This window comes from Molossus molossus, unplaced genomic scaffold (assembly GCF_014108415.1).
Source record: "Molossus molossus isolate mMolMol1 unplaced genomic scaffold, mMolMol1.p scaffold_m16_p_20, whole genome shotgun sequence".
NCBI classification, from domain to species: domain Eukaryota; kingdom Metazoa; phylum Chordata; class Mammalia; order Chiroptera; family Molossidae; genus Molossus; species Molossus molossus.
In genome coordinates, this window is record NW_023425356.1 from 282125 (window position 1) to 352870 (window position 70746).

At 45.5% G+C, this 70746-nt stretch overlaps 3 protein-coding genes across 37 annotated transcripts; 1 reads left to right on the plus strand and 2 right to left on the minus strand.

Moving 5' to 3' along the window:
• Positions 1–2792: 2792 nt before the first annotated feature.
• Positions 2793–37291, minus strand: LOC118637266 (zinc finger protein with KRAB and SCAN domains 4-like). Of its 35 annotated transcripts, none has more exons than XM_036272543.1 (14): positions 33468–34137; positions 32655–32768; positions 30912–30982; positions 29610–29670; positions 27272–27363; positions 26342–26438; positions 25791–25992; positions 24988–25322; positions 21315–21458; positions 9939–10554; positions 7573–7720; positions 6649–6731; positions 5650–5773; positions 2793–4452 (listed from the first exon to the last, which is right to left on the minus strand). In XM_036272543.1, the coding sequence occupies exons 10-14, from the start codon at positions 10359–10361 to the stop codon at positions 3590–3592; spliced, it is 1641 nt and encodes a 546-aa protein (XP_036128436.1). In that variant the 5' UTR covers positions 10362–10554; positions 21315–21458; positions 24988–25322; positions 25791–25992; positions 26342–26438; positions 27272–27363; positions 29610–29670; positions 30912–30982; positions 32655–32768; positions 33468–34137; the 3' UTR covers positions 2793–3589. The 35 variants fall into 35 exon arrangements, 33 of the variants coding, with proteins under 33 accessions (XP_036128436.1, XP_036128437.1, XP_036128442.1 ...); XM_036272544.1 differs by having other exon boundaries at positions 29610–29704; XM_036272549.1 differs by lacking the exon at positions 30912–30982.
• Positions 37292–54833: 17542 nt separating this feature from the next.
• On the minus strand, positions 54834–56020 carry NKAPL (NFKB activating protein like). Its single transcript, XM_036273617.1, has one exon. The coding sequence runs from the start codon at positions 56018–56020 to the stop codon at positions 54851–54853; it is 1170 nt and encodes a 389-aa protein (XP_036129510.1). The 3' UTR covers positions 54834–54850.
• A 1191-nt stretch (positions 56021–57211) lies between these two features.
• Positions 57212–64687, plus strand: LOC118637200 (zinc finger protein with KRAB and SCAN domains 4-like). Its single transcript, XM_036272399.1, has 5 exons — positions 57212–57766; positions 59145–59289; positions 60867–60949; positions 61825–61948; positions 63146–64687. The coding sequence occupies exons 1-5, from the start codon at positions 57386–57388 to the stop codon at positions 64006–64008; spliced, it is 1596 nt and encodes a 531-aa protein (XP_036128292.1). The 5' UTR covers positions 57212–57385; the 3' UTR covers positions 64009–64687.
• Positions 64688–70746: the final 6059 nt, after the last annotated feature.

Here is a 70746-nt window from a genome sequence, read left to right on the forward strand (position 1 = left end):
ATTCGGGTCTGCCAGGTTTTAGCTGTGTTCCTTCTCTTTGCCTCAGTTTCCTCATCTGTAAAATGGAGATAATACAGGTAACTCAACACTGACCTTTAGGATGAAGAGTACATATGTACAAAGTTCCCTGAATGCTCCCAGGCACATAATAGCAAACATCAGCCTTGCTTTGTGTGTAATTAGCACCTACTTCCTTAGCCTTCCCAGTGTCCCTGTCATGTGACGTGTGGCCTATGTTCACCAATTTGGTCACCAAGGGTGGGGACACAGAATGAAAGGCAGCAGGCAGTGGGGGACTGACCTTTCCTTTTCTACTGGATGTGCACAAATGTGTCCAGAAAGTGTGACAAGAAAGGTAAAGTGAAAGAGTGAAAATGTCCCAACACAGCTCTGTCTCCACAGCTGAAGGGTGAAGCAGGTGGATCTGAATCTCAGGGGAACGTTGTGGTAGCTGTGTGGTGAAGATGATGATGGAGATGAAGCTGCTGTCACTATGGGGAGTATGGAAAGTGGCCTGGGGTCCCTGAGGAGATGCCTCTTTGGTCTGAGTTATTTGGAGAGGAGCGTGAGGATCTGGGTGAGGTTGGCATGAAGTTTGGGGAGTCAGGGCTGGGGGACGGTTCAGGGGCCGAGCCAGACATGACCCCACTCTCCTGTGGGGCAGACATGGTGCAGACCCCTGCCGCTCCCAGGACACCCCGCCCCCTCTTCTGACTGCAGCAATAGAGGGAGAGTGATGTGTGTGGAGTGGAAATGTGTCTTCCCAAGAAACGCGGACATCAACAAAGCAGACAGACGGACAGACGTTCCCTTTCCAAGTGCTCTGTCCTCTGTGGGCAGAATTCGCTTGCAGGTGGCAGGAGCTGTGAGCACCAAACACAGGCAGCTCAGTTACTGGTGTGCACACTGTTGTCCTAGAGGACGTGAGCCCAGGCAGGCCAGGTTGGGTTTAAATAAGGACAGTTGCGGCCGCGGTGCATCATGGGAGGAAGGGGCGGGGTTTCACACCTCCCTCCCCCGGTTTATTCCAGCTGTCCCCGCTGACTCTGCCCAGCAGGAAATTGCTGTCTTGACTGGACAGTCAGTTTAAAAACTTCAAACACTATAAGGCAAGGACATAAATGCTTGGATTTAGAAAGTTACATTAGGAATAGCAATTTCTTGCTGGGCAGAGTCAGCGGGAATTACTGAATAGGTTTTCTTTAATGGTTGCCAAAAATTCTACTCAGCTAGAAGACTGGCCTACTGATGGGACAGTTAGTATCTGCCAATGAAATCACGTGACTGCTGGTCCCCTGTGGATGCTGGTACCTTCGGTGATTACTAAGGGGTATGTGGTCATGGAGAAGGGTGTTAAGGAATGAACTACATAGAACAGAATCCTTAGAATACAGATCCATGTATCAAAATATGCCAGTCTTGGACAGAGTAGTCCTTGAAGATGGTTAATCATGAAATACAAGAAAAGTAAAAATTGCTACTCACTCAGGCTCTGATCAAGTTAGTAGCAATTCTTTTCAAAACTACCATTAGTGTAACTTGTGGCATCCCCCGCATCTTTTCAGGAAGGCTGTCCACTCCTTTCACAGTGCTCAAGTGCATGAGGGAGAACAGAATGTACACCTGATTCTGCGACTGAACAGGTGAAATCTGTGAATTCTATGGAATTTGCCCAGGAATAAAAGGGCTAACACTGTATGTGAAGAATGTCTGTATAAGCCGCACAAAACAAGTATATGGTTAGGGACTGAGTTACTTGAAGACGTGCTTATTTCCTGTGGCCATGAGTGTGTCCTGCGGCTACAGGGTCAGCTCTCCTGGGTCTCCAGCTCAACATCTATAGATCTTGAGACTTCTTGGCCTCCATACTCATGTCAGCCACTTCCTTATAAATCTTCCTGTTTCTCTGGAGAACCACGACTAATACAAGTATGTTAAGAAAGTTTAGAAACCATGCAATGTGTTTTTATCAGTTTAAGAATTCACTCAAACACATTAAATAATCATATGGTTTATTATTGTAAGACAAATAATTTACATTAGGGTTTGTTGCATGTGTGTCCCCTAGGTCCATGAAAACCCTGAAGTACCAAGCCTTGGAAACTGAGATGGATATACCTGCAAAGGCATTTGGGTACACAGGAAAGAATATACTACAATGGCAAAACAATTAACTGTGAAAGGTGACCAGAAACTTTGCTATAAATGAATTTCAGAGTCTTACAATGATATTGTAAATAAGGAAGTGATTGCTGGTGCCAGAAACCAAGACAGAAATATGAGCAGATGCAACTACAAAAGCACATCTTGATAATAAAGAGAAGTGGCACACTAACAAAAAGATGTGCTGGAGGTAGTTGCCCAGACACGTGTACAAGTGGCTGCATCTAGAACGTACATAATTGCTTCTTGCAAACTGATGACTAAAACATTTCCTCACGGGACTTCACAAAACTGCAATTTTGACTATCATGAAAAAAAAAAAAAAAGATGGTCTACAAAGTCTGTTGAAAGGAAAGTAGACAGCCTGAATTCACTTAATGGTTAAAGTCCTCATCGTGAATAATGAAGGAGATAGCCCTGTGGTTAGAGTGTCAGCCCTAGAACCAAGGAGTCACAGGTTTGATTCTGGTCAAGGGCACATACATTGCTTGTGGTTTGGTCCCCGGCCCTGGTCAGGGTCATGTGGAAGGTAACCAGTTGACATCTCTCTCATGTTGATGTTTCTCTCTCTATCCCTCTTTCTCCCGCCTTCCCACTCTATTTGAAGATTTTTATAAATAGAAAAATATCCTTTGTTGAGAATTTTAAAAAATAATTATGGAGGAGACAGTACCCATACTCTGGTTTGGAAATCAATACATAAGACGACCAAGGTGATCACACACTAACAATGGATTTTGAAGCCATAAGAAATACTTGTTTTAAATACCCAGTGTGAATCCACAAACTTGGAATGTAAGTCTTGATGCGGACTCTACATTGTGGGAAGGGGAGGGGTTTGTGGGCAGGACAAGGTGGCTTTAGACAGCACTTGGCCAACCAGAACGAAGGCGAAAGCCAATTCCTGAGCATTACAGAGTTTTTCTGTATTTTATGCTCACTCGATAACTGACTTTCACACTGCCACACTTGGAATATTATCTCCGCAAAGAGTAGCAAATAATATCTGGAAAACACTAACAAAAGAATGAAATTCCCTGGTTGGCACAAGCACACAATTATTTAAAGATAAAAAAGCTGTCTAAAAATTCACACTAAACTTCCTAGTGTTTTTAAAGAGTTTTGGTTTCCTTCTATCACAGTGTGCAGTCTGCAAACCCATTCTGCCAATCCTATGTGCTTAGCAAAAAATGGAGCACACAGACACAGATTCTAGGACCTCGGAGAACTAGACACAAACATAAATGGCCTGAGAATTCCAGACATGAGATTTTCAGCGAAATGATGATCATTTCATGTGTAGCACCTATACGCAAGGTGCCGTGGAGCATAAGACGGCATCACCCCACGCACTGGTGAAGGATGCAACATAGTGAAGAACAAGGAGGCACAGCAACAGCCTGTCACAGACACCGACCCAGGAATGTCACCGGGACAGAATTTTTTTCACAGCATGGCTTCTCTGATGTTGAACAAGGTAAGACGTCCGGGTGAAGCCTTTTCCACATGCATCGCACTCATGGGGCTTCTCACCAGTGTGGATTTTCTGGTGCTCAACAAGGCTTCTGCTCCTCGTGAAACTTCTCTCACACTCATTACATTTATAAGACACGGGAGCCTCGACATCCCCCTCCTGGCTCTCCACCTTCCCGGGACTCTCCCAACTCTCCCCACACTCAGGAATCCGAACGTTTCTATCGCTATGGACCCTCTGATGTCTCAGGAGATGTGAATTCCGCCTAAAAGCTTTCCCACATATGCTGCACTGGTATGGCTTCTCCCCGGTGTGGATTCTGTGATGTTCAAGGAGGCTGCAGCTCTGGCTAAAGGTCTTCCCACACTCATCACACTCATAGGGCTTCTCCCCAGTGTGTGTTCTGTGGTGCTTGGTAAGGTCTGAACTGTGACCGAAGACCTTGCCACATTCTTCACACACATAGGGTTTCTCACCAGTGTGGACTCTCTCGTGAATGACAAGGGCCGAGCTCGTGATGAAGGACTTGCCGCAGTCTTCACACTCGTACGGTTTCTCTCCAGTGTGGATTCTCCTGTGCTTTGTCAGGCCTGAACTCTGAGCAAAGCTCTTTCCACATTCATGGCAAATGTGCCGCCTCCTTCCACTGCCACTGTTCTGCTTTCTTTGTAACCGGCCCTCCTGTTCACCGACCCCTGCACATGTAGCTGACTGGGCAATGGCTTCACCCACGTGGCCCAGCGTCTTCCCGGGCTCCTGTCCCGGGTGCTCCTCACCTAGCGGCAAGTCTCGGATCTTCATCTGCATTTCACCACCTGAAACAACAGAGAGCCAGCAACTGTCAGGTACACCTGCCACAGAGGAGACCTCTCTGCTGAGTCCAAGGAGGCAAGAACAACACAGGTCTGTCTGCACCCTGGATGAGGGTATAAGTACGAGAACCAGATGGAAGTACAGAGGGAGAACAGGAGTGCTGGGGAGGAAAGAGAAGGGAATGGGAACGGGTCCGTCAGAAGAAAGGGACAAATGAGAATGGAGGGCAGGGGTGAGGACTGTGCTGGGGATTCATGCAGAGGTTCTGAGTTCCAGGGATAATCAGGCAGGGCCATGCACTGAAGACTAAATAAGAAACAGCTCGGCAGCCCTGGCTGCTTTGGCTCAAAGGTTAGAGCGTTGGCCTGCGGTCCAGAGAGACCCGGGTTCAGTTCCTGCTAAGGGCACGTACCTCGGTTGCAGTTTGTCCCCAGCCCTGGCTGGGTCATGCGGGAGGCAACCACTCGATGTGTCCATTTCACATCGATGTTTCCCTCTCTCACTCTCTCTTCCTCACTCTCCCTCCCACTCTATCTGAACAAAAAATAGAAAAAATGCCCTCGGGTGAGGATAAAAAAAAAAAAAAAAAGAAACGGCTCGGCAGAAGGCGACCGAGTGTAAGCAAGGTAAGTGAAAGGGCTTTCTGACATGTTCTGTACAAATCAGAGAAAGAAGGAGCTCAGGAAAGGGCAGGCACCTCTGCTCTCATCCCAGGCAGAGGCCAGGTGCCCACACGGAACTGGCTTCCAAGCTGGAGGATCCGAGTCAGAGTCCCCGCTGCACCCCCGGGGCCATGTGAACTCAGACAAGCCAGGACATCTGTGAGCCTCTGCACCCTCCTCACCTCTGAGGTCAGGCTCCAGGGTCCTCGGTCTCTAAGTCACTCCTAGCTGTCACTCTCTGGTCCCGTGGTCCCTTTCCTGAAGAAACCCCTCAGCTCTCCTCCTGTCTTAGGTCTAGCCATGGGAAAGGAATCAACACTGACTGAGCATCTGCTCTGGCCAGCCCTGCCCTACCTGCTCATGCCACTTACACGAGACAACACAAAGCAGGAAGGGTTAAGGGGCTGGTCAGTAACAGGGTCGAGAAACCATGATTCTGAATCCAAACACAATGGGTTCTAACAGCCCAGCAGGTTCTAATACACAAAGGAAGCCAGGAAACCTAATGAGCAATGGGTGCCCATCAATCAGCCTTACCCAGGGAGGTCAGAGCGCTACAGTTGTCCTGCCTTTCATCTCCACACAGGTCCACCCGAGGTGACTCCACCGCTGTCCCTCCAGGGGAGACACTCAGGGCCACAGCTTCCATTTTCAGCAGCCCCTGCAATAACAGGTCACCTCGCCCAGCTCCTCTGTGCAACATCAGCCCAGAGCTGGGCACATGCAGAGAAGGCACATCCCCAGAGGGGCTGTGGAAAAGGGCACGTGGGCACCGTTACCGAGTTAGTCCTCGTTTGTCAACAAAATGGTCACTAAAGAAGGAATGTTACACACATTCAGAGAAGTACTTTCACTTAATCCTAAACATCCCCAAAGTGAAAAGGTCAGGAAACCAGGGCAGTGCAGTGAAAGCAGTGAAACCGGATCCAAACCTCCCAAACACTTTGGGGTGTGCTCTGGCGAGGTGGGGGTGGGGCACTGATGTTAATACTTTCAAAATACAATGAAATCTAGGTCTGAGGTGAGGTGGGTCAGGAAAGACTGGGCAAGAAGTTAAAACCCAGTGTAAGTAAACACTGTTCCCAGTGTAATACTAAACCTTCTCCAAGAGGACACAGCTTATGTGTGCCTTCAAGGGGAGGACTAGAGGGCAGAGCCATGTCTGTGGGGGCACTAACACACAGTTGATGACACTTCAGAAAACCGAAGTAAGTCATGATGACGAGACCTGCGGTTTGCACTGGCTGAGCTGCTCCTGCTGACCAGGAACATCCTGCTGAGGAAGCAGCTGACCAAACAGATGAGGTTAGGAAGACTGGGGAAGCACAGACAGCCCCCTCACTGGGAGGAAACCAGGAAAATCCTCTTCCGTGGGCACCGCCATAAAGGCAGACAATGGTAAGCAACCATGGGATAAAGGAGAAAACTCAAACCCCTTAGGGACCTGCGGGGGTGGAGGACATGTGAGGAGAAGGGATTTAACCAGGAGCCCAGCAGGGAGGGATGCTGGTGCTGGGAGGGAGGGCTCCAGCTCACCTGGGACTCTGGGGTGAGCCTGGCAGCCACCACTGTGTCTTCTATGCAGCCCCCTCCCAGGGCAAGCCCAGGAACCTGCAGAGCTGAGGAGGAGAGCTCTGGATGAGATATGCCCTCACATGCAGCCTCCCCGCCCGTGGAGTCCAAGCTCAAACATTCCTGCCCAAGAGCTTATACAGTATGCTCCTTTCCAAAATCCCGACCCCTCCCAGCTCCTGTCCTAGAGCCCACTGAGATCTGCTGTCTCTGTAGATACACAAAATCGAGGATCCTTGGTAGGAATGATGTAATGAAAACAAAATAATATGTTTTTCATCTGTTGATCCTCTGTACTTTGCCGGGGGGACCGGGGGTGGATAATGTTTTAGTTATAATGTTTTAGTAGCTATTAGGTGGCTTTCTGCTTTCGTTTTGGAAAACTAAGAACAGAAAGACAGAATGAGCATCAAGTTGTATAAAATTTGCTCATATCTAGAGAAAAATAAAAAGACTCAGGTTTCTCTGGAGGAGGCAAACTTTAAAAGGGCACAAGACAGTTAGTTTGCACTGGAACCTCCGTTAAGAAGTGAAGACTCTTAAGAAGTGAACACTAGCATGTCCCAGCGCTGTGATCGGAAACCAAAACACATGTCCAGGGCTTATGAGGAAACACCTCGGAAAGCACAGTCATGGTCTATGGAGTGAATGTCATGCTACTTTAATAACAGACTTAGGTTTTAGAAGATTTATATTCTTTAATTTGCAATAGTCCTAAAGTCCTACTGGCTTTACAGATTCTGTTCATTTTCTAAAACTGTATTATTCGTGTTTTACTTGCCGTCTTCCCCACTAGAATGGAAGCACCACTGCAGGAAGGGCTCTGCCTCGGTGATGGCTCTGCCCCCAGCACTAGCAACACTGGCCGCCACACAGGCCAGTCCTCACCTCTGTCTGGTAAGAGCTGAGATCCCACAGATTCATGCTTGAGCAGAGCCTTCATTGGGTGAAACTGGCTACTTTGTGACCTGCGGGATGGTGTCAACACTGACATCTTGCAACAGAGCAGTTCTTGACCCTGGTCACCACCTGGAACCTAGAATTTATCATTTATTTTCACTTATTCATCAAACATTTCTACACATTTTCTATGCATCTGACACTGTTTCCATAAGCATTAAAAATATTAACTCCTGTAAAACAGACAACCACCACCTTAGGTTGCTACTGTCATCCCCATTTCACTGAAGGGGAAACTAAAGCAAAGACAGCTTAAACAGTTTTCCCAGCCCTGGCCAGTTTTGCTCAGCGTTTAGCGTGTCGGTCTACGGTCCAGAAAGACCCGGGTTCGGTTCCCACTAAGGGCACGTACCTCGGTTGCAGTTTGTCCCCGGCCCTGGATGGGTTGTGCGGGTGGTAACCACTCAATATGTCCCTTTCACGTTGATGTTTCTCTCTCACTGGCTCTCTTCCTTTCTCTCCCTCCCACTCTATCGGAACAAAAAATGAAAAAATGTCCTCAGGTGAGGATAAAAAATAAATAAACAGTTTTCCCAGGTCACCCAGCTACTCAGTGTCAGTGCTCCAGTGGGCGCTCAGGGGAGTGACTCCGGAGCCCATGCTCCTGACCATCCTCTGTGCTTCCTCATCACACACTTTGTGCTTTCATGAAAACTCTTTGGTAACTGGGCCTAAGTTCTCAGAGAATATATCTTCTCTTCCTTGAAAAATTAGGATAATAATTTCTAGCTTACAGGGTTTGGGGACCAGTAAATAAGGTCACAGTATGTGAAATCACCTTACACAGGCCCTGCACATGGTATGTCCTGGTGGATTGCAGGCTTCCCTCCAGACATTTATAGCTAAGTCAGTTTCCAAGTGACTTTCTGAGGTGCAGCTCAGAATTCGCCACATCCTCTGTGAGGAGTGAATAGCCTGCCCCGACCAGTGACTCAGTGGTTAGAGCACGGCCCACACACCAAAGGGTCTCAGTTTCCATCCCAGTCAAAGACATGTACCTGGGTTGCAGGTTTGATGCCCCGTCCTGGTTGGGGCATGTGCAGGAGGCTACGGATTGATGTCTCCCTCCCTCCCTCCCTCTCCCTCTCCCTCTCCCTCTCCCTCTCTCTCCCCGCTTCCCTCACTTCCTCCCTTTCTAAAAAAAAATCAATGGAAATACCCTCAGGTGAGGATTAACGAAAAAGGAAAGTGAAGATGAGTGACCTGAAATGATTTTCACCATTACAGCACTAGGGGCACTGTCTCCCAAATAGTCCATGAGTATAAATAGGGAAAACAAACAACAATCACCATGTAAGCTCACTCGCGCACACGAATTTAATCCTCACTTGAGGGTGTTTTTTGTTTTTTATTCCTCACCTGAGGATATTTTTCTACTTATTATCAGATAGAGTGGGAGGGAGGGAGAGAGGGAGGGAAGGAGGGAGGGAGAGAGAAACATCAATGTGATAAAGTCACATTGACTAGTTGCCTCCTGCATGACCTGACCAGGGCCAGGAACAAACCACAACTGAGGTACATGCCCTTGAGAGGAATCGAACCCACAACTGATTGGTCCACGGGCCAACGTTCTAACAGCTGAGCCAAACCGGCCAGGACCTGAGGGTATTTTTTTATTTACTTAATTTGAGAATGAGGAAGGGAGAGAAAGAGAGAGAAACATCAATATGAAAAACATCGATCACTTGCCTTCCGTAGGCACCCTGACGGGTAATTGAACCCACCACCTTTTGGTACTCAGGACAATGCTCCAAACAACAAAGCAACACCGGCCAGGACAGAAAAAAATACGTTTTTACTTTTACTGGCCTCTAAGAGAGATTCAGCATTTTCTTCCATTATATATGGAGGCAGCAAAGCCAAGTGGAATAAGCACACCCAGGAATTTGCAACAGGAATTGCTGGTGTCTTCACATCACACTACAACCAGGCCAGGGCTGTCCAAGTCGCTCATGCTTGTAACCAGTCATCAGGCCTGTCCCTAGATCTTACTATTCAGTGCGTTAATCTTTAAAAGCACATACATAACTTTGTCACAAATGTGTTTAATGCCCTGCTGTTTCAATATAATTGAGTCATTTTTTAATCGTTTATATATTTTAAAATATTATGAAAAAAATAAAAGTAAAAATAAAATATTATTATGAGAAGGGGCCCAGGGACTTCACCTTACTGCGGAGGTTCACGGTGCACAAAGAGACTGTGAACTCGGGATCTTAAAGGAATGCCCCACACTGGGCTCGTGAGATTTCAGGAGGAGACTGACCAGGCGCTCACATGCTGAACCCCTCTACCTGTGACACAGGCTCCTCCAGCTGCCTCTGCAGGTACTCCAACAGCAACACGGCCTCCTCCCCACTCTGCGGGTGCTGCTCCCGCACCTGGGCCTGCAGCTCCGCGGGCAGGATGCTCAGGAACTGCTCCAGCACCAGCAGCTCCAGCATCTGCTCCTTGCTGTGCACCTCGGGCCGCAGCCACAGCCGGCAGAGCTCGCGGAGCCGGCTCAGCGCCCATCGGGGGCCCCCGGCTGCGGGGTAGCGGAAGCCGCGGAAGCGCTGGCGGGACTGCTCCGAACAGTGGACACGGCTGCCCCTCAAACTGACCTCCTCTGCTAAGGCAGAGGTCTCCTCGTCCTCCACCTTTATGACAAGAAGCCCTGTCCGGTCCTCAGCCGACGGGATGTCCACGGCCCAGCTTTCTCCAGACTCTCTAGCCATCCTGGGCCCTGGCCACACTCGGACCTGTCCGCAGCTGGAGCTGTTTCCACTGAAGGTTCCTGAAGTGGGAGGTCGCTGTCAGGCAGTCAAAAAGTCAGTGGCCCATTCTGTGTGCTCAGGAGATGGAGCACATTGCTGGGGAGGAGCTGCGAAGATTCCTGCCCCAAGTTCAGGGGCCTCTGGTTCCACGTCTCTGCAGGACAAACAGCACTTTAGCTCTGAGCCCAGCTAAACATCCTCTCCTCTGAACAGCCTTTTTCATCCCCTAGGCCCAACGAACTGTCTCCTCCAATGACACTTCCTACATTCTTTGCAAAATGAACAAGATACTTAAGGAAAAGGTATGCTCAGAATGCTCAAAAAACTTCAAATCGAAAAATGAAACAGCAGAAGCACTTGTGCATCCTTGTTCTTTACCCTGCTGGACTGAGCCTCTTGAAAACAGCTGTCTCTAGCTTACTCATTTTTTTTTTCTTCCCCAGGTCCAGACACAGGTAAATACAGAATAAGTTTGTTGTTGTGGTCTACATGAAAGGATGAATGAAGATGACAGCATTAGGTTAAGAATTATCTCCGAAAGGCACCTTGTTGGTGGTCCAGGAAACGAAGGAAGGGAGAGGGTAGTGGAGATCACAGGTCACTCACTCTCTCATTAGCCACAACCAGAAGACATGGGACCTAGGCCTGCCCTCGAATTCCAGGGACAGGAGCACTGGGATTCCTCTGAACTAGATGAGACTAAATTTTAAACCCTAAGTGACTGAAAACCTATTTGACTGGGGTCAAGTGTTAGTAAGCTCCTCTTCACTCTGTAGAACGGAGAACTATGAAATATAAGGTTGGTAGACAATTCCACATCTATACCTTCTGAAGTTTTGTCCTTAACCTAACCTTCTGCAGTTCTGAGTATGACAGGGAGGGGGTGGCTCTTAGGAAACTGAGAGACCCAGACAATACCTCCTAATGAGCTGCCACGACAGATCTAGGGCCATGCCACATGAACAAATAATGCCAAAATAAGTGTGCCCCAGTCTCTTTAAGTTTCTAGACCCAAATACCAGTGCACAAGTACTAACCCTGTTTCCAGGAGCAAATATGCAATGGCTCCCATTGCCAAAGCTTGTCTGTGGGTGACCCAAGAATCCCCAGTCTCCAAGGCCATGAGGCACGGACCCAGACACGCAGGAATGGCCCTAGACAAGGGACATCTCTCCTAGGCCCCAGGCTGGGACTCCTGACACCACTCCACTGGCAACTGATGCCCTTCCATTCCCAGGCCTCTGCCAGGGGTCTCCCTCCTCCAAGACTTGGCTGCCGGAGTGGCTGAGGGAGGTGCTTCCATACACCCCTTCCACATACACACCCCTCTACCGAGGACATGCACACACACCCTTACCCCGGGATAAAACAGCGGCGGGACTGCAGGAGGACAGCCACCAAAGGGTACTTAACCCGGCACCAGGACGTCCCCCACTCACAACACAACAGGCTGACCAAGTGTCCGAAACTCACAAACCCTCGCGGGGCGGGCTCAAGGGCCACTTCTGACCTCTCTGCCACCGCCAGACGCTCTGTGGTTCACCAGCTCCCCTGCCCTAGGCCCATTCCAGAGGCTTTTAAAAATAACTTTAACAGTTGTAACCAATGGAGAAATGTTAGGTGCAGGTCTCCATCTGTAGTTCGCCACATTTGCGAATAGAAGGTAGTAGAAAACCCTACAAAAATACATAAGAAAATTAATGAGGCACACCGGTGAGGGGTAAACGTGAGAAACTGAGTGGAAAAGCAAGCCAAGGATGAGCGGAAGAGTATACTGTACTGTTTTCATTGTTTTTTCTTTATTGATTTTAGAAAGAGAGAAAGGGATAAGGAGAAAGAGAGAGAAATACCGATTGGCTGTCTCCTGCACACCCCACAATGGGGATTTGGCCCACAACCTGGGCATGTGCTCTACCAGGAATCCAATGGGAACCTCTTGGTGGATAGGTCGATGCTCAACCTCTGAGCCACACCAGCCCGGCTTCATTATACTTTTTAAATTAGACTTGATTCTACTACCTAGTTAAAACATCATTTACATGGAAAATTGAAGATAATCTAATACTTAGATTATGATGATCATTAAGAGCTCAGCTAAGTTATACAATTAAAAAAAAATTTTTTTTTAAATCCTCTGTTGTAACCCAGGAGAAATCAACCTCACTCGGACACAAAGTAATTTTGAATATTGGGAACTTTATTACCTGCGCAGGGACTGCAGCCAACCTACACAGAGGAGAACTGCAGCCCCCAGCTCAGGGGGAGGGTTGCTTATATAGGACAGCGGTCATTCAAGAGTTTAGCAGAGCAAGCAAGCTGCGTGTACAGAAGCGGAGGCAGTTAGCCATAAGCAAGAGGGAACGGAGGTGGGAGGGAGCTGAGGCAAAAGGGAACTGGGTGAACTGGGTCAGCACACATCTATCCTGCTATTCATTCTATTATCTAAGTTCTAAAAACTAACAAATTCGCTTAGAGGACACATTCATTTAGAGGAGTATCAGGCCAGCTGGTGCTTCCTCAGGTTGCCTCTGAAAGCTTCCTAGTTGGCCTTTGGTTTACTTAATCAGGACAAAGTGATAGGAGCAGGTTATTACACCTCACCCAAGGATATCTTTCCATTTATCTTCAGACAGAGTGGGAGGGAAGGGGGGGGGGAGAGAGAGAGAAAGAGAGAGAGACATCGATGTGAGAGAGACAGTTACCTCCCACATGACACGGACCAGGGCCAGGGACCGAAATGCAACCGAAGTACATGCCCTTGACTGGAATCAAACCCCCAACTCTTTGGTCTGTGGCCTGATGCTCTAACCACTGAGCAAAACTAGCCAGGGCCAATTTTAAAAATGTTATACTCACAAATGCATTTCCCATCAGAAACACAATTTTTTTTTTATCCTCACCCAAGGACATTTTTTGAGATTTTGTTCAGATAGAGTGGGAGGGAGAGAGAGAAACATCAATGTGAAAGGGACACATCGAGTGGTTGCTACCCACACGACCCAACCAGGGCCGGGGACAAACCACAACCGAGGTACATGCCCTTAGCAGGAACCGAACCCAGGTCTCTCTGGACTGCAGGCCAACACTCTAACCGCTGAGCCAAACTGGCCAGGAACACAAATTTTAAAATGTAATGTTATGAGAACAATTACAGCACCAAAGGAACATATGATACCCTCATGAAAACAGTATAAAACTTAATTTATTAAGGATACATCATGGAGATGCATACCATGTCTGTAAATAGGAGAATTCAATATCATAAAGATGTCTCTCCTTCCTAAATTAATATACAAATTCAATGAAAAGCCAATAAAAATCACAAGAATGTATTCTGTGGATTTTAACTAGTTGGTTCTAAATTTATATGGCATAATGAAAATGACAAATATCCAAGGGATTTTTTGAGCAAATGGAGGTGCAGAAACTTTATCTATCTTATGTAAGGATTTATTACAAATGTATAATACTTAAGACAGTGTAGTATTGGCACAAGTAGAGACAAATAGACCAAAGGAACAGAAGTGAGGGCTGAGAAACAAATAGGCATTGATGGGTGTTTGGTATGTGACAAATGTGGCATTACGAGTGACTGAGGAAAGAAGGAGCTACTTGACAAATTCTACTGTGGTATTTGAATATAAAATGAAAAAATAAAATAAAATTGGATCCCTATTTCATCCATGCACAAAAATAAATTCCAGTAAGATTTAAGACAGCCCTGATTGGGTAGCTCAGCTGGTTACAGCATCATCCCAGTACACCAAGGCTGCAGTCTGATCTCCAGTCAGGGCACATACAGGAAGCAACCAAGGAATGCAAAATAAATGGAACAACAAAATGGTGTCTCTCTCTCCCATCCTCTATCTCTCTAAAATCAATAAACTAAAAAAATACAAAATTAAGATTAAAGGCAGTAAAAAGTGAAATGTTAAGACTTTTAAAAAGAAATTTAGGATCATTTCTTTATGACCTCATGTCACGCAAGATTTGCTTTAAAATGTACAAACATATAAACTGTGAAGCAAAAAATAAATCTGACCTCATTACAAATTAAAACTACATTTAAAAATACACCAGAAAGTGCTGTAAAAGACAAGCAGAACACTGGGAGAAGGTATCTGCAACATTTGTAATCAACAAAGGATCCATCAGTACACAGAATGTATAATGAACGTTTTAAAAATTAAACAAAACCTAGAAATTAAACAGGAAAAAAAAAAGGCAAACAAAGTGCACAAGCAACTCACACAGGGGGTGTCTTGAATGGCCCATAAACATAGCAAATATGCTGAATCCTTAGTAATTAAGGAAAAGCCATTTCATAGCCCCACTAGATCAACAACCTTTGTAAAAAACCTGTAACTCTCAATTATAGTTTGTGAGAGTATAAACTGGTACACTCATCTTAAAATGCAATTTTGAGCACTGCCAGGCGTGGCTCAGTGGATTGAGTGTCCTGTCCCATGGACTGAGAGGTCCCAGTTCCATTCCCAGTCACAGCACATGCCTGGTTGCTGGATCAATCCCTAGTAGGGGGCATACAGGAGGCTGCCAATGAACGTTTGAATAAATAAAAACATTTGGAAATATAAAGTTGAAAATTATATACACATTGTCCCAGCAACTTCCAATATATATGTGGTAGGAGTTCTACTACATAAATTAGAATGTTCACTGAGTGACTACTCCAGGCCAGTTTTAGGTGCTCAGGATACAACAGGGGCAAATAAAGGGCAAAAATTCTTACCCTCAGAGAACTAACGTTCCAGGGGCCAAAAGTGGTCCCTGAGCCCCCTAATAATACGCAGAATAAATACGTAAAGTGGAATGGTAGTTGAGCACTATGATTTAAAAAAAAGAATAAAGTAATATTGGGATAAAGAGATCAGAAGTCTGGCATGGAAAAGGGCTAGCTGAAGTAAAAAATCAGAAAGTCAGTATAGGTCACATTAAGGAGGTGACATGTTAAGATCTGGAAGAGATGAAGGAGTTAGCCCCATGCGTGTCTGAAGAACAGTGTTTCTGGCAGAGGAAACAAGAATGCAGAGTGCACAGTCCAGTCCAGCATCTGGCTAGGTTAGCTTGAGTTCCCAGCTGCATAGGGCCCCGGGGTTTTACAGGGTTTAGGTCACCCAGAGCCAATAGCACCTGGAGCTCCTAGAGTGCTCAGAGCAGAAGAGACTGGCCTCAACACGCTGACGCACTTCTGGCCTCTGTGGTTCGTGGTTGTCCAGCTGCTGCCACCCAGCCTGGGACCAGATCTTCCCTGGACCTGACAATGAGTCCCAGGCCTAGGCCCAGACCCACAGCACCCAAGCCATGAAGGGGATGGGGAGAGGATGTCTGCACAGGTGGGGTGGGGGAGTGAGCAGGGGAGGTGGGGCGCTCTACATACCAGGTACCTTTATTTAATTGTGCTCACCTTATGTAGTATTTGTCACACCAATTTTTCTCTAAATACTTCAAAATAAATTACAAGCATCAGGACTTATTACCTCTAAATAGTTCAGAATGAGCATCTCTAAAAATTAAGGACATTTCACACACAAAATTACGCCCACAATGCCATTACCACATCGCTGAAGTGTGGGAACGCTGCCTGACATCACCCAACACCTGGTTCATATTGTTTCCCCAGCTGTCCTAGAGATGTACTAGGACCCAATTAAAGGCCATTCGTGGATGTAGTTAAGTCTCTTAATTTAAAACAACCCATCCTCTCCCTTCTCCCCATCCCAGTGCACCGGCCTCTGGACAGTATCCCCATTTCAGGGCCTGCCTGTTTCCTCCTGGAATTTAAGTCCTAAAGATGATTCAATCAGAGAATCTTAAATCAGCAACCCCTTCACCCAAAGCTGGAGTGAATCTTCCAAGTCAATTCTGGAATGGCTTCGGTAGAGAAACAGGATGAATTGTGACGGTAGAGGAAGAACCTATCTGGAACCAAGAAATGCACCTTCAAGAGAACAGCTTTTCTGGCCAGGAGGCCTCCCACCAACTTTTTAGGTACTTCTGTTACCAAACTAGACTCCTGGTCCCCAAGAAGCCCTGAAGTGGCTCCGGGAACTCAGTGGTTGAGTTATCAGTGGTTAAGGTCAGACACACACACCAAAGAGCAGATGCTGGAGCAGTTTCTGAGCATCCTGGCCACGGAGCTGTAGGCCCAGGTGCGGGAGCAGCACCTGCAGAGTGGGGAACAAGTGGTAGCTGTGGCTGAAGATCTGGAGCAAAAGCTTAGTGGGCCAGAGAAACAGGTGAGAGAGGAAGATGGCTCCCAGACACCACGTACTAAGAGAAAGTTGAGGTTTAGTGACTCGGGTTGATTGGCTATAGCCACATGTATTATTAGTTCTCTGTTGTTATGTAAGAAGTCACCCTCAAGCCTTAATGATATAAAAAAGCAAACAGGACTTCCGGGCAAGATGGCGGGTAGGTAAATGCAGTATCACATCCTCCCACAACCACATCAAAGTCACAACTAAACTACAGACCATCATTCAAAACCACCTGAAATTAAGCTGAATGGAAGTCCTACAACTGCAAAATTAAAGCGGCAGCTGCATCAAGAATGGTAGGAGGGTGGAGGCAGATGGGCTGGTCCCACACCTACGTGTGGCAGATAAGAATTAGGAGGAGACCTTGGCTGGGAAGGTCCTTCCTGAGGACTGAGGGGTCCCCAGCCCACACCAGGCACCCTGCTCAGGGTTCCAGTGCCAGGAAGAGAAGTCCCCATAACTTCCGGCTGGAAAAACCAGTGGGAACTGAGGCTCAGGAAGGCAGAGGCGACTGGAGCCCCAGGCAGCTCCTCTTAAAGGGCCCGCGCACGGATTTATTGGACTCACTACCTCTAAGCTTGGAGGGGGAGGCAGATCCAGGGGCACCAGAGACATACAGGGAAGAACTAAGCTGTCTGGCACTGGAGCGAGGGCTGGAGAGGGGGCTTTCTCCGGGACAAACTTGCTGTCAGAGGCCTTTGTTCCTTTGGTGAGCCCTTCCCTGGGGCAGCAGACAGTCGCCACATCTGGAACTCCAGTAACCTGTCTGCCTCGCCCTGGTGATTCCCTGAGGACCCGCCCCACCCAACTTTCAGGCCCACCCAAGCTGTTGCCACTTGCTTAAACATAGGATTGGCCTGTCTTGAAACCTGCTTGAGGTTTTCCTAAATTCTCTCAAACAAGCAGCATCTGCTCTCAGCTAGCCCCATACCTCTCGTTAAGTAATACAGAGAAACAAACACAGGGAGGCAGCCAAAATGAGGAGACAAAGAAACAGGTCCCAAATGAAAGAACAGAACTAAACCCCAGGAAAAGAACTAAGCAAAATGGAGATAAGCAACCTAACAGATGCTGAGTTCAAAACACTGCTTATAAGGATGCTCAATGAACTTAGTGAGAACCTCAACGAACTTAGTGAGGGGCCTCAAGAGCATAAAAAAGGACAGTCAGAAATGAAGGAGGCACTAACTGAAATAAAGAATAATTTACACAGATTCAATAGTACAGAAGGTAAAGCCAAGAAGCAAACCATCGATTTGGAATATAAGGAAGCAAAAAACACCCAATCAGAACAGCAAAAAGAAAAAAGAATCCAAAAAAATGAGGATAATGTAAGGAGCGTCTGGGACAACTTCAAGCGTGCCAACATTCGCATCTTGAGGGTGCCAGAAGAAGAGAGAGAACAAGAAATCGAAAACCTATTTGAAATAATGGCAGAAAACTTCCCTAACTTGGTGAAGGAAACAGACATACAAGTCCAGGAAGCACAGAGAGTCCCAAACAAGGTGAACCCCAAGAGGCCCACACCAAGACACATCATCATCAAAATGCAAAAGGTTCAAGACAAAGAGAATCTTAAAAGCAGCAAGAGAAAAGCAGTTAGTTACCTACAAGGGAATTCCCATCAGACTGTCAGCTGTTTTCTCAAAAAAAACTTTGCAGGCCAGAAAGGAGTGGCAAAAAATATTCAGAGTGATGAATAGCAAGAACCTACAACCAAGATTACTCTATCCTGCAAAGCTGTCATTTAGAATCGATGGCCATATAAAGAGTTTCCCAGACAACAAAGAGCTAAAGGAGTTTATCACCGCCAAACCAGTATTATATGAAATGTTGAAGGTTCTTCTTGAAGAAAAAGATAAAATATATGAACAAACAAAATGGCAATGAATACATAGCTATCAACAATTGAATCTACAAACAAAATGAACAAGCAGAACAGAAACATTCTCATAGATATAGAGAACATTTTGTTGGTTGCCAGATGGGAGGAGGATGGGGGAATGGGTGAAAAAGGTGAAGGGATTAAGAAGTACAAATTGGTTGCTAGACTGACAAACCTCAAAGGGAAGGGGGGGCGGGGTGAGAAGAAATAAACCAAAGAACTTATATGCACATATGCATAACCAATGGACACAGACAAAAGTGTGGGAAACGGTAAGGGAGGGGGGGGACGGGAGTGGGAAGGAGGGAGTCAATGGGGGAAAAATGAGGAACATCTGCAATACATTCAACAATAAAGATTTAAAAAAAAAAAAATGTAAGCCTTACATTTATTAAAAAAAGACATTCAATAAAAAAATTTTTTTTAAAAGCAGTCTATGGTCATCTGAGCCTGACTGAGGCTGGTGCACCCACTGCTCCCTCTCCCTTGGTTGCTGGTAGGAGCCTATTTCTCACTAGTGGGCAGGTGGTCTTTATTCTTTGCCATTTGCATTTCTCCCTAGGACTCACTCAGTGTCCATCCTCGTAATATGTCAGCTGGCAAGAGAGAGAGAGAGAGAGAGAGAGAGAGACAGAACGTACGCATGAATGAGAGTAAGAATGAAACCACAATGCTTTTCAAGACTTAGCTTAGAAATTACATACCATCACTTCTGACACACTTTGTATTTAATAGAAATGAGCCACTAAGTACAACTCACACTCAGCACCCTCCTTGGAGTGTGCATGTGCCCTTCTCTTGGGCACGTACTTTTAAAAAAAATTTATCCTAACCGGAGAATATGTTTTTTAAATTGATTTTAGAGAGAGGAAGGGAGAGAAACACTAATGTGAGAAACATCGACTGGTTGCCTCCTCTAAGCGCCTCTACCTGGGATCGAACCCACAACCTTTTGGTGTACAGAACAACATTCCCACGAACAGAGCCATCAGGCCAGGGCAACGTATTTAAAAAATAAAAAATAAATTCTGCCCCCTTACTCCCCGGCTGGTACTTGTGACCAAGGGACAGAGGTGCAGCAAAACCCCTGAACCTGTCCCTGAGGCTCCATCTCTGACTGTCCAGTGAGCCAGCAGCAGCCCTGCCCAGGCTCTCCTGTTGCTTCTTCTATCCTAAGCCCTTCCTTGTTTCCCTGTCCACAGCTTTAAGAAACATACTCTCAAAAAAATAAATAAATAAAAATAACTCAAGGGGAGGGGAATTAGGCTGCACCTTTTAAAGAAAGAGAGGCAACATCCCGTGATTGTTGTCACCCTCACAAATTTCACTGTTCTTAGGCTCTAGACAATCTCTTCGGAGTCTGCTATTCCCAAAACGTTCCATTTCCTCTAATGAACATAGTTCAAACCACCACAGCCACTTTGTTCTTCCCCTTCTGCTCGAGTGTGGAATTAAACTGTGCCATTTCTCTATGAAATGTTTCATGTGGTTCCGGACGATCTCTTTCATTGAGTGTTAGCCTGGGGTCCTGGGGTCCTTCTCTTATAAACACAAGCATACCTGCCTATCCTCAGGCCCCAGGTTACAAACACGGAGATTCTGAAGCGCTCTCACAAGACGTGGCGCATGTGAAGGCCAGTGAGGTCCATTGTGATGCAGCTCAACTGTGAATTTCTTGGTCCCCCAAAAGTTGGAGAACATGGTAAGCATTTTGACAGTTCCCATCAAGGGATCTCTGGTAGTTCTGTGTAGGACAGTCTGGGGCCAAACTGCCTGGGTTGGAATTTAAACATAATTTCTTGGTAGTTCTGTAACCTCCCTGTGCTTTCAGGTTATGCATCTATAAGACGGGGATAATTGTAGCACCTCAAACACTTAGAACAGTGCCTGCCTGCACACATGCTCTCTAGCAGCCTCACCTTCTCTGGGTTACCCCACCAGTACCATCTCAGCAGTGCTGTGCTCCCTTGCTCTGTAGGTCTCAATATCCCCACTTAATGCCAGTTTTGTATTCCTAGAACTTGTGTGTTTGACATGGGTTTCCTGTTGTACATCCTGTGGTTGCAGTCTTTCATAAAGGAAAGAGATGACATCACTTGGTCCATTTATTATTCCAGATGGTGAAATTGTACCTGAAAACCAGGTGCTGGCATTAAAGAAGTTTTAAAAGAAACGGAACATTCTGGGAACAGCAAATTCCAAAGGGATTGTCTAATTATAACTACAGAGAAACCTGTAAGCGTGCAGCAGGATGGAAAAGCAGGAGACATCCTCCTGGAGAGAAACATCACAGGTGTAACGAATGTGGGAAAAGCTTTACTCGAGTTCAGTCCTCATTCAACACCAGAGAATCCATACTTGGGGTAAAGCCATACAAAGGTGAAGAATGTGGGAAGACCTGCAGCCAGAAGTCAGGCCTGACTGAATATCAGCGGGGCCACACTGGAGAGAAACCGTTATCAGTGTAAGGAGTGGAGGAAAGCCTTCCGTGCCCACCATGGCCTTGTCAGACACAGAAGAATCCACACAGGGGGAAAGCTATACAAATGTGAAGAGTGAGGGAATGCCTTCCGTCTGAGCTCCCACCTGTCCAGCACCAGCGGACCCACACTGGAGAGAAGGCTTAGTGTATTTGTGGGAAAGCCTATAGTCAGAACGCAGGGCTTTTCCAGCATCTCTGAATCCACACCAGAGAGAACCCCTATCAATGTGTCAGTGCGGTAAAAGCTTTAGTAGACGAACAGTTCTTACTAAGCATCGGAGAAGCCACACTGGAGAGAGACCCTCTGCGTGTGATGAGTGTGGGACAGCCTTCAGTCGTCACTGCAACCTCATCAGGCATTTAAGAATCCATACTGTTGCCAATTTGGAATAACTTCATGGACACCCATGCTCCTAAAAGGGGCCATCATGGAAAGAAACATTTTTCAAATGGTTTATTTTGTTCCTATCATATTATTTTGCTGCAGAATGAGATGCCTGCAATGTGGCCAAACATTCAGACTGAGGTCCAAATACCTCCAGCACCAGTGGGTCCACATAGGGGACAGACCCTATCAGATAAGAGTGTAGCAACACCTTCCAGTAGAACTCAACATATCTTGAGCATAAGAAAACCCATCAAAAAGGAAATAAAGCCAAGAAAATGTACTTGATAGTATAAAACCTTCAGGCAAAGCCTTAGTGAGTGCAGATGAATCAATGAAAGAAGACACGAAGACCTTGAGTCTTCTATCAGGGGTACATCTACTGCAGTGAAAAGCAATTCTATCTCCAGCAGAGCCCAAATTTTACTGCTTGCTGCAGTGGTTGTCAGACAGAAGCTAAGTATCACATGATAACACAGATCTTGAGCCTGTATGGACACTGACATGGGCCTTACTGTAGAAGATAAATAATCAATAATATATTCAGCATAGCCGGAGATTTTATAAATCTGAAAATTTTGGTAACTATATCCTAGAGAGAAACTTATTCCTTAATTATACCCTTCAATGGGTGAAATGCAGGAAAACTTAGTCAGAATCATGTTTGTCCTGCTTTGAAAAATCTACAGTGATTCAGTTTGAAGAGTTCCTTGGGGCCAGCCAGAATACAAGATTCCTGAGCCTCTTCAATAAAATTGTGAAGTTACCGCTTGTCTTTGTCTCTCACCCCTAATTATTCTGTATTTTTCCCCATCAAAGTTACTATAATACTCCTCTGCTCTAAACTACACTTCAAAGATAAAACTATTTTTTGGATAGCTAACTTTCCCCATCAAGCTGCGATATTAGTATCCAGAATGGTATGGCAAACAGATTAATTTCAGGTCCTGTTTTGGTTACAAAAGAGATCGTCTACTTTATGTTTAGTAAAGGACATGATCTCAATACAAGTAATGACCACGTGAGGCATCACAGAGGTGGGTGACAGAGTATAGAAGTGTTCGGTACAGTGTTGGGGAGGACAGACAGTCCTTCTCTTGGCACAGATCTCAACAAATTTTGGAAGGCTTTCCACCTTCCAGCCAGGAATGGGACTGTAAACATTAGGATGTGAAAGGAACATAAGCACTTGTGGTTATGACCCATAGATATGAGCTGTGGTCCATCTTCTCTTAACCCTCTACCCTAACTCACTAATTCCAGACTTCAATACTAAGGAGTTAGAGTTCACGTCATCCCATTTTCAAGTACTGCTCCTTGGGTTATCTATCCTGATGACATTAATCCTGGACTCACTTGTTTATCTTGATTGATTTCAACATGGGCTCTCTGTTAACCCTACTACTACCCTCTCCTTGCTCCTTGTGATGATTCTATTGCTCTGATCCACTTCGTGTTTCTTTATTCTTGGCTTCTGCCGCTGACCCCCATGATGACAACAAGACAGACCATTCATTTCGGTGTTCCAAGGTAACACTCCACCTCCGGTTTTGAATACTCTCCTTCACCAGCTATCGGGTCTGCACACATCAGAACCAGTCTCACACCAACACTGAGGTCCTCAGTTGCTTATCATCCACGTTTTGTTTAGGTCATCCTTATCTCATGGGCTCTGTCTCAATTTTCAACTATGCATTCAGTCACTAAGGTTACTATGACATTATCTGCATTTTAAAAATGGCATTCTCGCCCTGGCCGGTTTGGTTCAGCAGTTAGAGCGTCAGCCTGCAATCCAGAGAGACCCGAGTTCGGTTCCCACTAAGGGCATGTACCTCGGTTGCAGTTTGTACCCGGCCCTGGCTGGTCGTGTGGGTGGCAGCTACTCGATATGTCCCTTTCACGTCGATGTTTCTCTCTCTCTCTCTCTTCCTCTCTCTCCCTCTCACTCTGTCTGAACAAAAAAATGAAAGAATGTCCTCGGGTGGGGATAAAAAAAAAAAAAAAAATGGCATTCTCCAGAGAAAATTACCAAAAAGGGGGCAGTATTCCATTCCTTAAATGTACAAAATAATTCAACAAATAAATGTTTTCCCATGCCTGACACCAAAATTAGACATAGTGAAAGGTACCACTGCAGTTCAATATTTTAAGATACTTTTACACATCACTTGTTATAACAGTCTTTGAAAATCTATATAAATTTCTGATTTTTAAAATATTAGTTGCCTCATTTAATTACATATATCAGATTTTGTTTGGGAAAGTAGAAACTTATGTGTGGTTGTGACTTTTCTGTCTTATTAATGTCCACATTGTGTCCGTTTTATCTGCCTTAATTTGACAGATGAGCATTGTGCTCCAGGTACAAATTTGTAGCCTGTCTCTGAAAATTCAAGAAGTCTAAAGAGGCACCTGGATTACAGGCTCTGTGTAGCTGCCAGGCATTGTTCATGGCTGCATCAATCAAGTAGCTCACCATAACTGAGTACCAGTTCTTGCTTCTTATTCTCACCCTATATTCAGAAATGATTTAATCCATTTTAGCTACACGTTCCCTGCATTCATCATACAATCTCACTATGGATGGTTGGCTTATCTGAGCCATCTCCTCATCATCCAAAAAACAACGTTATCTCACTGACGGGGCTCTATGCCAACAGTGTTGGAGCACAGACTGATAATGCCACCACCATGCGAATGACACAAAATTATCTCATCTTTTTCTTCCATTCGGAAAACAAAATACCCCTTCTTCATTTTTTTCATATGTTCTGCATTCATAAGGGGACATTCTTCAGTCCTGTTCTCATGGATTGCTCCTGTTGCCCTCATGCCTTCTTCTTCAAGGTTGAGAGTAACTTGACACTTGCACAGAAGCCATCAAAACACAGATGAAAGGGATGCTGACCTCTCTCTAAAGAACATCAGCAAAATTTATCACTAGATTTCCAACTAAGGCAAGATCAAGATCCTTATCTGCCATCATAGTGGACTCATCTTGAATGGGCTCAAACCAAACCTGATAAGCGTGTGTGGTTGTACCACACCAAGTTTTATAGCTGATTTTAACAGGTTTCCCATTCAGGAATTGGTCACTATCAAAACATTCACACATTGTCTTATCAAAACAATAGTTTTCTTGTAGGAACGCATACAAGGGGAAATTTTTATTCATTTGTTTTATGAGTGGCCTCAGTTTTGTGAACTTATCTTTTGGATCCAGGTGGTTATCTGAAAAATGCAGGTATGAAAAAATCAATTGAAATCTGTTTCTTCCAATGGCATCTCTAATCTGGTTCTGACCTGCACCAGAGATTTCCCAATACGTTTCCCTTCTGAGATGTCTCATAATTCCACTCAAAAGCAGGACACCAAACATATACCTTACTTCCTGAACTTACTTCCTGACTTCCAAGTTGACATTTTTCTAAGAAGCATAACTGTTGGTTTCACTGACAAGCAAGTTGAATGTTTCATCATCAAAAATTAATTCAAAGAACTCTACTAGGTTCAAGTTTTCACTCTTGAGATTCAAAAGTCCAGAATCCAGTACTGACCAGCTTAGAAAAGTGGTATAATTAATGTCTCTTTGGGTCCAATTCTCCTCTGGGACATTTAATGCCTTTGGGTTTTCTTTGGAGCCGGCTGGGTCTCTGGCTCATTATCTTCTTCCACATCTGAGTCACCAGGAAATGCAAGGCCTGAGAGCACTTCACTCACTCAAGCTTTGTCTTCTTTTCTCCCTTTTCGGTTACTATCTCCTATAGCATATTCCTGGGAGGAGATGTGCATGCAGACCCACAAGTCACCTGGGTAACAATCCTTCAGAGTGTTCAAATGTCAACTGACCTTTCGGTAGCAACAGGAGTTCAAGGGACCTGGAGCTCAGTCTCTGAGAGAGGGAAAAGAACAGATGCTCTAAGAATCCAGTGTTATTCGCTAGTACACAACTCCACCCATGCCGCAGTCTTCTTCTGTGGGGCTAGCTTACTTCTCACTCGTCATATTTCCATGAGGACAACTTTGGCCAGACCTAACGTTGCTGGGCTCTCCCCAGCTCTCACTCACTCCTCATGACTCAACTAATTGTTGTATCTGGGAGAAGGAACCCAGTTCCCCACAGCACGTATTTCAAATCTTCATCACTCTTTTCAAATCTTCTACCCAATTTCTGGTATCTCCAAACATACCCAAAGACCCAGCATTTTCAGGCAAAGGCTGGCAGTGTGAAAGGGCATCCTCCCATGGCTCTAGGGATGCCTTCCTCCTGGCTCTCCTTCTGCCTGTTTCATGCATTAGCACATTCTATTTCTGCTTCCCTCCTTTCCATCGCCTCTTTATCTAGCAAACTGATGCTTACTCATCAAGTCTTGTTTTAAATGTCACCTCTTCTGGGACATCTTCACTAACACTCCAAATTTCAGCTGGGTGCCTCGCCTGCATGGTGTCAAAGCGTACAGCATGATAGCTCTGAGTTTCCCCGTCTGCTGTGCCCCATGTGACTTACTGAGGGTAAGGTTCTGCACATTACATGTGACTAAACAAGAGTGGTGAAAAGTTCGCTGTATGAGGAAAGAAAGGAAGAATATGAAATGAGAGTGAAAAACTCCTAAAGGTGTTCCTGGAAAACACTGTCCTCCCTCATCAGTTCATCACCTGATTCTCCCAACTCAAACCTGGATCCCCACCTCCACCTAGTCCATCTTAGTCTGTGACATCCAGAGCAAGTTTCAGATCCCTAATAATCTGCCCCAAGACAGTGGCAGACTCTGACTTTCTTGCCAAAATCCCTTGGCACTCCTCCTGTATTATTCCAGGGAAACAGGTTTTTGACAACTGATTTCTCTGGTTCCACTCAAATTTCTTCTTACATCTGCAGAATTTATTCTACTTGGAACCATGGGCACTCACCTATTGGGTCTTCCTGAGGCCTTAGCACCTTGGTCCATTTCTTCAGATGTTTCTTGCTTTGCATTAGACAATCCATCTTTAGTTACAACTTCTTCAGCTAAAACAATACATTAATAAATTAAATGCCATCTGTTGCCTGAACTTAGAATAAACAATATTTAGGGTAGGACTAGGGTGTTTCAAATTAAAACAAAAGAACAGAAATTCAATAGGTGTCCTACAAGTATAGTCTGAGCAACCACACGAAATGTGGCACAACATGGGAAAAGAGTAAGAAAGGTCAGCCCGGCCAGTGTGGCTCAGTGAATTGAACGCCATCCCATGGGCTGAAAGTTCCCAGTGCAATTCCGGGTCGGGGCACATGCCTGGGTTGTGGGCTTGATTCCTGGTGGGGGCCATGCAGAAGGTGGCCGACCGGTGTAATTCTCTCACATCAACGTTTCTATCTCTCCCTTTCTCTCTTTCTAAAAAAACAATAAAAACCTTTTTTTAAGGTCAATTAGCTAGGAAGAGGGACTAACAAGGCAAAACACATCTACAGAAATTGCACATGGATAGTAGTGCTCTCGGTGAAGAGGTTCCTCTGAGGTAGAGGAACGATGAGCACAGGGGTTCATGGATCTCCCTCACATGAAGGGATGTCTGAAAACGACAGAGGAAGCAGAGGAGGAGCAGTGCAGGGAATTGGGGAATGCAGAAGGGTGAGCAGAGAAGAAAAGAATAACTGAGCACTTAGCAACAAAAGCTAATGTGACTGGGAGGGATGCAAAATGACAGGGGCTGAAAGCAGAGGCCAGAAAAAGGGGGGAGAGGGTGAGGGTCTGCAGAAAATGTAGGCTCAACAGGACCAAGCTGGGGTCAATGGGGGAAACGGTAAGCACAGAAGGGGACCAGAAGCCTGCCATTACTCATCAGACTGAGATTTGTAACCTCCTGAGCTGAGTTCCTATGGAAGTTCCTCTGAGATGTGGTCACTCTAGCATGAGGGCCTGGGCTTCTTCTTCCTCAGTCTTCACTGATGTCTAAAAAGGCAAAAATGGCCTCTTAGAGGAAGTCAATGGGGGAAGAAAGGGACAAACATCTGTAATATATTCAACAATAAGAAGAGTTTAAAAAAAAAAATGGCTTCAGTTTTCACTTTGCTAGGAATGAGAGGTCCAGCTATGAAGGGTGTCGAGTACCACGCCATGGACCTATAGTATCAACCCCTCAGCAGGGCCTTACTCTCTCCAGAGGCTAAGGGAGAATCGTCCTTGCCTCTCTCCTGGCTTCTGATGGTTGTCAGCAATCCTTGGTAATCGTTGGCTTGTAGATGCACCGCTCATCTCCACCACTGCTGTCACACAGTCTTAAGAGGACACCAATTACTGGACTTAGAGCCCACCCTAATCCAACATGACCCCATCTTAACTTGATTACATCTACATACAGTCTATTTGCAAATCAAGTTGCATTCATAGGTACCTGGGGTTAGGACTTCAACATATCTTCTGGGGCAACACAACTCAGCCCACATCATCTCAGCCCTACCTCAATTACGGTTATTTCTCTTTTTCTGTCTGGTATTTTGTTATTTGACTCAACATTAGTTTTGGGTTTTTTTCCCTTTAAATATGTTTTTATTGATTTTTTTAGAGAGAGAAAGGAAGGGGGAGAGAGAGAGAGAGAAACATCGATGTAAGAGAGACACGTCAATTGCTTGCCTCCTGCACACACCTCAACAGGGGCTGGGGATCAAACCCGCAACCCAGTCAAACCCGCAACCTAGGTATGTGTCCTTGACCGGGAATCAAACCTGCGGCCCTTTGGTAAATGGACCGACACTCTGTCCACTGAGCCACACTGGCCAGGGCTCAATATTAGTTTTATCTTTTTTTTTTCTTTATTGATTATTTTCTAGAGAGAGGAAAGGAAAGGAAGAGATAGAAACATCGATGAGAGAGAACATCAACTGGCTGCCTCCTGAACGCCCCCCACTACAAATCAAGCCCACAACCTGGGCATGTGCCCTGACCAGGAATCAAACTGGTGACCTCCTGGTGCATGGTCAACACTCAACCACTGAGCCACACCGGCCGGGCAAAACATTAGTTTTTATTCTACTGTCCACCCACCTCTGTTATTTCATTTTTCTAAACTTTTTATTTTCTCATTTCTATATAATTCAAACATTTATTATACACCAGTGTAAACATTTATTCACTCTGTTTCCTCTGGTGTAATCATGTCCAAACATCTGCATTTTGAAACACATACCACTTGTAAATAAATAACATTTTTCTATTATGCTAATACATTACATTTAAGACAATTACGTTGATTAAAAATATATATAGGTAAGTTTTATTTGCTATGCATCTCTCTTTAAGAAGGTAAAGTATGTGCCCTGGCCGATTTGGCTCAGCAGTTAGAGCATCGGCCTGTGGTCCGGAGAGACCCGGGTTCAGTTCCTACTAAGGGCATGTACCTCGGTTGCAGTTTGTCCCCGGCCCTGGTTGGGTCGTGCGGGTGGCAACCACTCGATGTGTCCCTTTCACGTCGATGTTTCTCTCTCTCTCTTCCTCTCTCTCCCTCCCACTCTATCTGAACAAAGAATGGAAAAATGTCCTCTGGTGAGGATTAAAAAAAAAAGAGGGTAAAGTGTTGTTAGCAACAGGGGGCACTGGGTCTGACAGCACGAAGAACCAATTAACAAGCTACAGGAACAGACTGAGCAAGGAGAAGACTCCACAAAGACCATGTCTTGAGAAAACTGATTTAGTAGCAGAGGACTTAAATGGGAGACCTAATTGTTTTTTTTAACTAAGTGACTAGGAAATTTCTTGAACCACTGAGAGAATGAAAAAAAAAGAAAAAAGTAAGATGTGAGGTTTTGTCTCGCACACACAGAATTTCCACTATCATCACCAAACATTAACTGGGCATGCACAGAACCGTGGAATGAACATGAAGGACTGTGAGGAAGAGCTCTGGTTCTCAGACTGAGGAGAGAACCCAGAGACCGCCAGAGGATAAAACATCAGCCACTAAGCATCAAGTGTGTGGAGGTACGTTCTGACACCTCCCGTCACCCCCACCCCTTGAGACTTCCGTTGCCTCCTAAACACGGGACCAAGTGAGGCCACAGCATGTCATCAGAAAGACCTCCTTGGATGCCACTGTGATCTGTGATATTCTGTGATGAGGGGAGGATTCTCAGGGCAAGGAACAGGCTCAGAACAGAAGGACTGCTGCTGAAGTTCCCACAAGCACACCCCGCTCACACTACCTGCCTCAACGTCAGGTGCTGCTGCCTTGTTGCTGGTTTTTTCCTGGAGAAGGGCCAGTCCCTAGGGAGCAGCAGTGAATGGGGAGACAAGAGTCCTGAGTGAGACACAACAGAATTTAGGAATACTCCTTAGGGGGGACCCAGCCCCACAAATCTTATGTTTGTTAAACATCCAAGAACCAAGATACAGATCTTATTGTCCTAGAGCATTCCAACTGTTTTCATTCGGTTAGCAATTCCACATTTCTAAGACTTTAGGGTCTCTATCCAGGAAACTGAATGGTATCCAGGAACTCCTGAGGTACTTTACATGAGGTACTTTCATATATATAAAGAGAATTTTATATCGTACCTGAAAGTAAAAAGGGGGAAGGAAGAAGCTGGTGATAAAGGAGGCATGAGGCACACACAGAAATGGAAGAAAAGTGGAGAATTGAGAGATAAGGCAAAGGGGAAACCAGAAAGCACAAAAGAGAAGCCTGAACAGAGAGGAAACAGAGTCCTCTTCTGGGAATGGTCTTCAGGCCTTCACAACGGTCCAGTGTCTGACAGTACAGCCTCTCACAAAACCAGGCTGTCCCAAACCCCTGGTAGAATTGTTTACTTTTATACCAAGAAGGATGGGAAAGCACCAAACTCTGCTTGTGATGTGTGCCCAGGCTGACTTCCGGGAGTCTGTGCTGTGAGACCTAAAGTTCTAACGAGGAGTCTAAGAGGAAAAACAACATTAGTGGGGCCTATGGTGGATCTGTGTGTGCCAAATGTGTCTGTGATAGGCCTGGCCAGTGTGGCTCAGGTGGCTGAGCATCGCCCCGTGGACCAGGAGGTCTCGGGTTCGGTTCCTGGTCAGGGTGCATGCCCAGGTTGTGGGCCCGATCCCCAGTGGGGGCAAGCAGGAAGAAGCCAATCAGTGTTCTCTCTCATCAATGTTTCTATCTCTCTCCCTTTCTCTCTAAAGTCAATAAAAACATAAAATAAATAAATAAATGTGTCCATGACAGGATCAAGTGTGCTTTCCTTATTGAGGAGCAGAAAATCCTTGTGTTGAAGGCATAAGCACAGAGTCACAAAGTAAGTTAAAAAAAAAGAGAGAGAGTAGATAATGAGGGAAGCTATACATGTGTGGAAGCAGGGGTTATATGGGAAACCTCTGTACCTTCCTTTCAATTGTTCTGTAACCCTAAACCTGCTCTACAAAAATGAAGTCATACATATACACATACAGAGAAATCAGCCACGAACTGGAAAATACCAGCATGAGGAGAAGATGCAGACAGCCTAGGAAATGGATCTCTAGCTCACCTGGCTCAGGTAACCTGGGGAAGGTGCTGGGGTTATAACTTGCAAGCAGTCTCCACAATATTTGCGAGGGGCTAAAAGAATAAAAACAGCCCTTGAGAATGACAAGGGGTGCTTCTGAAGGAGAAGAGAGCATCCCCACTGCAATCATGGCAGCAAGGGCCTCCCGTGGGGTTCAGAGGGCTGAGGAAGCCGCCCTCTGCCCAGAAAACTTTCAGTGGAGTGAGCCCTCTGAGACACCATGTGCAGTTCTTCAACCCTCCACTTAAAGAATCGTATTGCTATGACCACTGTTACCTTTCATCACTCTGGTGACTCAACTCCATTCTTCACTACCCTCTCCCCTTGTCCAGTCAAAATTAAATAAAATCAACGTAAGCAGATGTGCTCATCTTTTTACAGGTAAAAAGCAGGGGGAGCTTCTGCTCCACTGCAAACTCACATCTTTCAAGGCTCAACACAGGACGGCAGGGCTCCCTACCACCTCTAAACTTCTACACATAAGCAAAACATTTGAGGCTTCATGTGGTGGTAGTTTCTAATAATGGAAGAAAGTAGGAAAATATCAATTTCTACTTACCAGGGCCGGGGACAAACCGCAACCGAGGTATGCGCCCTTAGCGGGAACCGAACCCGGGTCTCTCTGGACCGCAGGCCGACGCTCTAACCAACCAGAGCCAAACCGGCCAGGGTTCAATTTCTACTTTTGCTACGATGGGTAAATATCACAAGTAATTTGACTTCTATACATTTTATCTCTCTTTAATGTTCATCTCATTTATTATATGACCATCTACTCTGCACTTACTGCCAAAATATCAATATTCACAGATCACCAATGTAGTGATTGCTAAACATTAATTGGGATAAATCATGAACCCTCTGAAATCACATGTGTAATTTTGTATTTTCAGTAGCCCCCTTATCTGCGGAGGACACATTCCAAAACCCCAATAGGTGCCTGAAACACTGATAGCCCCGAACCCTATAAGCACTATGTTTTTCCTATACACACTCATCTTGTCACGAAACATTTTACAGCTTCTCTCTGGAATGTATGAACTGCTGGCACCATTACTCTTGTACTTTGGGGCCAGGATTACATAAAATAAGGGTGACCTGAACAACACACTAAGATATCAGGAGGGGCGGGGAGCGCACAGCATGTACATGCTGGGAGGGATCCTGCCCTGTGCGGGTTGGAATGAAGTGGCACGAGATTTCATTACACTTCTCAAAGAGCTCATAATTTAAAACTTATGAACCATTACAAGTAAATTGTAATTGAAACATAAATAAAGTATAAGTTAAGAATTGTTTATTTCTGGCCCTGGCCAGTTTGGCTCAGTGGCAGAGCATTGACCCGAGGACCAATGAGTCAGGGATTCCATTCCAGTCAAGGGCACATACCTCGGCTGTGGTTTGTCCCCAGCCCTGGTCGTGGTCATGCAGGAGACAACCAGTCGATGTGTCCCTCTCATGTCAATGTTTCTCTCTCTCCCCCTTTCTCTTCCTCTCTCCCCCTCCCACTGTGTCTGAAGATAAATAGAAAAAAATATCCTCAGGTGAGGATTAAAAAAAAAATTGTTTATTTCTGGAATCCTCCATCCAATATTTTCAGACTGCAATCGACACTGCACAGCTGAAACCACAGGTATGGGGATTACTGTACATGACTTTTCCAGGAAAGAGAGCTAAGTTTTCAACAAATCTAGGGGAAAACTCCTCCCCATGAAGATTACTCACTGTGTAGCTGTAAGGTCTCCCATTTGAAATGTCTGTCCTCCTCAATGCCCCTGCCAGAGCCTGCACAGAGCTGACGTACAACCAAGAGGGGGATGGATTTCCTGGAGGTGAAGCCTGGATAAGGAAAGGAAGGGTGCAGGACAGAGAGGGTGCACTCAGAGCGGAAAAGGAGAGCACCCACATAAGCCTAAAGCTGCATTTTAAAGGACTGAAAGATTAGATTAGGTTGGGAGGATTTGCAAGAGAATGTTATCATGGGGAGGGGGGTACAAATTTGTGGAAAGCTACTAAGTAAATATTTAAAATCCCCTCAAGTGTAGAATAAGATGTGAAGCAGAGAATTCTGCTCAAAGATCAGGTGACTTAAATACTAGAAGCTGATCTACCTCTGTTGACCCTGGGCAGGTAATTTAAAATCTTGAGGTTTGGTTGTCCGAATTATTAATTAACAGTGTTGGACAGGAAGATCTTAGAATTGTAACATTTTACAATTTCAAATGTTTTAAAATGCTTGCTTAAGTACAGGGTTAGACAAAAACAAAACTCAAGGACGTAGATACACAAGCTCTTACTAAAAAGACCACGCACCGGCCAGTGGCTTGCTCCCAGCAGCCTTACTAAACTCACTCCGAGCACTCACACTCACTTCTTGGACACTCTTTGGAGGGAACTCTGGAGGCTCACACTTCAGAGTGGTCACCCAGGCAGGAGTTGAAGGCTCTGACACTCCAAAGAGGGTCCCTGATATGCTGTCACCAGTAGGCCATGTCCTGTCTCTGAGTGTAGACAGAGGCCTGGGAACAAAAGATTCACCTTGCAGAGGCGTCCTGGTAGGAACTGGACCAAACAGCAGTTAGGAACATTCTCCAGGGAACACGAGACAAGCCCCATTTAATCCTCTAAAAAAGCAAGTAAGACAGAGAAGACTGAGACATTCATTTATCCAGCACATAGGGATACACAGCAGCCGAGATCCAGGCTCTGTTCTAATGCCAAGGATATAGCAGCAAATGCGAGAAGAGACATCTCCGAGAAGAAAAACAGCAAAATACAAAACCCCACAGGGATGCTGAAACTAGAAGGTGGAAGTTTCATGAGGAATATGACATACACACTGTCTAGGAATCTCTCCCACAGACTGCTTCTTAATTACACAGGGAAAATGGTGACTTCCCATGAGAACTCTGACAGATATGACCTTGACCACATCAGCAATGTGCCCACGTGCCACCTGACGAATGCACAAAGGACACACTATCACTGCTGTGGTATTCTAACCAAAATGCACAACCTGGATCTTATCATGAAAAACTGTAAGACAAACCCAAATGGCCTGTATTCTTCACAAATATCAACGTCACGACAGACAAAGGCTGAACAAAGTTCCCACATTCAAGGAGACTAAAGAGACATGGGTCCTGGCCGGTTTTGCTCAGTGGTTAGAGCATCGGCCCACGGACCGGAGTCGAGGGTTCAATTCCAGTCAAGGGCATGTACCTCGGTTGCAGTTTGGTCCCTGGCCCCAATCAGGGTCATATGGGAGGCAACCAATCAATGTGTCTCTCTCACATCAAAGTCTGCCCTCCCCCTCCTCCATACTCTATCTGAAGATAAATGAAGAAAAATATCCCCGAGTGAGGATTTAAAAAAAAAAGAAGGGCATGGGAACTAAATGCAATGTGCAATGCTGGACTATATCCTGAATCAAGGGGAACTGCATAAACACCACTTTGGGATAACATGGCAAAATTTGAACAAGCATTGCCTTTTGGATGACAGTCTCATAACCTCAATTTCCCTAAATTTGATAACTGTATTCTGGTTACACAAGACAAGTTCTTGTCCTTCAGAAATACAAACGGTTTAGCGGTAAAGGGACAGAGTATCTGCGACTACTTCTCCAATGGCATAAGAGCAAGTGCATGAGTGTGTGTTGGTGAGTGTGCATATGCAGAGCTGGGGGGGGGAGAAGGCGCACATCACAAAACAAATGTTGACGACTGGTGAGGGTGAAAAGTATACCGGGGTTCTCTGTATTACTCTCCAAATACTTCTTTAAGTTATAAGTTATTTCAAAATAACACATAAAAATGGCTCCTGCTGTCCTATGTCTCCTGTGTCTGTCTCAACATCCTCCAGTGCTATGACCACCTCCTCCCCACTCTGCGGGTGCGCGGGCAGGATGCTCAGGAACTGCTCCAGCACCAGCAGCTCCAGCATCTGTTCCTTGCTGTGCACCTCAGGCCAAAGCCAGCAGAGCTCTTGAGGCTGGGCCAGAGCCTCCCAAGGCCCAGTCACCCCAGGTAGCTAAACCGCTGGAAACCCAAGTGGCAAAGCTCTTGACTGTGGGAGCAGCTCTCCTGTGAACGGCACATCTGCTCCCACGTGGACTCTTCCACCTTGACTTTCACAAGACTGTTCCTATTTTCAGGAAGGGGTCACCCAAAAGCTTCATCCACGTTATGCTTTACGGCTAGGGTTTCCAGGAAGGCGTCATGGACACCTTGAACAACATGGGTCTTAACTGTGTGAGTTCACTTACATGCAGTTTGTTTTCAATAGATACTGTGTATGTATTTAGCTTATGATTTTAACATTTCTCTTCTCTAGCTTACTTTATTTAAAAATACAGCATAGCCCTGGCCGGTTTGGCTCAGCAGTAGAGCATCGACCTGCGGTCCGGAGAGACCTGGGTTCAGTTCCCGCTAAGGGCATGTACATCAGCTGCAGTTTGTCCCTGGCCCTGGTTGGGTCGTGCGGGTGGTGGCAACCACTCGATGTGTCCCTTTCACGTCGATGTTTCTCTCTCTCTCTCTCCCCCTCCCCACTCTATCTGAACAAAAAATGGAAAAATGTCCTCGGGTGAGGATAAAAAAAAAAAAGAATACAGTATACAATACATTTAATACACACCAAAAAAAAAAAAAAAAAGGCTACGAAAAGGTTCGCTTAGCTGTGATCTACACTTCAGAAATGTTTTTCCAAATGTCATCTGAGGCACTGATCATAACATGAAAATTACAAGAGCTTCAAAACGCCATGTACCATACTTATTACATTGCTGTCCTCACTGTAGGTGCTGCCTGTCTGTACTATGATTAAATAAACCCAGAGGTACGGTGAAGGACATGAGGGAAGGCGGGTTAACAATAAGGAAGTCGGAGCAGCTTATACTTCAGCTGGGGAGAAGGGATAATTTCAGTCTCTCAGTATTTCTCACAGAAAATTCCACCTTACATGTAGGTGAGGCAGACTGTTTCCAAAGTCTCCCCACAAATACCTGTTGTGATAAGACTATGCCATTCTTCCCCTGAATCTGTGCTGCCTATGACTAGCTTAGAACAACAGAATGTGGCAGAAAGGATAGTAAGAGGACATGCTCTTGCAGCTCTGGGCACACAGGCAGGGGACTGCCCTGCCCCCAGGGCCTGAGCTAGCCTGGCAGGTAAGGAGACCTCACCCGCTGAATGCAGCCTCACGCCTGAGTCACTCAGGTAAGACCAGCAGAACTGACCAGTCAACCTACAAAATGACAACAAATAATAAACCGAGGTTGTCCCACTAAGTTTGGGATTTCAATTTTTTTTTTAATGTAACAAGATCACTGAAACAACAAACATGCTTCCAGTTCTTTTGGTCTCTCTTCTTCCTTTTCTGACCTCAGTGACCATAATTGCAAGGTACCACTATGGGGCTCATACCTGCCTTCCCCATTCCAGGCCCACCCGTGAACTGGAGCTTCCAGGTCCGGCCTCTCCCGCACCCAGGTCCACACTTCCCACCCTGACACCAGGGTGGCCGCAAGGCCGCGCTCACTCTCCTCTCGTGTCTCCACCGTCCTCCACACATTCAGGTTCAAAACCAGTCCCCACCACTGTCCCCCGAGTGCGGTCAATTCCTTCCCTTCTTGCCACTTAAAGTCACTACTGCGACTACTTAGTCTCGGACATGCCTTCCGCACCCCCTCCATGGCCGTGGGGACACCTTTCAGCCCGATTCGGACCCCATTCAACACACTCCGCTCCAAAAACACAGGTCTCCGTCGCTCCTTCGCGAACTAAACCCGACCGCGCAGGCCCTCAGCTTTGCTGGGTTTCGCAGGTCCCCTCGGCCCTCAGCGAGCAGGGGTGGGCTCGGCATCGCCCCGCAGGCACTGGACCCGGAAGGACTGCAAGGCAGTCCGACCTTCCAGAAAGGTGGTGCTGCCGACTCCCCGTCCCGCCACCCCGAGGACGCCGACCTTCCCACCGCCCGTCCTTTGTGGCGGGACCTCCCACACCCCCGTGAATCCCCGGGGCCCAGCACCGAACCAAATACACAGACAAACTTCCTTCCTGCGAGCCACCCGAGGCGGTGTCCCGGCGGGAGCAGGTCGCAGCCCGCGCCGCGGCGCTGCCCCGCGAGGACGGGGTCCTCTTACCGGCATCAGCCCACACCCCAGGGCTGGGCGAGCCGAGCGGACCAGAGGCACCTACGCAGCCCGGAACCTCCCTTCTGGGGGGGGGGGTCTCCCTTCAGCACGTAGCATTGGGCGCACAGGGGCGCTGGATATGCGTCTCGGGGGGGTTAGTGGACAGAAGGCGGAGCGAACGCGCACAACAATGATGTTCCCGCCTCGTGACAGGCTCCGGGAGCACCCTGGGCCAGGGGTCGAAGGGCACGGGACGCCGGAGACTGGGCGTCGGAGGGCGGGGCAGCTTCTCCCCCAGCGTGTGCAGCCGGTGTGCGTCTGGGGTGCGTGCGGCCTCTCTAGGACGGGCTGCACGTCTCTCTGGTGCGCCAGGAGGCCCGCCCACTCCGCCCACACCCTTCCCCTCCCGGGCCTTCCCGGGACCCCAGCGGGGCGCTCGGTCAGGTAAATCACTGCTGTGGAAACCCAGTAAGATGGTAATGGCAAAAGTGAATCTCTGTCTTTAGGGTCATGACAAGCTGTGGAGAGTGGGAGGGCAGATGAACAATTACAGTACAGCAAACAGCACGTTATTTTTTTAACTTAAATGTACAGATTATATATATATATACACACACATATATATATATATACTCAAGTTTCAGATTATAAAGTGAAGTGTCTTACTCTTCATCATTGTTTTGTGCAGATCTTCCCAGGACTGGACCTACCACACAACTGCATTCAATAAATATTTAGTGAATAAGTGTGTATCTATATACTTTAAAATATGTATAGGATCTGTTGTAGACCAACGAGACAGACCAGACTCGGACTCCAAACTGGGTTCAAATTAAGAGAGCTTTGTTAGGCGCGTGGGGACTGTCCCATCCTACTCAGAGGAGAGAGCAGCCCCCAGCTCCAGGGGAGAGTTGCTTATATAGTTGTCTTAGCCCCTGTTAAGGATTTGGATTAAGGGTATGCAAGCAACCAAATTCATACGGAAGCAGATATTTGCAGTTAGCTGTTATGCCTGAGGGAACAATCAGTTTCGGTGTACACAAAGCAATGGTTATCTATACAATGCAGTGGTTATCTATATAATGCAGTGGTTATCTATTAGCAGATAGTTCTTGCCATTCCCTTAAAATCCAGGGGGCAAGGTCATGTGTTTGTCCTTTACAGACCATCCTGGTGGGTTTGGCTCAGCAGTCAGAGTGTGGGCCCAGGAACTAAAGGGTCTTGGCTTCCATTCCAGTTATGGTGCAATTCCCAGCCCCAACTGGGGTCACACACGAGGCAGCCAAATAAATACACATCATGTTCCTCTCCCTCCTACATTTCTAAAATAATAATAATAATCAATGGGGAAATATCCTCAGGTGAGGATTAACCAAAAAAAAAAAGTATGGGGTCATAATATAATTTGTGCCTTACTGTTTCAGTAAGATAATTTGGAGATCGTACCATAACCAGTTTATTTTTAACAGCCACATAGTATTCCACTGTGTGCACCATAATTATTCCTTTTGATGTATATACTTAGGTTCTCATTTTTTCCTGTTTAAGTAACACTACAGAGAACACCACTGGGGCCCTGGCCTGTTTGGCTCAGCGGTTAGAGAACACCACTGAGTGCTTTACATTCTCATGTAATCCTAAGGTAAATATTACATAATGAAATTGACTTGGTGGCTTGTACAGTTAAGTTTTTTACATACAGCTGTCCTATTTAATGTTTAAGGACACTGCTGTCTAAAAGTAAAAACTCTAATAAAATAATTCAACAAAAATGAATAAAATTGCAATTATAAATGACAAATTAACATGTGAAGATGTTCCACTTTGTAGTTAAAAAAAAAAAAATCTTTAAAAAACCAGCCAGCCAGGGGACTTTCGGTCAAGATGGCGGATAGGTAAACACGGTATCTGTCCTCCCACAACCACATCAAAGTTACAACTAAACTACAGAAAAACCAACATTCAAAACCGCCTGAAATCAAGCTGAATGGAAGTCCTACAACTACGGAATTAAAGAAGCTGCATCGAGACTGGTAGGAGGGGCGGAGGCTCCAGGGGTGGCGGCGAGACAGCGGTGAGACAGACTGGTCCCACACCCACGTGTGGCGGATAAAAATCAGGAGGTTACCTTGGCTGGGAAGGTCCTCCCTGAGGACTGAGGGGTCCCTGTCCCACACCAGGTGCCCTGCTCAGGGTTCCAGTGCCAGGAAGAGAAGTCCCCATAACGTCTGACTGGAAAAACCAGCAGGAAACGAGGCTCAGGGAAGCTGAAGCGGCTGGAGCCCCAGGCAGCTCCTTAAGGGCCCGCGCACGGACTTACCGGACTCTCTCCCTCTAAGTTTGGAGGGGAGGCAGCTCGAGGGGCGCCAGAGACATACAGGGAAGAACTGAGCTGTTTGGCACTGGGGCGAGGGCTGGAGAGGGGGCTTTCTCCGGGACAAACATCCTGTCAGAGGCCTTTGTTCCTTCGATGAGCCCTTCCCTGAGGCAGCAGACAGCCGCCATATCTGGGACTCCAGCAACCTGGCTCACACTGGTAGCCCTGCCCCACCCAACTTTCAGGCCCACCCAAGCTGTTGCCACTTGCTTAACCATAGGATTGGCCTGTCTTGGATCCTGCTTCAGGTTTTTCCTAAATTTTTTCAAACGAGCAGCATCTGCTCTCAGCTAGCCCCATACCGCTCGTTAAGTAATACACAGAAACAAACACAGGGAGGCAGCCAAAATGAGGAGACAAAGAAACAGGTCCCAAATGAAAGAACAGAACTAAACCCCAGGAAAAGACCTAAGCAAAATGGAGATACGCAACCTAACAGATGCTGAGTTCAAAATACTGCTTATAAGGATGCTCAATGAACTCAGCGAGGGCCTCAGGAGCATAAAAAAGGACCAGTCAGAAATCATGGATACACAGTTAGAATTGAAGGAGGCTTTAACTGAAATAAAGAATAATTTACAAAGATTCAATAGTAGAGTACGTAAATCTAAAAAGCAAACCATTGATTTGGAATATAAGGAAGCAAAAAACACCCAATCAGAACAGCAAAAAGAAAAAGGAATCCAAAAAAATGAGGATAGTGTAAGGAGCCTCTGGGACAACTTCAAGCGTGCCAACATTCGCCTCTTGGGGGTGTCGGAAGGAGAAGAGAGAGAACAAGAAATTGAAAACCTGTTTGAAATAATAATGGCAGAAAACTTTCCTAACTTGGTGAAGGAAACAGACATACAAGTCCAGGAAGCACAGAGAGTCCCAAACAAGATGAACCCCAACAGGCCCACACCAAGACACATCATCATCAAAATGCAAAAGGTTCAAGACAAAGAGAGAATCTCAAAAGCAGCAAGAGAAAGGCACCTAGTTACCTACAAGGGAGTTCCCATAAGGCTGTCAGCTGATTTCTCAAAAGAAACTTTGCAGGTCAGAAGGGAGTGGCAAGAAATATTCAGAGTGATGAAAAGCAAGAACCTACTACCAAGATTACTCTATCCTGCAAAGCTGTCATTTAGAATCGATGGCCATATAAAGAGTTTCCCAGACAAGAAAAAGTTAAAGGAGTTCATCACCACCAAACCGTTATTATATGAAATGATGAAGGGTCTTTTTGAAGAAAAAGATAAAATATATGAACAAACAAAATGGCAATGAATACATATCTATCGACAATGGACTCTACAAACAAAATGAACAGGCAGAACAGAAACATTCTCATAGATACAGAGAACATTTTGTTGGTTGCCAGATGGGAGGGGGTTGGGAGAATGGGTGAAAAAGGTGAAAGGATTAAGAAGTACAAATTCATTGCTAGACTGACAAACCTCAAAGGGAAAGGAGTTGGGGGAGGGGGGGTGAGAAGAAATAAACCAAAGAACTTAAATGCATAACCAATGGACACAGACAATAGTGTGGGAAAAGGCGGGAGGGGGTTGGGAGTGGGGAGGAGGGGGTCAACGGGGGAAAAATGTGGAACATCTGTAATACATTCTACATTCAACAATAAAGATTTAAAAAAACAAAAAAAAAAAAAAAAAAAAAATGCCAGCCAGCCAGGTCCGTGTGGCTCAGTCATTGAGCATCAACCCATGTACCAAAAGGTCGCCTGTTTGATTCCTGGTCAGGGCATATGCCCAGGTTGTGGGCCAAATCCACAGTGGGGGGCATGCAGGAGGCAGCTAATCAATGTTCTCTCTCATTGATGTTTCTAACTCTCTCCTTCTCTCCTCCTCTCTAAAATCAATAAAGAAAAAAAATTTTTTTAAGCCAACCAATTTTATGCATAGTAGATTGCCAAATATTTAAAATAATAATTCCCAGAGTTGATGTGGGTGGGGAAAAAAAATGGGCATTTTCACAGACTAACAGGATCTTCTAGAGGACAATCTAGCAAATGTATTAAAAGCCTTAGAACATATGTCTGCCCTTTGTCTCATAGATTCTGGTACGGGCATTAAATGAAGGAAAATAAATCCACAAATGAGCAAAGTTGTACATACAAGAATGTTCGCTGATATATTGTTTATGGGGACAGAACTACAGATAACCTAAATGAGAAACACCAGGGACATGCACCATAGAATACTGTGTAACTTACATTTCAAATTATCTTCCATGAAGACTTTTAGTGATCTGGATGTCTTGCCCAGGGATTTTTTGGTTAATGTTCAGAAACCCACCCAAACTAACTTACAGGACATTTTTATTGGAAGGAAATAAGGTGATCTCATGAACTCCCAAAACCAGCATGTAGATGGACCTCAGAAGCTGAGGCTGAAATTGTTCTCCTGAAACTCTCTGGGCCTTCATGGGATTCCAGCTTCAGGAGTTGGCTTCATCCTTTTGTTTTTTGCTGGGTTGGTTTGTCTCTCTTTGTTTTGTTTTGTGACCACAAAAATGATTCCAACTCTATATTACGTTCTAGTATCTGAATGACTAAGCTGGTGTAATCCTCAATGGTCAGGGGATCACAAGGCAGTCTGCCCACTCGGGACTATGGCAGGACTGAACTAAAATGCAGTAGCAGATAGGTACATTGATTTTCCTGTTACAAATGAAAACTGTTCATGGCATAATTAAAGTCCAGTGAAAAAACTGTGTCTATGTATAAAAAAAAGATCAATATTGCCCCAGCCCAGTGACTCAGTTGGCTGGAGTGTCGTCTCTTACACCATGAAGGTTGTGGGTTCAGTTCCCTGTCGGGGAACTTACCAAGGTTATGGGTTTGATCCTGGTTGGTCAGGGAGTGTCCAGGAGGGAACTGATTGATATCAATGTTTCTCACATCAATGTTTCTCTCCCTTCCTCTCTCTCTAAATCAATAAACATATCCTGGGGTAAGGATTTTTAAAAGTCAGTATCTAAAAATATATTAAGAGGTTATAGTTGGAATTCAAAACAGGATGATTTTTGTTCTCTATAGTTTTCAAGGTTTTTATAATGTTTTTATATGAATTTCTATCATAAGCATGAGTAAATTTAATAAAAATTTGTAAAGATATAAAATTATGTTAAAAGTTGAACAGAAAACAAAATTATCAATTATCCAATTCATTTAGAGTATGTATATGTATATGTATATGTTTATACACATACATCTGTATCTGATTCTTTTTGACAGGTGAAAATTAAGGTTTTTTTTCCCTTTTCTATTTTTCCACCCTCCTTTTATACTTACTAGCTATACAGTAACAACTTCACCAGTTTTTTAAACAGGAGAGTAAGTGAAAAATACAGATTTTCCCTTATACCCAGTATTTCAGGGTGCTACCAATACAAAACTGCCTGATTAGCAGAAGGTATTGTTGCAATATAGTTCATCCTCCCTGGGTTCCTGACCTCTTAATAGACTTTTACCTTAACTTTTAGGGTATCTTTGGTATCTTACATGTAAGCAAAATCTTAATCAGGATCTGGTATAACACCTGTCCTTTGTTCAAAGATTTTATGATTTTAAAGAATAAGAAAAACATGTTATTTAAATATACCTATATCCAACACTTATGCCCCGTGGTTATGGGTCTGCCTTCAGGGTACTGAAGAGAACACCATTTCCTTTGGAACTGCAAGAAAGAATTGGTCTTTAAGGTGTTAGTGAATTTAGAATGTTCACAATATCTGCACTATAGAATCATCATGATGAGGGAAAAGCAAGATAAAATTTCCAGATATTTAAGGATATATTTAATTCTTCATACTTGGAATCTCTTCATTGTCGTGTTTTTTAAAATATGTTTTTATTGATTTTTAGAGAGAGAGAAAGGGAGAGAGATAGAAACATCAATAACTGCCTCCTGCATGCCCGCTACTGGGAATCAAGCCCAAAACCTGGGCATGTGTCCTGACCAGGAATCAAACCTGTGACCTCTTGGTGCATGGGTCCATGCTCAACTGCTGAATCACACCTGCCGGGCTGTTGTTGCTTTTTAATAAGAAAGACATTCTGTGTTCTTTCCTTCTTAAACTGAACGAAAACATAGATTTAAATTATGACATAGAGCTAAATGTTTAGCTACTGACCTCAGCACAGCCATCAAAACACTTAGGGGGAAATCCCTGATGTCAACTTAATTTCACTCATAGAGGCATAAAAGATACATAGCTTTATGGCTACCTAAGCAGTGGAATATGACTGACTTCCCAGGAAATTCTCTAATTTCTCAAAAAGTTGCAGCTACTTCTACAGATTAGACCCTCCTCCACACAAGGTAGTAACTGTGGCTATTGGTCAGCTCACACCAGTCAACTAAGAGTGGGCAGGAACAGGGTCAGTCTGCTCAATGCCTATTCTGGCATTCACCCCTCTTTATTCTTAGTGACAAAAGCCAGATCTTCAGCTGGGCACTGCAACCAAAAATAAAACACTTTCCAGTCTCCCTGTCCTAGGTCTGGCCTATGACATAGTGCTGAAAGGTTCTGGGGAAGGCTGCTCACAGGGAGCTGACTGAATTGGGAGGAGCTTCCTTCTGTCCCTTTGCCTTTTGTCCACATTTTACATGTGATGACTGGAGCTTGAGCAGCCATTGAGGATCATGTGATGAACGTAAGGACCCGTGGCATGTACCAGGATGATGGTACTGAAAAGCAGAAGTCAGGGGGTCCCCAGTGACATCACTGAACCACCTTACCAGTCCTGGACTACTAGTCTCTAGGCTTTCTTATTTAACAGAAAAATAGACTTTTATTAAGTCACTCCTATTGTTTTTGTTTTCTTTTGTTGTTGTTTGTTTGTTTTTTATTAATTTATTTTTGTTACAGATGTTTCTCCTTTTTCCCCCACTGATTCCCCTCCTTCCCCGCCCTGTCCCCAGTGTTGTTGTCCATATCCATTATTCATGCATACATGTATATAAGTTCTGTGGTTTATCTCTCACCCAACCACCCCCTCTTCTGGGAATTGTCAGTCTGTACCCCACTTCCAGTACCTGGAACCACCCCATTCCTCAGACTGTTATGTTCATTATATTCCACAAATAAGTGAGATCATATGAAACTTGTCTTTCTCTGTTTGGCTTGTTTTGCTTAGGATAATACTTTCCAGGTCCCTCCATGTTGTTACAAAGGATAAAAGATCTTTCTCTCTTACAGCTGCATAGTACTCCATTGTGTGTATGTACCACAGCATTGTTATCCATTTGTCTACTGGTGAACACTTGGGCTGTTTCCAGATCTTAGCTATTGTAAATAGTGCTGCTATGGACATGGGATTACATATATTCTTTCTAATTGGTGTTTCAGGTTTTGTAGGGTATATTCCTAGAAGTGGGAACACTGGGTCAAATGACAGCTCAATTTTTAATTTTTTGAGGAACCAACATATTGTTTTTCATAGTGGCTGCACCAGTCTGCATTCCCACCAGCTGTGTACTAGAGTCCCCTTTTCTCCACAGCCTCGATGCTTTGTTGATGGCGACCACTCTGACAGGTGTGAGGTGATACTTCATTGTTGTTTTAATTTGCATCTCTGATGATTAGTGATGTTGAGCATTTCTTCATATGTATCTTAGACATTTGTATGTCCTGTTTGCAGAGGTGTCTATTTAGTTCCTCTGCCCATTTCTTAATTGAGCTCTTTGTCTTCCTTTTGTTGAGTTGTATGAGCACTCTATATATACTGGAAATTAACCCCTTATCTGATATATCATTGGCAATTAAGCTCTTCCATACAGTGGGTTGCCTTTACATTTTGATGATTGTATCTTTTGCTGTGCAGAAGCTTTTGAGTTTGATATAGTCCCATGTGTTCATTTTCTCCTTTATTTCTGTTACCTTAGGTGATATATCAGTGAAAATTCTGCTGCATATGATGTCTGAAATTTTGTTGCCTACAATTTCTTCTAGGATTTTTGTGGATTCATGAGTCACATTTAAGTCTTTTATCCATTTTGAGTTTATTCTTGTGTATGGTGTAAGTTGATGGTCTAGTTTCATTATTTTTCAAAATAATGAAAATTGTAGCTGTCCAATTTTCCTAACATCATTTATTAAAGAGGCTGTCTTTACTCCACTGTATGCTCTTGCCACCTTTGTCAAATATTAATTGAGCATTTTGCCTTGGGTCCATTTCTGGGTTCTCTGTTCTGTTCCACTGGTCTATATGCCTGTTCTTGTGCCAGTACCAGGCTGTTCTGATTACAGTGGCTTTGTAGTATAACCTGAAATTTGGTAATGTGATCCCTCCAACTTTGTTCTTCCTTTTCAAGATTGTTGTGGCTATTCGGGGTCTTTTTGGTTCCATATGAACTTTTGAAGCATTTGTTCTAGTTCTGTGAAGTATGTTGTTGGTATTTTGATGGAGATTGCATTTAATCTATAGATTGCTTTGGGTACTATGGACATTTTAATGAAGTTAATTCTTCCAATGCATGAACAAGGTATGTGCTTCCACTTTTTTGTATCTTCCTCTATTTCTTTATTCAATGACCTGTAGTTTACTACAAATAGGTCCTTTATTTCTTTGGTTAAGTTTATTCCTAAGTATCTTAATTTTTTTTTGCTGCAAGGCTAAATGGGATTGTTTTCTTAGTTTCTCTTTCTGTGAGTTCATCAATGGTGTATAAGAATGCCATCGATTTCTTGATGTTAATTTTGTACCCTGCTACTTTGCCAAATTCATTTATTAAGTCTAGTAAATTTTTGATGGAGTCTTTGGGTTTTCTACAATAGTATCATGTCATCTGCGAATAAGGACAGTTTCACTTCCTCCTTTGTCATTTGGATCCCTTTTATTTTTTCTTTCTGTCTGATTGCTGTAGCTAAGACTTTCAGTACTAGGTTAAATAAGAGTGGCAAAAGTGGGCATCCTTGTCTTGTTCCTGTTCTTAAGGGAAATGCTTTTAATTTTTGCCCATTGAGTATGGCTGTAGGTCTTTCATATATGGCCTTTATTATGTCGAGATATGATCCCTCTATTCCCACATTGCTGAGCGTTTTTATCAGAAATGGGTGCTGGATTTTGTCAAATGCTTATTCAGCATCTATTGATATGATCATATGATTTTTATCTTTCATTTTGTTTATGTGGTGTATCACATTTATTGATTTGCAAATATTGTACCAGCCTTGCATTCCTGAGATGAATCCCACTTGGTCATGGTGAATAATTTTTTTGATGTATTGCTGGATTTAATTTGCTAGTATTTCCTTCAGGATTTTGGCGCCTATGTTCATCAGGGATATTGGTCTGTAGTTTTCTTCCTTTGTAGTTTCTATTTCTGGTTTTGGAATTAGAATTATGCTGGCCTTATAAAACAAGTTTGGAAGTCTTCCTTCTTCTTGAATTTTTTTAAAATAGTTTGAAGAAAATGGGTATTAGTTCCTCTTTGAATGTTCGGTCAAATTCCCCTGTGAAGCCTTCTGGGCCTGGGCTTTTGTTTGCTGGGAGATTCTTGACTACATCTTTTTTTTTTTTTCCTCACCCGAGGATATTTTTCCATTTTTTGTACAGATAGAGTGGGAGGGAGAGAGAGGAAGGGAGAGAGAGAGAGAAACATCGACGTGAAGGGACACATCGAGTGGCTGCCACCCACACGACCAACCAGGGCCGGGGACAAACTGAAACCGAAGTACGTGCCCTTAGCGGGAACCGAACCCGGGTCTCTCGGGACCGCAGGCCGATGCTCTAACCGCTGAGCCAAACTGGCCAGTGCTTGACTACATCTTCAATGTCTTCTGTTGTTATTGGTCTGTTCAAGTTTTCTATCTCTTCCTGGTCCAGTTTTGGGAGACTGTGTGTTTCTAGAAATTTATCCATTTCGCTTAGATTGTCGAATTTGTTGCCGTATAATTGTTGATAATATCTGTTAACAATCCTTTGTATTTCTGTGGTGTCAGTTATTATTTCTCCTCTTTCATTTCTTATTTTGTATATTTGGGTTCTCTCTCTTTGTTTCTTGGTGAGTCTAGCTAAGGGTCCATCAATCTTGTTTATCTTTTCAAAGAACCAGCTCTTTGTTTCATTGATCCTTTGAATTTTTTTTTTTTGGTCTTCATGTCATTTATTTCTGCTCTGATCTTTACTATTTTTTTTTCTTCTACTTGCCCTGCGGTTCTCTTTCTGTTTACTTTCTAGTTCTTTAAGTTGTGAGGTTAGATAGTCTATTAGAAAATTTTCTTGTTTCTTGAACTATGAACTTCCCTCTCAGAACTGCTTTCGCTGCATCCCACAGATTTTGTGTTGTTGTGTGTTCATTTTCATTGGTTTCCAGGAATTTTTTAACTTCTTCCTTGATCTCCATGGTAACTCATTCATTGTTCAATAACATGCTATTTAGCCTCCATGTTTTCTTTTTTTCTTTTTTTTTTTATCCTCACCCGAGGATATTTTTCCACTTTTTGTACAGATAGAGTGGGAGGGAGAGAGAGGAAGGGTGAGAGAGAGAGAAACATCGACGTGAAGGGACACATCGAGTGGCTGCCACCTGCACGACCAACCAGGGCCAGGGACAAACTGCAACCGAAGTACGTGCCCTTAGCGGGAACCGAACCTGGGTCTCTCCGGACCGCAGGCCGACGCTCTAACCGCTGAGCCAAACTGGCCAGGGCTAGCCTCCATGTTTTCAAATGTCTTTGCATGTTCATGTTGCAGTTGATTTCTAGTTTCATGCCATTGTGATCTGAGAAGATGCTTGAAATGATTTCAATCTTCTTGAACTTGTAGAGACTTAGTTTATGCCCTAACATGTGGTCTATCTTTGAGAATGTCCCATCTGCACTTGAGAAGAATGTGAATTCTGTGGTTTTGGGGTGTAATTCTCTATAGATATCTATTAAATCCATTTGATCTAGTGCTTCATTTAGAGTCTGTGTTTCCTTGTTAATTTTGTGTCTAGAAGATCTATCCAGTGATGTCAGCAGGGTGTTGAAGTCCCCTGCTTTGATTGTATTGCTGTTGATTTTTCCTTTGAAGTCCTCCAGAAGATTTTTAATATATGTTGGTGCTCTTATATTGGGTGCATATGTGTTTACCAAGGTTATATCTTCCTGTTGAATAGATTCTTTCAATATTATGTAGTGACCTTCTTTGTTTCTAGTTATGGCTTTCATTTTGAAATCTACTTTATCAGATATGAGTATTGCTACCCCAGCTTTCTTTTGCTTGTCGTTTGCTTGAAAGATTTTTTTCCATCCCTTCACTTTCAACCTATGTGAGGTGGGTCTCTTGTAAACAACATATATGTGACTCATGCTTTCTTATCTAGTCAGCTACTCTGTGTCTTTTTATCAGAGCATTCAAACCATTCACATTTGAAGTGATAATTGATATGTATGTATTCATTGCCATTTTTGTTTAGTGTGGTTCTATTTTTCTTCCTATTTCTTCGACTAATTACAGCAGTCCTTTTAGCATATTTTGCAGTGCTGGTTTGGTGCTAATATATTCCCTTAAACTTTTTTTTGTCTGGAAAGCTCTTTATTTGACCTTTTGTTTTGAATGTTAGCCTTGCTGCATACAGTAGTCTTGGATTCAGAATCTTGTTTTTCATGACCTTGATTACTTCATACCACTCCCTTCTGGCCTGTAGTGTTTCTATTGAGAAATCAGCTGAGTGCCTTATGAGGTTTCCTTTGTAGGTAACCTGTTGCTTATTTCTTGCTGCCTTTGGGATTCTCTCTTTGTCTTTAATATTTGGCATTTTAATTACTACGTATCTTGGTGTGGGCCTGTTTGTGTTCTTCTTACTTGGGGCTCTCTGTGCTTCTTGAACTTGAAGGCCTTCTTCCTTCACCAAGTTAGGAAAGTTTTCTGTGATATTTCTTCATATATATTCTTTAACCCTTGCCCATTTTCTTCCTCTTTGGGGACTCCTATGATGTGAATGTTATTATGTTTCCAGTTGTCCCACAGTTCTCTTAAGGTGTCTTCCTGTTTTTTTAATTGTTTTTTCCTTTTGGTTTTCTGATTGGTTGATTTTTTCTACCCTGTCTTCTAATTCACTGATCCGGTCCTCAGCTTCCTCTACTCTGCCGGTTAGTCCTTCCAATGTGTTCTTAATTTGTGCTATGTCATTCTGCATTTCCACTTGATTGGTTTCAATGTTTCTATATCTTTTCTCATGGTGCTGATGTCCTTACTCATTCTGTTGAGCTTCCTCAAGATCATGGCTCTGAACTCTACCTCTGATAATTTGCTGAGCTGCATTTCATTGATATCATCTTCGATAGAGTTCTCTTGTTCTTTCATTTTGGGATTTGTTTCTTTGTTTCACCATTTTGGCTATCTCAGTGGGTTTTGGAGTCTGCCAAATTTTCCCTGTGGGTGTTGGTGTTCTGCTATTTTTGGATCCCTCTACTGGGTTTGGATGAGCCTGGGTGGGCCCAAGTTAAACACCACTGTCTAGTCTTACTCTCCTGGGTAGATTTGCAAGCCCAGGAAAGATTCTGTTATTCTCTAGCTTTTTTCTGGTGGCTAGTAGTCTCAGTTACTCAGTGCACTGGTGTTCAGTGTCCCTGTTTACATGGTACTCGTTTTGTTTTTAAACTACAGTCATCCCCCACTTATCGCAGCTAATCCATTCCATACTCTAGCAGTTGCTCCTGGCATTGAAGGATTCCTGGAGTGCTCAAATACATAGGCCTACAGTCCATACATACAGTAATTTTCATTTTAATTGTAATACAGGGGCGTATAATTGACTCAGACAACCGATCACATGCTGTATCATTTTCATTGTCTTGATCAACTTTTTAATGAATATATTTGAAAAAACTGCAATTGAGTGAAGCCCCAAAAGTCTAAGCACAAAGTGGCGAGGGACGACTGTATATGCAGCTAAAGCAAATCCTTAGCAATCCATGATGCTTCTCTAATCTTTCCACTCTGGGGCAGACTGTGAAGGCTTTTCCAAACAGCAGAATCCTAAGCAGCTACTATCACACAGCAAGTGATGTTCACCACCCTGGTGATGAGTCTTCATCATGACGATGACATTTTTGTATTCACAATATAAAGATCGTGATGTCCAAGCTGACTTTATTATCTGACTTTTAAAGAATTCCAGAACAAGCGACATTTTTAAATTGCATTGTCAGCATTTTTAAAGGTCCAGTTTCCTCCCCCAGACGTGTTAAATCGTGTCAATGCAGCAGTCACTACACTGGCACTGGAGATATCAAATAAGCCAGCTGCTACCTGAATCCATTCAGCACAGTTCATTCAAATGACTCATGAATCCCTTCTCCAGTCTAAATAAAACCTTAATTTCTAACTTGAATTTCTGAGGTATTGTGGCAAGGATGGGGGTGGGCAACAGTAAAATTAGATGGTCTTTGCTTTCCAAAATGCCTCTGCTGGATGGGGGTTGAAGGAGTGGAAGTTATAAAAGCCAGTAGGGGAAAATGGTCACCACTAACCTGCACTTCTAAGACACCTTTTAGCCCGGCCAGTGTGGCTCAGTGGGTTGAGCATCGTCCCATGGACTGAGAGGTTCTGGTTCAATTCCCATTCAGGGCACATGCTCGGGTTGTGGGCTCAGTCCCTGAGGGGGGTGTGCAGGAGGCAGCGGACCAATGTCTCTCTTTCACATTGATGTTTCTATCTCCCTCTCCCTCCAAAAAATTAATAAAAACATTTAAAAAAATAAGACACCTTTTAGTGTGGTATATTTCTAAATATCATTTTATTTTATAGGAGGTTGTTGTTGTAGCATATGCAGAATTATCAACCTGCCCTTGCTCCTTCTAAGTCTGTAAATCTGGGGATATTTACTTTGCTGCTGACTTCAAAGCCCTCACTCAATCATGCAACTCTCTGCTACTTGGAGATGCATCCTCATGCCTTCACCACGTTAAAGGGTCTGATAAATCCTACAGTCAAGAATGCTGTTTAACTCCGATCCCCCAGTACCACCTAGGGTCAAGTTATCATGGCACAAAGCTGACTTAAAGGAAAACAAAGTAGAAAGAGTGGGGGCAGGTTGCCTCCAAGTTGTCCCCAAGAGTTCTCTAATGCCAGAATTGGCCAGAGTGACACTCCCTAAAGTGCAGTTTGCTTGTTAACGTACCATCTCTGATGTTCTATCAGGATAGGACATCGCAGCAATCCAGTTTGTCTTTGTGGTGATATCCCTGATGTTGAAAAAGACCTGACCTCTGCCTGAAGACTTCTTTACATTCACTACACTCACAGGGTTTTTCTTCATTGCAAATTCGCACGTGCTGTGAAAGGTGTGAGTTTAGTCGGAAGGCTTTCTGGCATATATTACACTTGAAGGGTTTTTCTCCAGTGTGAATCCTGTGATGTCAAATCAGGTCTGAAAAACTGAAGGCCTTCCCACACTCCTGACACTGCTGACTTCTGGAGTGGCTTTGGATTCTCTGGTGGTGGATGAGAAGCAGGGCTTGACTAAAGGTTTTTCCACACTTCGTGCACTCATAGGGCTCCTCCTGATTGTGAATTCTCTGGTGTCAATTAAGGTGAGAGCTGTGCTGAAAGTTCTTTCCACAGTGGATACACAGAAAAGGTTTCTCTCCAGTATGGACTCTGAGATGTTCCAAAGGCCTGCATTCTGGCTAAATACTTTCCCACACTCACTGCATTAAAGTCAATATCAGAATTAACTAAGAGGATATCGGTATTTATAACTCAACTCATTTACTGATTGTCTACTATGAGCAAACGCTTAGTTGCCAGGAATACAGAGATAGACACAGCTCCCGGCCTCCACCGCTCACTGCTTCTCAAGAGGTTGTAGTGAACGAGCAGTCCCAGTGCAGTGCATTTAGTGCCACAACAAAAGGACTCACAAGGTGTGAGCAGGGCACATGCTGAAGCACTATTCTCAGTAAGCGATCAAGAAAGGCTTCCTGGAGGCAAGTTCTTCTGGGTCTTAAAAGACAAATGAAAGTAAGGCAGACAAGAAAATAGAGAAAAGGTGTTTCAGACAGGGCAAACGTTGGGCACAGAGCTATTGGAGAAAGTCGGGCAAAGTCAGGATAGTGCAATAGTCTTCTGTGGCTGGAGTGCTAGGAAACTCCTAGGTGTGGAGGAGAGGTGAAACGGTACAGCTGATGAGGCTGCAGGAGCACAAGGACAGCCAGAAGACCAAGGAGATCCATTTCTGTAAATGATCTGATCCAGCCCTGTCACTTGCAAGCAGTGTGACCTGGGAAAACTTATCCTCTTGGAGACTTAGTTCACTCATTTGTAAGATGAAGATTATACCTAATTCACAGAGATGTTGTGAGGTGAATGAGATCACTGTAAAGCGTACAACACTGATTTATCACTGGAATTATAAAAAGGCAGAGCTCAAGAGTGTGAAATACTACAGGAAGGTGGACTAATCGAAGACCTGACAGATGCTCAAATATTACCTTCTAAGGCTTAATACCTATGAAATCGCGCTCAATGCATGGAAAGCGGCAGCCGGTGGTGTACAGGGAACGCGATCCGAAGTCCCACTGCCGCACAAACGCCCAGGACAGTCCGACCGAGTTTCGAAGGCTTCTCAGCGCTGGAAGGGAACAAGCTGCTCGCCCATCCTTGCCACGCCTCCTCCCCAGCCGGAAGCACAGTCACCGCCCACTCACCGGAGATCCGCAGGAGGAACCCAAAGCTCACCCCACTGTCTGCGCTCCACAAGCGGCGCCGCCCGCCCGGGCGCTCACAGGTGGCTGCTCTAGGCACGCCGAGGATCCCGGCCGAAGGGTGTCCTGAGTCCTTTTGAGAGCTCTGGGGCTCGTGGCTGGGACCACGTTAGGTATTTTTTCACTTTTTCTTTTTAAATATATTTGTATTGTTTTTTAAGAGAAAGAGGAAAGGAGAGGACAGAACATTCATGAGAGAACATCCATTGGCTGCCTCCTACATGACCCAAGCCCGCAACCCCATCAGGTTCCCTAACCCGGAATTCTGCTGGTGACCTTCGGTGCATGGGATGATGCTCAGTCCCACTAAGCCACACCAGTTGGGCTGTTTTTTTTTCACTTTTAAGCTGAAATTTATTTCATTCACGTGAAACCATGCCAACTCAGTTTACTGATATTACCAACAGCTGGCACTTCCACTTTGTTCGCTCACATTACTAAAACAGACACATGGTTTACCATTGCTCCCAAATTTTAAAAGCCATCAAACCCATTCAGCACATGTACTCTCTATTCTATACATATTTTTTAAATCATTCAAAACTGTAGTGGGCCCAGCTGGTGTGGCTCAGTGGTTGAACAATGACCCATGCACCAAGAGGTCACCGGTTCGATTCTCAGTCAGGCACATGCCCAGGTTGTGGGCCAAATCCCCAGTGCCGGGCATGCACGAGGTGGCCAATGTTCTTGCTCATCCATGTTTCTCTCTCTCTCCTCCTCTTCCTCTCTCTAAAATCAATAAAGAAAAAAATTATAAAAACTGTAGTTGCCTATCCCCCCTTCCTGATATTACACTGATTATCATTCGAGTATCCTTTCCCCATGTAGCTCATAAGCTGACCAAACCCACAGCTCCAGGATTAGGCCATTCTATTTCCCTGGCAACAATATCTTTTTATGAGGATGGACATGTGACCTAAATTAACCCAATTGGGCTGATTCTCAGGACTGTTTGCAATGCCAAGACAAAAATGTTCTTTCTCTTTTCAGAGGTGGACCAGGAAATATTTAACCTAACTTGAGAGCTTTGGCAGACCTTTTTTTACTTGAGAGAAATCACCCTGATGAGGAAAATGACCCATGAAGAATAAAAAGGAAAGAAGCCAAACTCCTATTAAAGCCACACAGTAAACCCATTCTCCTGCTCTTTTGTAATGAGTCAGTAAATCTCTATTTTTAACTCAGTCTGTTAAATGGAACCAGAAGTATCTAATCAATTGAATTCTTCTTCTTCTTCTTTTTTTTTTTTTTTTTTTTGCTGTTTTTCTGGTTCCCCCTGGGGCAAATAAATGGCCCCATTAGGCAATGAAGCCCTCAAAGAGAAAAATGTCAGGGCAACAGAGGAAAAATACCCTCCAGGTTAATACCTCCAATCTTTATTCTGCAACAGTATGTTTGCATGTACAAAAAAATTATGGACAGATATAGAAGACACCAAAAAGAGATTTCTTGGGGAAGGACTAGGGACTTGAGTGAAAGCCTCACATTTTACTGACACTCCTGTATGTAGTGTTTGAATATTTTTAAAACTGTGTGCATATATTACTTTTTAAGGTAAAAATAAAATAAAAAAATTGGTAGAGATCTCAAAAAACATCTTTTTCTTGAAGGGCTTACAAACATAGTAGGTACAGTAGCACTATAAAGCCTTTTAATACTATTTGGTCATATACAATTGTTGTTCAAAGTCCTGCAAAACAAAAATTCCTATTTGTCATCTTTCCCTTTTGTCTTTCTGTACACCATCTCTCGGAAACTGGCCAGAATGTTATTTTCTCTCTTCCTTCTCTCTTCTTGGTTAAAGGACGCAAGGGCTCTCTTCTCATCTGCGCTATAGATCTGGTTCTCTTTACGCAGCCGTACAGCCTCCATTCTTCGATGCCTGCTACCACTCATAACATAACCTGAACATTCAAATGAAGCAATCTCTTCACTTGTCAGCCCAATTTCACCTCTTCGTGGGATACGCTTTCCAGCTTTTACATACTCAGCCATAGCTGCACCCTCACCAGGGAGCAAAGCATGGCCATATTTCAATGGTTTCTCATCTTGAGAGGTGAGTATTACAGGTGCTTCTGGACCTATTAGATCCATGGTATCTGCAATCTTTGAGTGTTTAATCCAGATATCTTCTGGCAACTCCCCTTCCGAATCTTTATAGCTTAAGTCAATGGATTCTTTTTTAGTCTTCTTTTTCTTTTCTTTTGTTTTCCCTCCTCTGTACTTCTTTTTCTTCTCTCTGTTCTTGGCTTTTTTGGTTCTCTTTTCCCCATCATCAGAGCTAGCATTCGTGTCAGAGTCTGATTCACTGTCACTATTATCATATTTCTTATATTTTCTTTTGGACTTTTTCTTTCTCTTTTTCTTGTTTTTTGAATGCCTGATCTTTTTCCTTTTTTCGTCGGAGCTTAAATCCGAACTGGTCTTCTGAGTTTTTACCTCCTCATTTTCAAATGGGGTGTGTTCATCAGAATCTGGCTCAGGATACTTTGGAGACAGCCCCCACACCTCAGGAGCACCCAACTCCCCGATCCTCTCCCTCCCTTTCATCTTCCTCTGCCGATAGCTCTCCTCCTCCATCTCGTAGTCTTGGGCACACTGCAAGTCACCTGCATAGTGGTGGTGATGGTATCGGTGTCCACCGCAGTACTTGGAAGAAAAGGACGAGAAGGCGTAGTTGCTGAACCGGGGGAATGGCTCCTGAGACCTGGGCCCGCTATTGGGGGGAAGAGTGCCCGCCAACGGACTCCACGGAGGCTTGAGGCCCTCATGGCCCTGGGGGTGACTGAGGGAACGGCTGCTCCTCGATGAGCTGCATCGCTGACTCCGGGAGCCCGAGGTGTCCTCAGAAGGGCGGGTCCGGGACACTAGCGCCATGGGCCGCACTCTCACTGGCGACCACTGGTCAACGCCACCCCTCACCACAGGTAACGTGGTGGCCAAGGCCTCCCGCTTGCGCATGCGCACCAGCCGCAATCCCACGCGGCTTCCGCTTCCTGCCGGTTGCCAGGAGAAAGCCCAACCTGCGCGTGGGCCGTGAGGCGCCGGTTTGTGCCCAGGCCGTGGGAGGTGGTGGTCCCGAGTGGGTGGAGGGCACGGCCGAGCCTGTAGTTGGGCTTCCCCAAGCTGGGCCCCGTGGGAACAGAAGAGGGATTTGTGCCCCTGAGTCCCTCTGCCGTTCAAACGTTTCCTCTCGGATATTTGCCGCTTTTCCTCTTGACGCTCCTCCGTCCACCTCCGCCCTCTTCAGGGCCCCCAGACTCCAGCCCCCGGCTCATCGGCGGGGAGGATAAACAGCCTTCATGGCGGGAAGACCTAGGTTAGGACGCCCGATCCCGCGCGTTCCTGCTGGAAGCAAGAACCGGAACTTCTCTTGGAGTCAAAGTCTGGTCTCGGCCTCTTTGCCAAGTGAGAGCTTTCCTTAAATTCGCAGGCTTTTCTGCTCAGAAACAGCGACGCATCCAACTCGGCCTTGCAGGTGGCTCCTTATCGGGAACCAATTGCCCACACGCTTGTTCACTCCCTGAAATGGCAAACATTTCACACAAGATCACTTCCACGGCTGCTGTGTGGCGTCTGCAGATGCTTCGGCGGAGCGACGCGCACGGCTTTGCTGCCTCGAACGTGGTTAGGCCGGGAGTCCCAGAAGAGTGCTCCTTCCCCGTGCTTCGGCCCGAAGGGGAGGGGCGAGGATGCTGCGGGCGCGGCGCGGGCGCCGGGCTGACACCTCCCCAAACCCGCGCCCGGCGGTGTTTCTCGGAAAAGGAAGGTCCTTTTGCCCGGATGGAGCTCCAAGGGCTCTGGGGAGCTCGGCTTCCTCCTGAATGTGTGTCGATCTTGTGCCAGCTCTTTAGTCAAACTAATGTCCGAGCTCTGGGGACCCCAGCGGAAGCCTTACAGTGCCTGTCACCCTTTCTCTTCCCCTATTGCCTCCGAGAGTGGAGATAAGGACGTGGCAGTTAGGGGGTTAATTCGGGAAAAGCCACCGAGAGGTGCTTCCTAGAGAGCCCGGCCAGGCGGCTCCCACCAGGCCTCAGTTTCTCTGGGTCTTCAGCCGCGCGGCCCTGGAACTCCGGTCGGGTGCAGAGGACCAGGGTGCAAGGCGCGACTACAGGGAGAAACCAGTGCGGCTGCGCCCAGGGGTGTCCTTGCTGTTTAATTGGCCGACAGCGACTTCCCACTTCAGGAATCTGCGGAAACCGCTCCAGCTGCAGGGAGGCCCGAGTGCGGCCCGGGCCCAGGATGGCGAGAGAGGCGGGGGAGAGCGCGGCCCTGGACGACCCGTCGGCCGAGGCCCTCACGGGGATCCTGGCGGTGAAGGTGGAGGACGGCGAGGCCCCAGGGGCCGAGCGCTCCCGCCAGCGCTTCCGCGGCTTCCGCTACCCCGCAGCCGGGGGCCCCCGATGGGCGCTGAGCCGGCTCCGCGAGCTCTGCTGGCTGTGGCTGCGGCCTGAGGTGCACAGCAAGGAGCAGATGCTGGAGCTGCTGGTGCTGGAGCAGTTCCTGAGCATCCTGCCCGCGGAGCTGCAGGCCCAGGTGCGGGAGCAGCACCCGCAGAGTGGGGAGGAGGCCGTGTTGCTGTTGGAGTACCTGCAGAGGCAGCTGGAGGAGCCTGTGTCACAGGTAGAGGGCAGGTTCAGCGTGTGAGAGCCTGGTCAGTCTCCTCCTGAAATCTCACGAGCCCAGTGTGGGGCATTCCTTTAAGATCCCGAGTTCACAGTCTCTTTGTGCACCGTGAACCTCTGCAGTAAGGTGAAGTCCCTGGGCCCCTTCTCATAATAATTTTTTTCATAATATTTTAAAATATATAAACGATTAAAAAATGACTCAATTATATTGAAACAGCAGGGCATTAAACACATTTGTGACAAAGTTATGTATGTGCTTTTAAAGATTAACGCACTGAATAGTAAGATCTAGGGACAGGCCTGATGACTGGTTACAAGCATGAGCGACTTGGACAGCCTTGGCCTGGTTGTAGTGTGATGTGAAGACACCAGCAATTCCTGTTGCAAATTCCTGGGTGTGCTTATTCCACTTGGCTTTGCTGCCTCCATATATAATGGAAGGAAATGCTGAATCTCTCTTAGAGACCAGTACAAATACAAATGTGTATTTTTTGTTTTTCTCTATTTACACTCATGGACTATTTGGGAGGGAGTGCCCTCTAGCGCTCTAATAGTAGAAAATCATTTCTAGCCACTCATCTTCAGGCTATTAATTTTTTTTTTCTTTATTGATTTTTAGAGAGAGAGATAGAAACATTGCTGAGAGACAACATCGTTTGTGGCCTCCTGCATGTCCCCTACTGGGGATCGGGCCCACAACCTGGGCATGTGCCCTGACTGGAATCCAACCGGTGACCTCTTGGTGCGTGAGTTGATGCTTAACCACTGAGCCACACCAGTTGGGCATTAAGACTATTCACTCCTCACAGAGGATGTGGGGAATTCTGAGCTGCACCTCAGAAAGTAACTTGGAAACTGACTTAGCTATAAATGTCTGGAGGGAAGCCTGCAATCCACCAGGACATACCATGTGCAGGGCCTGTGTAAGGTGATTTCACATACTGTGACCTTATTTACTGGTCCCCAAGCCCTGTAAGCTAGAAATTATTATCCTAATTTTTCAAGGAAGAGAAGATATATTCTCTGAGAACTTAGGCCCAGTTACCAAAGAGTTTTCATGAAAGCACAAAGTGTGATGAGGAAGCACAGAGGATGGTCAGGAGCATGGGCTCCGGAGTCACTCCCCTGAGTGCCCACTGGAGCACTGACACTGAGTAGCTGGGTGACCTGGGCAAGTTACATAAACTCTGTACCTCAGTTTCCCCATTACAAATATAAAGATAATAATAGTACTAGCTTATAGGGTTGTTATCTGTGTCAAGTGAGTTAATACTTTTAAAGCTCACAGAAATAGTGCCTGGAAAAGATAAAGTCATAGTACACAGGGAGCACGATAGAAGTGTTTGATGAATAAATAAATGAATGACTTTTAGGTCCCAGGTGGTGACCAGGGGCAACTGCTCTGTTGCAAGATGGCAGTGTTGACACCAGCCCTGAGGTCACAAAGTAGCCAGTTCCAGCCGATGAAGGTTCTGCTCAAGCATGAATCCGTGGGATCCCAGCCCTTACCAAACAGAGGTGAAGATTATCTTCTGGGCAGTAGGAATTCTGCCACCTTCATCCAGTTTCACTTAAGGGTTACCTAAAAAAACAGATCTGTTGACTATGCTTTATATGCCCATCACAGATCTACTTTAATTTGAGACAGATTAAAAAGGGAAATTTCAAACAATAATGGAAGGCTTTTCTAACCAAATATGGACATAATAAATAAGACTTTATTAAAAGTTGTATTTGGAAAGAGTTGATTTTTTGTTGTTGTTAATCCTCATCCAAGCATACTTTCTCCATTGGTTTTTAGATAGAGTGGAGGAGAGGGAGAGAGGGAGAGAAACATTGATGTGAGAGACACATGGATTGGTTGCCTCCCGCATGCGCCCTGACCGGGACTGAGAATCAAACCCCCAACTCTTTAGTGCATATGCCCATGTTCAAACCACTGACTCATCCCAGCCAGAGTGATTTCTTTTTTCTTAATATGTTTTTTTTAATTGATTCTGGAGAGGAAGGGAGGAGGAGAGACATAAATGTCAATGTGTGAACCTCAATCGGTTGCTTCCTCTGGGGACCAAACTCCCACCCTGGGCATGTTCCCTGACTGGGAATCAAACCAGAGACCTTTGGGTGCATGGGATGACATTTCAACCAACTGAGCCACAACGGCCAGGGCAAGAATTGATTTCTTAACAACACAGTGACCTCCGTTCACTTAACGTATATTTATGGAAGTCCCTGTGTGGTAGCCAGTGTAGTAGGCACCAGGGACAGAGTAGTCAGTGAGACTGAGATTTTCATTGCAATGGAGCTTACAGCTTAGTAAGGAAAATAGCATATAAATGAATAATACAATTTTAGATACTGGTAAATGCTATGAAGAAAATAAAGCAGGATCTGTAAAGCCAGCCAGAACATACCAGAACTGCTGCAAATAGAAGGGTTACATCTTCCAAACCCTGGTCTGCAACTGGAACAGGCTAAACATCACTCAGTAGGAAACTACTTGAGGGTCCCCCTGCGCTGGGAACAATGAGGCAGGTTCCCAAGACATATGCACAGCACTGGGACATTCCTGTCAATGTGCAGTCTTCATTTCTCAGCAGAGGTTCTAGCCCAATCTAGCCTGTTTCCTGCCCCTTGCAAAGTTCATCTCTTATAGGTGAATCTGAATTTTCCCTTTACTTCTCTCAGAGTTCTATATAAGCAGATTCCCATTTTGTCCTTTATGAGAGAAGCCATATCTTACTCATTTTTTTAAACTAAAGCAGAAAGCACCTAAGAGCTACTACAGCAATGTTAACAATAACAAAAATCCTCCTTTCCCTTCTTAGCAAAATCAAGCTAAGTGATCTTACAATGGAAGGCTTTGTTCTGTTTCTATGTTGTTTTCATTACATCATTCCTACCAAGGATCCTCGATTTTGTGTATCTACAGAGACAGCAGATCTCAGTGGACTCTAGGACAGGAGCTGGGAGGGGTCGGGATTTTGGAAAGGAGCATACTGTATAAGCTCTTGGGCAGGAATGTTTGAGCTTGGACTCCACGGGCGGGGAGGCTGCATGTGAGGGCATATCTCATCCAGAGCTCTCCTCCTCAGCTCTGCAGGTTCCTGGGCTTGCCCTGGGAGGGGGCTGCATAGAAGACACAGTGGTGGCTGCCAGGCTCACCCCAGAGTCCCAGGTGAGCTGGAGCCCTCCCTCCCAGCACCAGCATCCCTCCCTGCTGGGCTCCTGGTTAAATCCCTTCTCCTCACATGTCCTCCACCCCCGCAGGTCCGTAAGGGGTTTGAGTTTTCTCCTTTATCCCATGGTTGCTTACCATTGTCTGCCTTTATGGCGGTGCCCACGGAAGAGGATTTTCCTGGTTTCCTCCCAGTGAGGGGGCTGTCTGTGCTTCCCCAGTCTTCCTAACCTCATCTGTTTGGTCAGCTGCTTCCTCAGCAGGATGTTCCTGGTCAGCAGGAGCAGCTCAGCCAGTGCAAACCGCAGGTCTCGTCATCATGACTTACTTCGGTTTTCTGAAGTGTCATCAACTGTGTGTTAGTGCCCCCACAGACATGGCTCTGCCCTCTAGTCCTCCCCTTGAAGGCACACATAAGCTGTGTCCTCTTGGAGAAGGTTTAGTATTACACTGGGAACAGTGTTTACTTACACTGGGTTTTAACTTCTTGCCCAGTCTTTCCTGACCCACCTCACCTCAGACCTAGATTTCATTGTATTTTGAAAGTATTAACATCAGTGCCCCACCCCCACCTCGCCAGAGCACACCCCAAAGTGTTTGGGAGGTTTGGATCCGGTTTCACTGCTTTCACTGCACTGCCCTGGTTTCCTGACCTTTTCACTTTGGGGATGTTTAGGATTAAGTGAAAGTACTTCTCTGAATGTGTGTAACATTCCTTCTTTAGTGACCATTTTGTTGACAAATGAGGACTAACTCGGTAACGGTGCCCACGTGCCCTTTTCCACAGCCCTTCTGGGGATGTGCCTTCTCTGCATGTGCCCAGCTCTGGGCTGATGTTGCACAGAGGAGCTGGGCGAGGTGACCTGTTATTGCAGGGGCTGCTGAAAATGGAAGCTGTGGCCCTGAGTGTCTCCCCTGGAGGGACAGCGGTGGAGTCACCTCGGGTGGACCTGTGTGGAGATGAAAGGCAGGACAACTGTAGCGCTCTGACCTCCCTGGGTAAGGCTGATTGATGGGCACCCATTGCTCATTAGGTTTCCTGGCTTCCTTTGTGTATTAGAACCTGCTGGGCTGTTAGAACCCATTGTGTTTGGATTCAGAATCATGGTTTCTCGACCCTGTTACTGACCAGCCCCTTAACCCTTCCTGCTTTGTGTTGTCTCGTGTAAGTGGCATGAGCAGGTAGGGCAGGGCTGGCCAGAGCAGATGCTCAGTCAGTGTTGATTCCTTTCCCATGGCTAGACCTAAGACAGGAGGAGAGCTGAGGGGTTTCTTCAGGAAAGGGACCACGGGACCAGAGAGTGACAGCTAGGAGTGACTTAGAGACCGAGGACCCTGGAGCCTGACCTCAGAGGTGAGGAGGGTGCAGAGGCTCACAGATGTCCTGGCTTGTCTGAGTTCACATGGCCCCGGGGGTGCAGCGGGGACTCTGATTCGGATCCTCCAGCTTGGTAGCCAGTTCCGTGTGGGCACCTGGCCTCTGCCTGGGATGAGAGCAGAGGTGCCTGCCCTTTCCTGAGCTCCTTCTTTCTCTGATTTGTACAAACATGTCAGAAAGCCCTTTCACTTGCCTTGCTTACACTCGGTCGCCTTCTGCCGAGCCGTTTCTTTTTTTTTTTTTTTTTTATCCTCACCCGAGGGCATTTTTTCTATTTTTTGTTCAGATAGAGTGGGAGGGAGAGTGAGGAAGAGAGAGTGAGAGAGGGAAACATCGATGTGAAATGGACACATCGAGTGGTTGCCTCCTGCATGACCCAGCCAGGGCTGGGGACAAACTGCAACCGAGGTACGTGCCCTTAGCAGGAACTGAACCCGGGTCTCTCTGGACCGCAGGCCAACGCTCTAACCTTTGAGCCAAAGCAGCCAGGGCTGCCGAGCTGTTTTTTATTTAGTCTTCAGTGCATGGCCCTGCCTGATTATCCCTGGAACTCAGAACCTCTGCATGAATCCCCAGCACAGTCCTCACCCCTGCCCTCCATTCTCATTTGTCCCTTTCTTCTGACGGACCCGTTCCCATTCCCTTCTCTTTCCTCCCCAGCACTCCTGTTCTCCCTCTGTACTTCCATCTGGTTCTCGTACTTACACCCTCATCCAGGGTGCAGACAGACCTGTGTTGTTCTTGCCTCCTTGGACTCAGCAGAGAGGTCTCCTCTGTGGCAGGTGTACCTGACAGTTGCTGGCTCTCTGTTGTTTCAGGTGGTGAAATGCAGATGAAGATCCGAGACTTGCCGCTAGGTGAGGAGCACCCGGGACAGGAGCCCGGGAAGACGCTGGGCCACGTGGGTGAAGCCATTGCCCAGTCAGCTACATGTGCAGGGGTCGGTGAACAGGAGGGCCGGTTACAAAGAAAGCAGAACAGTGGCAGTGGAAGGAGGCGGCACATTTGCCATGAATGTGGAAAGAGCTTTGCTCAGAGTTCAGGCCTGACAAAGCACAGGAGAATCCACACTGGAGAGAAACCGTACGAGTGTGAAGACTGCGGCAAGTCCTTCATCGGGAGCTCAGCCCTTGTCATTCACGAGAGAGTCCACACTGGTGAGAAACCCTATGTGTGTGAAGAATGTGGCAAGGTCTTCAGTCACAGCTCAAACCTTATCAAGCACCAGAGAACACACACTGGGGAGAAGCCCTATGAGTGTGATGAGTGTGGGAAGACCTTTAGCCAGAGCTGCAGCCTCCTTGAACATCACAGAATCCACACCGGGGAGAAGCCATACCAGTGCAGCATATGTGGGAAAGCTTTTAGGCGGAATTCACATCTCCTGAGACATCAGAGGGTCCATAGCGGTAGAAATGTTCAGGATCCTGAGTGTGGGGAGAGTTGGGAGAGTCCCGGGAAGGTGGAGAGCCAGGAGGGGGATGTCGAGGCTCCCGTGTCTTATAAATGTAATGAGTGTGAGAGAAGTTTCACGAGGAGCAGAAGCCTTGTTGAGCACCAGAAAATCCACACTGGTGAGAAGCCCCATGAGTGCGATGCATGTGGAAAAGGCTTCACCCGGACGTCATACCTCGTTCAACATCAGAGAAGCCACATTGTGAAAAAAATTCTGTCCCGGTGACCCATGTCTGAGGGGGCAAAGTTGGTGCTCTTTCCTCGTTAGACTGAAGCTGCCCTGGAGCCCCCCTAACCACAGGCACCAGGCGGTGTTCAACCTTTCACGTTCCAGAGGGTGACTGGGAAAGGAATTGTTTGATAGGAGGCTCTGGGTCGCTGTCTGGAGGAGGTTGGACTCGGGATGGTTGCTCTAACCTGCTGTGCTTCAGCGGCTTCCAATCTGGCTCATCCCCTTCGCCACCACTTTATGACATTCCTGGGTCGGTGGCTGTGACTGGGGCTGCTGCTCTGCCTCCTTGTTCTGCCCATGTTGGATCCTTCACCAGTGCATGGGGTGATGCTGTCTTATCCCCCACGGCGCCTTGCGTATAGGTGCTACACATGAAATGACCTTCGTTTCGCTGAAAATCTCTTTTCTTGAATTCTCAGGCCATCTATGTTTGTGTCTAGTTCTGTGAGGTTTTAGGGTCAGAGGTGAATCTACTGTATCTATTGCCAAGTACATAGGATTGTCAGAATTGGGATGGAGGAGTCCATATATCTTCATCAGCATATTCTTCACTTATAGTAAGAATGCTTTGAACAGCTTCTTTGTCATTAAGACATTGTGAGACGTCTCCGTCCACACAACTCCATTCTTTAGTCAATGTCAATTATGTGAGTTCACATGAATTTTGCTACTCTTTAGGGGGAAACTGTTCACATTCAGGTAAATAAAAATGAGTGTATCAAGTCAGACAAATTGATTGTGAATTTGACAATGTCTGTGATGCTCCACAGCTTATTTCTCAGCTCTTACTTATCTGGGGCATAACCAAGTGTCAGACAACACCTGCATCCCTCCCTCCCAACTTAGAGCCAACAGTGCACCAAGGCTGAAGCCAGCTGAGCCTAATCTTCCTACAAGTCAGAGGATTCACACCAAGTATTTATGACCAGTATCATTCCTGTTTTCAAAACTGCCCTGTGGTTGGGGATCGGAAGTTAGGGCCAGAGGCAGCCAATGAGGACAGGACCTGATTGTGGGAAACAGAGAAGCACACTGGGACCCCTGACTATCTGACCAAAGTGATTCCACAGTGTCCAGTGGCAACATGTGAAGTCAAGACTATGCTGGTAGTTACTTAAAAGAAGAATTTTGTGATGTCTCCTGTTTTGACCCAGATCACCTTCTGTGAGTTCTTCCTCAGTGCCTGAGTGGATATCACCAGTATCAGGCTGTGCCAAGAATGGATTCAGCTTCTGATGAAACCCTGACCATGTTCTGTTCAGGAACCTTCCTGGATTCCTGCTCTGAAGGAGCACAGGTTGATGAGGGACTCTGTAAACCACAGGGCTCTCCCTCTACCAGTCTTTGCCTTCACTGTCTCCGCCCGCAGTCCAGCGTAAACCTTTAGCTCTCACAACCCTAAGACTTTATACACTTAATAATTTCTAATCTTTTAAAATTTCCTTTTAAATTAACCTTATTTTTGTTACTTCCACAAATTACTCATTTACTTTTCTCTCGTTTTTATTTTTCCTAAATATTTGTTAATGGCCTTGATCTTAAACACTGCTCATTTTTCTGTGGTGTGCTTTTTAAAAATTTATCTTTATTGTTGAAAGTGTTATAGATGTCCCCCCTTTTTTCCTCCACTGACCTCCCCCTTCTCCCCACTTCCACCCTCCTCCTGCCTTCCCCACACTAATGTCTGTGTCCATTCGTTATAAGTTCCTTGGTTTATTTTTTGCCGCCCTCCTTTCCCCCTTCCCTTTGAGGTTCATCAGTCTAACAACCAATTTGTACTTCTTAATTCCTTCATATTTTTCACCCATTCCAACTCCCCTCCCTTCTGGCAACCATCAAAAAGTTCTCTGTATCTGTGAGTCTAGTTCTATTCTGCTTGTTCATTTTGTTTCTAGATTCAATTGTTGATAGATATGTATTTATTGCCATTTTATCCATATTTTTTATTTTCTTCAAGAAGACCTTTCATTTCATATAATACTGGTTTGGTGGTGATGAACTCCTTTAGCTTTTTCTTATCTGGGAAACTCTTGATATGTCCATCAATTCTAAATGACAGCTTTGCAGGACAGAGTAATCTTGGTTGTAGGTTGTTGCTTTTCATCACTTTGAATATTCTTGCCATTCCTTTCTGGCCTGCAAAGTTTCTTTTGAGAAATCAGCTGACAGACTTATGGGAGCTCCCTTGTAGGTAACTAACTACTTTTCTCTTGCCGCTTTTAAGGTTCTCTCTTTGTCTTTAACCTTCTGCATTTTGATGATGATGTGTCTTGGTGTGGACCTCTTTGGGTTTATCTTGTTTGGAATCTGTGCTTTCTGGATGTGTGTGTCTGTTTCCCTCACCAAATTAGGGAAGTTCTCTGTAATTATTTTTTTCAAGTAGGTTTTCAATTTCTTGCTCTCTGTCTTCTCCTCTGGAACCCCCAAATGTTGCAAATGTTGATACACTTGAAGTTGTCCCAGAGACTCCTTACACTATCTTTTTTTTTTGATTCTTTGTCTGATTGGGTGTTTTTGCTTCCTTATATTCCAATTCGATGGTTTGCATCTTAGCTTCACCTACTCTACTATTGATTACCTGTGAATTATTCTTTATTTCAGTTAGTGCATCCTTCGTTTCTGATTGGTCTTTTTTATGTTCTTGAGGTCTTCACTAAGTTCTTTGAAATTTGCACTAAGTTCATTGAGCATTCTTATAACCAGTGTTTTGAACTCTGCATCTATTAGATTGCTTATCTCCATTTCATTTAGTTCTTTTCCTGGAGTTTTGTTGTGTTCTTTCACATGTTTGGGACATGTTTCTTTGTCTTCTCATTTTGGCTGCTTCCCTATGTTTGTTTCTATGTACCAGGTAGACTTGCTGTCTCCTAGGCCTCCTATGTGGCCTGTTGTAGTAGGTGTACTATCCTGTAGGGTCCAGTGCCACAGCCTCCCTAATCACCCCAGCTGGGCCCTCGAGGTGAACCCCTAGTGTGGACTGTACACCCTTCTGTTGTAATTGAGTCTTGATTGCTGTTGGCACATTAATGGGAGGGATTTTCTCAGGTGGATCAGCAGCATGAACTGGCTATGACCACTGACCACTGGCCTCTGATTACCTTGGAGGATCAGCTGCAGGGGCCAACCATACAGAGCAAGACTTACTTCAGCAGGGCTCTGGTACCCACTGAATCTACTCCTTGAGTGTGTCACTTGTGGAGGTGGTGGGGTGGTACTTTGAGGTAGTCTGAAGCTGTCCACTGGGTATGCTGGCTCTGGGGCAAGGTCAGCCACTGCCTGTGTTCTACCCGGAGCCACCATGCATAAGCTACAGAGTGATCTGCCAATGGCTGCTTCTTGTGCTGGGCTTGGAGGTATCCAGGAAAAGTCAAGCTGTGAACCAAGGCTGGCTGCTTCTAGTGCTGGGCCTGAGGCCAATTAGCTAGAGGTATGAGGCTTGCTGAGACAAGGTGCTCTGTTTGAGAGATTTTAGGAAAATCTGAAGCAAGAGCCAAGACAGGCTAACCCTATGGCAAAGCCACTGGAAACATCTTGGGTGGGCCTGAGAGTTGGGTGGGGCGGGGCCTCAGGGCAGGGCAAATAGTGTGAGCCAGATTGCTGGAGTCCTAGATCTGGTGTCTGTCTGCTGGCCTCATGGAGAAGGGCTCACCAAAGGGACAACAGCCTGCGCCAGCATGTCTGTCTCTCCAGCTCTCTCCCCAGATGCCAAACAACTTAGTTCTTCCCCGTATGTCTCTGGTGCCTTTCAAGCTGCCTCCCTGATGCTGAAGCCTGAAGGGTGCAAGTCCAAGTAAGTCTGTGCATGGGCCCTTTAAGAGAAACTGCCTGGGGCTCCAGTAGCCTCAGTCTCCCTCAGCCTCAGTTCCTGGTTTTACAGCCAGAAGTGATGGGGATTCTCTTCCTGGCACTGGAACCCTGAGCTAGGGGCCTGGTGTGGGATAGGAACCCATCCTTCCTCAGAGAGAACCTTCCCAGCCAAGGTGTCCTGATTTTCATCTACCTTACATGGGTGTGGGCCGAGCCCGTCCACCCCTCCGCCCTCCTACCCGTCTCCATGTGGCTGCTGCTGTAATATCATAGTTTAGGACTTCCCTTCAGCTTGATGTCAGGCGGTTCTGAAGGGTGGTTGCTCTGTAGTTTAGTTGTCATTTTTGATGTGGTTGTGGGAGGAGATTAGTGTGCGTTTACCTCACATGTATTTCTTCCACCTCTCATATCTTGCTTCAGTTGGGTGGTAGGGAAGGTTCTCCACAAATCAGTAGTGGGTTTGTTGTTACATGGATACTGCATCCTCCGTAGCTGAGGGGCTGAACCCTTTCTAAAGACACTGTTCTATCAGGTGTCTCTGAATGTCTCACAGTGCAGGGGTCATGCAAAATCTTGCCTGAGTCCAGAAAAAAATGACCATGGGACGTGTGGTGCATGCCGCTCTGCACTTATTAGCAAAACGAGAGAACCACAGTCCCAACCCAGCCCCGGGTCTGTGGCTTGCTCCACTGGAATGTCCCTCCTGTCCTCCCCATCCTTCACCTGCCTTCTTGTCCCTAGTAAATCCCCCTTACAGTCCTCAGCTGCTGTTACTGACTTCAGGCAACCACAAAGGGTAAACATCGGTTGTTTTTTCCTGAATAAATTATCTTAAGACTGGGCTGGTATCAGATACCTTTGAGTTATTTTTATTTTCAAAGACAAGCTATCAAGAAGAGAGACATTTGCTCTCATCTTTTAAACAGAAAATGTTGGGAGGGGGCAAAAATGTTAGACACCAAAACAAAGGCGCCTTCGTGAGGACAGCATTCAGCTTTGCAGACTCTTTTCAGAGGCAACAGAATGTTTCAGTAACATCTACATAAAATTTCCAAGTGCCCCTCAGCTGCCAAGGTCATAACACAACAGGGCCTGCCAGGAGAAGAGTGAGGCCAAGGTCAGCCACTGCAGGGTCTCAGGAGGGTCACAGGGTGGTCAGAGCAGAGTCTCAGGAGGGTTATAGCAGGATCACAGCAGGGTCTCAGGAGGGTCACTGCAGGATCACAGCAGGGTCTCAGCAGGGTCTCAGGAGGGTCACAGCAGGATTACAGCAGGGTCTTAGCAGGGTCAAAACAGGGTCAGGAGGGTCACAGCAGGGTCACAGCAGGGTCTCAGGAGGGAGGCATGTGGGGCTGGCAGGAGCCTGGGCTGGTTTAAGGGACCCACCCACATACACAGCTCCTCCTCCCCTGCGTGGTTGGCCCCAGAGGCACCCAAACTCGAGCAGACACAAGCAGACTCACCTGGTTCTCAGGATCCAGAGGAACAGACAGACCCTCTAGGCCCGCAGTAGCCTGGAGAGGCGACTTCCAGGAATCCCACACTGGGCATCTGGGGGTCCGCTCTAGGACCTCTGAGGTTTTGTCTCAGTGGACAAAGCCTTGGAACCCTGGATTCTGTTTCCACATATACCACCACCTTTTTGGGTGACCCCGTCCAAGCCATAAGACCTCTTCTGACCCCCATTTACAGAAAAATGGGGTGGAAAGTGATGTCGAACTTATTCTATAAACTGGAGGAATAAACAACAGAGTGGTGCAGCTATTTCTTTGGTATATTACACATCAACAGACCGTCTAATGCTGGGGTCGATCCTCTTTAAATCTGCTGAAGAAAGCACCACTGACTTACAAAAAACATTCTTATAAGGTCTTTTAAATTATTTAATTTAGGAAATCACACTTTGCCCCACAAGTCTGCCTTTCTAAGTAGGATTAAATGAGTATGTTAAAAACTTTGTAAGTGGGAATGTTTTATTTGGCAAACCCTTGGGGAATTGGTATTACTGAATATGGTGCCCAAGGGGATGCTGGGAGTCCTGTTGTCCCCAAAGCTGAATCTCTAATTACTGGCATCTTCTAGAGAGAGCCCCAGGGTTTTACCTCATTCTATAATGAACCAAGATGCAGAAGCTTGAACAGGACTTGTGCTCCTGCAACACCTCCCACTCACTGTGGAGACAGAAGCAGGTCTGATGCTGGAAGAAACCTTAGAACACCAACAACGTAAAGCTTCTCATCGCTCTGGCAGAAATGTTGCTGTGAATGCCAAACATTAGGGCTTTTTACTTTTATAGTCATACAAACTACAAAATGTATTCACACTGAGAATTTGTGTAAAGCTTGGCATAGCTAACTTTTTCTAATTGCAATACTAGTATTTTTCTATATACCTTAAATACATCAAAACTGGGGTTTCTCAACAGAGTAGTTTTTTTGCTGTCCTGTGCATGCAGGATACTCAGCAGCACCTCTAGCCCCTGCCCATAGGTACCAGCCTCCCACCACCATCTCCGGACAATGGCAAGTTTCTCCAGTTGAGAACCACTGTCTGACCTGATGCAAAAGCCTGTTTGTTCTCAAGCATTTCTGCGATGATGCAGTGATCTTTAGTGTTTCCTATTTTCTTTCTTAACAAATAAGTAAGTCTGGCCAAACAAATAGGAAGTTCATATTTCAACTTTTCACACACGCCCTCCTAAAACTGCAATTTTGGGTTTAATCTTCAGTATATTGTTACTGATGGCTTATGGACATAGGTCTGTGCACAAAGTGGTAAGGCGAGATATACATCCCTGACAACCAGTGTAAAAATTTCTGTAGGTAACACCATAAATAACTCACACAATAACCTGACAAGCATTTATTAAGCCTACTGTGTGCTCAGCACCATACTAGGCACTAGGGGTGCAGAGATACAAATGTA

What these genes read in the sequence shown, in the direction of transcription:
- LOC118637266 (XM_036272570.1), bottom strand. Translation starts at nt 10,361, where the DNA reads ATGGCTAGAGAGTCTGGAGAAAGCTGGGCCGTGGACATCCCGTCGGCT. An exon ending in TCAGCTCTTACCAGACAGAG is followed by an intron (nt 6,732 to 7,572) that starts GTGAGGACTGGC and finishes TCTCCTCCTCAG; the next exon opens with CTCTGCAGGTTCCTGGGCTT. An exon ending in GGCTCACCCCAGAGTCCCAG is followed by an intron (nt 5,774 to 6,648) that starts GTGAGCTGGAGC and finishes CTGTTATTGCAG; the next exon opens with GGGCTGCTGAAAATGGAAGC.
- NKAPL (XM_036273617.1), bottom strand. Translation starts at nt 56,020, where the DNA reads ATGGCGCTAGTGTCCCGGACCCGCCCTTCTGAGGACACCTCGGGCTCC.
- LOC118637200 (XM_036272399.1), top strand. Translation starts at nt 57,386, where the DNA reads ATGGCGAGAGAGGCGGGGGAGAGCGCGGCCCTGGACGACCCGTCGGCC. An exon ending in TGGAGGAGCCTGTGTCACAG is followed by an intron (nt 57,767 to 59,144) that starts GTAGAGGGCAGG and finishes AATGACTTTTAG; the next exon opens with GTCCCAGGTGGTGACCAGGG. An exon ending in TAGCGCTCTGACCTCCCTGG is followed by an intron (nt 61,949 to 63,145) that starts GTAAGGCTGATT and finishes CTGTTGTTTCAG; the next exon opens with GTGGTGAAATGCAGATGAAG.